This window comes from Myodes glareolus, chromosome 3, assembly GCF_982192425.1.
Source record: "Myodes glareolus chromosome 3, mMyoGla1.1, whole genome shotgun sequence".
In the NCBI taxonomy this organism is placed as follows: Eukaryota; Metazoa; Chordata; class Mammalia; order Rodentia; family Cricetidae; genus Myodes; species Myodes glareolus.
Genome location: NC_142028.1, coordinates 28,753,336 through 28,824,223, shown reverse-complemented (window position 1 = coordinate 28,824,223; position 70,888 = coordinate 28,753,336). Strand labels below are relative to the sequence as shown.

Sequence of the window (70,888 nt, the reverse complement as noted above, 5' to 3'; positions counted from 1 at the left end):
ATTGTGGGTACTGGGGGTAACAACACCCGCCATTGTTTGTAGGTACTGAGGATTTGAACTCTGACCACCGAGCCAACTCTCCAGTTATCTCTGCACATTTTGGTGGTGATGAGAAAGGAACCCATGGCCTCATGCATGTTAGGCAAGCGCTCTACCTCTGAGCTCCAGCCCTGAATTCTTACATTCATCTGGGACGTTAATGTTGGAATTAAAGGGATTGCTAAAAATGTCCTTTAGAGGCTGGACGCTTCCAGGTGTCCTGAATAGAAACAGCCTCGTCCGGCTCCCACGCAGTTCACCGTTTCTCATCCCAAACTGAGTTGATCCTACTCAGCGCCTAACTTTCTCAATGTCGCGCCTAAAACATTCTCTTTTCTTCTCGAATGAACGCAGCCTTGAAGCTCAAGTGTGGAATCTATTCACTGAGCTCCGGGCCCACTTTCCCTTGGTGTTGACTCAGAGGAAGCTGGTTCAAAGCCAGCTGGTTTCCCTGCCAGGCCACTTAGCTTGCGATGACATCAAGCTGCCCTGTACTGTGCTGTTGTTAACCACAAGCTCCTCCCCGCTGCGCTTCTGAGTGATCTTAGCCAAGGCCGGTGCCCGGCCAAAGGCTGCGCACCTGCACAGGAGGCACAATCAACTTGCTCCTCCTGTCCTGAAGGACGCAGTGAAGGAAGAGCGGACGCCAGAGGACACTGAGGAAAATGGGAGAGCATCAGAAAACGGAATCACCGGACAGGAGAGTAATGGCAGGCTGACACCAGGACAATGGCACGGATGGAGCGCGCCTATTCCAGATTCAAGGAGAAAGCACACCAAGCTTTCTTGAGAGACTTGGCAACTTAGGGAGAGATGGAGAGAGATCAGAAGCACAGGGGAGAGGGGTCAGGCCTGTCTGTGTGGTTTAGGCGGAGCCTAGCAGCGCCCTTGGCAGGAGGTTCAGCCATTTCACTAGAGCTGTGGTACAGCCGGTATTCCCCTCAGAGGGCTGAGACAGGGGGATCACAGCTTATGGTTTGTCTGAGCCACTTAGCCAAACCTTCCTGAAATTTATATTTAAAAAAGTTAAAGGAGACCAAAGGACACAGTAAATATAATGCCCCGGGTCTGATCCCCAGAGCCGAGGAAAGACAAAAAGAAAAGGAACATCTTGGTAAAAATAGACACCTTGTATTTTCACTAGGCAAACACCAGGGAAAGTGTCTTGTTAAGTTTCTCTGTGAGTGTGACAGGTGGCCGCAGGAGTTCTGAGTCTCTCCCCCCACTCTTCTGCCTTCCCCCTTCCTTTTTAAAAACCAGCCAAGCATATCCAAAGCAGCATTCAGACGACAACTTCTGGGCAGAAACCAAGAAGGGAAAAGCAAACGTTGTTTATATAAATAGACATGCAGGGCCTGTAGCTTCCTGTTAACAAATTGAGCTTCGCTTACCTCAAGCCCTCACGTTTTTTTGTAAGTGGCTCGTAGTGGTGCGTGCTTTTTTTCAATCTGTCCAATCGCTTTGAGTTAGGGTCTTAAGGCTTTTCTCCTTAGTTTCAGGTCCTATGGTTTCCATATCTTTGATGCCCCCAAACAATCTCTCATTCTAAATAGCCTGAGTTAAACTGGGCATAATGGTGCGGGCCTATAATCCCAGTATTTGGGAGGTGGAAGAGGAAGGTCATGTATGAGTCCAAGGTTATCCTTGGCTACATATTGAGTTTAAGGCAAGCCTGAACTACATAAGCTCCTGTCTTACCACCACCCTTCAAATTAAAAGATTAAACCTGATTTGTACTTAAAAGATTGCTGGGCATTAAGGTATCAAGTACGTCATTATATACCATAGCCTATGGTATATAATGTCTCAATGCACAAACATAAGGAGTTACAATGAAAGGTAGTAAGAACAGCACAAAAAAATTGTTTCCTATTGAATAAAGTGATTTATACACATACATTCATCTATTCTTTGTGTGTGTGTGTGTGTGTGTGTGTACACAGGTATATACAGGTACACTTGCCTGTGTGTGCCAAGATCACATACATTCGTCTATCCGTGTGTGTGTGTGTGTGTGTGTATGTGTGTGTGTGTATACACAGGTATATACAGGTACACTTGGCTCTGTGTGCCAAGATCATATCCATTCGTCTATCCTTGTGTGTGTGTGTGTGTGTGTGTGTGTGTGTACACAGGTATGTAGTGGTACACTTGGCTGTGTGTGCCAAGATCACATCCATTTGTCTATCTTTGTGTGTGTGTGTGTGTGTGTATATATATACAGGTATGTGCAGGTACACTTGGCTGTGTGTGCCAAGATCACATCCATTCGTCTATCTTTGTGTGTGTGTGTGTGTGTGTGTGTGTGTGTGTGTGTGTATACAGGTATGTGCAGGTACACTTGGCTGTGTGTGCCAAGATCACATCCATTCGTCTATCTTTGTGTGTGTGTGTGTGTGTGTGTGTGTATACAGGTATGTGCAGGTACACTTGGCTGTGTGTGCCAAGATCAACTTCAGGTGTCATCCTCAGTCTTTCTCCACATTAGTTTTTAAGGCCGGGTCTCTCTGAGCCTGGAGTTCACTGTGTGAGCTACCCTGGCTGGTGAGAGAGCCCCAGGAAACCGCCTACTTCTGATCTGCCAGCACGAGGTTGTAGGTCTACGCTGCCACAGCCTAGTGGTACCACAACTTCCATGTGGGTGTTGGGGATCTGCACCTATGCCTGCCTGCAGGAGCTCTTTCCTCTCTAAGCACCTCTCCAGCTGCTCATTTGGTCTTTAAGATGCACAAGATATTAGAGTGGAAGGGGAAAAAAGTAGAATTAATGCAAATAAAGCTTGTGAAATAACAATATTAGCTTCAAATCAATATTTTATGGAAAACAAGGATTTTTTAAATGTTCATATAAAAGCATGAATGATTCATGTATGACCCAGAGTATATTCTACAAAGGGAGGAAAAATTAAATCATGAATGGCAGTAGTTTAAGATAAAGAGCAACTAGTTTGTGCTGGAGAGAGAACTCCAAGGTTAGGTACACTGACTGCTCTTCCAGAGGATCTCAGTTCAAGTCCCGGTACACACTCCATACAATGCCTTACAGCTAACCGTAGCTGCAGATCCAAGGGATCCAACTGATGCATTCTTCAGGCTTCTGTGAGCATGAAAAATGTGTTGCACAGGCATGAAAACACCCACAGACATCAAAATTAGTAAACCACAAATGAAGGAAAAAGTTTGTTTTGGGGTGTTGCTTTTGGGGATTTGTTTGCTTAGAAAGAGCAAGTAGCCGGGCAGTGGTGGTGCACGCCTTTAATTCTTGCACTGGGGAGGCAGAAGCAGGCAGATCTCTGAGTTAGAGGCCAGCCTGATCTGCAGAGTGAGTTCCAGGACAGTTATGACTACACAGAGAAACCCAGTCTTGCAAAGCATCCCTCCCCCTGAAAAAAAAAAAAGCAACTAGTTTGTCAGAAGGTATTATCTATTTGGATAAAATCAAACAGATGTGCTCTGTGTTCTCACCATGTGACATGGCTGACATTGAAAAGTTACGACCTGCCTGTGCATGGTAGCTCATGCCTGTAATCCCAGCCCTTGCAAGTCTAAGGTGGGGGATCCGATTTTGAGGCCAGCCTACCCTACATAAAGGAAGAAGCTAGAGGTAGGGTCTGGTCAATACAGAACTTGGTTAGTGAGTGTAAAGCCTTGAGTTCAGTTCCCAGCTACTTTGATCTGTTCCTTCAGGAGGAATGGCGTAGAGTATTGTAATTACAGGTGTGTACCCCTACACTTGGCAGCAACTAACAGCCTTTGAATATATTGTGCCTAATGCAGCCCCAGGGCCTTGTGAATGACAGGCGGGTGCTCCACGGCCAAATATCCAGCCTTTTTTAAATAAGGATAAGTTATTATTTATTTTATGTATATGATGCTTTGTCTGCATGTGTGTTTGTATAGCACATGTGTGCAGTGCTTATGGAGGTCAGAAAAAAGTGTCTAATCTCCAGGAAGTGTAGTTACACATGGCTATAGAGTTACACATGATTGCAGAGTTAGTTACACATGGTTGTGAGTCGCCATGGGCACTGAGAACAGAACTCAGGTCTTCTCAAGAGCAACAAGTGCTTTTAACTGCTGATCTATCTCTCCATTTCTTTAGTCCCCCCGACACACATACTTTTTCTTAGAAGAGGTCTCACTGTGTAGCTCTATCTGCTGCCTGGCCATGTAGACCAGGCTATCCTGGAACTCTCAGACATAGGCCTACCTCTGTCTCCTGAGGGCTAGGATCCAAGGCATGCGCCACCATGCCTGGACTGCCTTTTAATGTTGTTAAAAATCTGAGGCAGCCTCACTAAGTTACAGGACTAATGTCCAGTTTCTGCTTCGGCCTGGGACAGGAGAGCAGGCTGCCAGCATAACCTCTCCACACCACCTTTGATTCTTTTCAGCTTAGAATTAAATGTTTCGACTCTTACAATGACATACACTTTTAAAATTTTCTTTTCAAGTTTTTATAATTTTTCAAAACAGTAGGCTTTCAATGGTAAAACTGTTTTGTCCTCTGTTCAGGGGCAGAATGACTCCTAGCATTTTGGGAAGCTACCTGCTAGTAATTAATTCCCCATACATGCCTGGATCTCAGCTATTCATGGAGTGAGTTCCCCCACTGATATCTTGGTTTGTTTTTTCTTCCTGCTTTCATTTGTTTTTGTCTTTTTCCTCCTCTGTCCCTGGGTACCTGATGCCTCTGTTTTCCCGGTTTACAGTTTTTGTGCAGAAGGTAACCGAGCATGTATATAATGATCAACTACCCCAGCCAGCTACCCTTTTCCTGACTCTCCAGTTCCTGGAAAGCTTTTGAGCTATCCAAGGCTTTTTTAATTTTAATTTTACTGTTTTTAACTATGTGTCTGTATGTATATCTCTGTGTGAGTGTGCACACGAATGCAAATGTCCACAGAGGCTGTGCCGGATCCCATGGAGCTGGAGACACAGGTGACCTGACCTGGGTACTGGGAATCGAACTCAGGTCATTTGGAAGAGCAGCCAGGGCTCTTCACTGCTGCTGCTGCTGTCCCCAGGATTGATTTGATTTGATTTGATTTGATCTGATTTGATTTGATTTTTAAGACAGGGTTTATCTGTGTAACAGCCCTGGCTGTCCTAGAACTCACTCTGAAGACCAGGCCAGCTTTGAGCTCACAGAGATCTTACCTGTGTCTGCCTCCCAGGTGCTGGAGAGCGCTTCCTCACTGCCCTGTTGATTTTTTTTAATGGAGGTGAAATCCATATAATGTATAATGAATCTCTTTGGGGGGGGGGGGTGGATTGTGATAGTCTGATGGCATAGACCAGGCTGGCCCTAAATTTACAGCGTACCTGCTTTAGACTTCTGAGTGTTAGGATTATAGAGTATGACACACGCTCAGCAAAAGGAAACATTTTGAAACCCACAATGCAGTGTGACTGGAACCTGGAATGTCCCTCCCAAGCTCCTACTCCAGCCAGTGCTACTGTTTGGGGGAGGTGTTGGAATGTTGGGAGGTGGAGCTTAGCCAGAGGAAATGGGTCACTGTGGGCAGGTCCTTGGGGGTGTTATTCTTGCCCACTTCCTGTCTTGTTCTCTGATCCTGTTGATTTGTAATGTGAACCTCCCGGGTCACCGTGAAGTGAACCGCTCTGTCCTTCACTACCACGACCGACGGAATCTCTGAAATCCTGAACCAAAACAGCTTCCTTCAGAAGTTGTTTCTATTAGGTATTTTGGTTGCAGTGATCAAAACTAACTGCTGTAGATAAACACACACTAATGTGCAGCCACCACCATGGTCTAAAGAAATCAAAGAAAGCCTCTTACCAGTTAAGCAGTTACTCCCTCGTCTCGTCTTTTCCATTCTCCTGGGTCAGCACCAACCTCTCTCCTGCCTCTGTGGACTTACCTAGTCTGCATACATCATCTAAATGTGCAACTCTGTATTTCATGTATATGTGCTTTCCTGTGTCTCTTTATTTAAGCTTTAAGGATTATGCACCTGGGACAAACGCAATAATTACAGAGCAAGTCTTTCAAGCAGGATAATTTGGCCTTTATTTCTTTTTATGAGGCAGCTGTACTCCTTTAAGCATAAAATAACTTGTATGTATGAAAGGCTGGGTCAGTGTGAGTGAAATAACACAATACTGGCGTGTGCTGAAAGGGCTGCCAGTGTCTTTTCTTTTTTTTAATTAAGCTGAGGTGTTTCATGTGCCTCCCTGATCCGGTAACACACGTTGAAAGACCCCTTGGTGCTTGGTGAGTGCTGTAAGGAAGATAAAGGCCAAGGGTAGAGTTCATGGGAGCTCATGGGGGCTCATGGGGACTCATGGGAGCTCATGGGGGCTCATTGAGGGCTCATGGGAGCTCATGGGAGCTCATGGGGGGGATCATAGGGGCTCATGGGGGCTCATGGGGACTCATGGGAGCTCATGGGGGCTCATTGAGGGCTCATGGGAGCTCATGGGAGCTCATGGGAGCTCATGGGAGCTCATGGGGACTCATGGGAGCTCATGGGGGCTCATTGAGGGCTCATGGGAGCTCATGGGAACTCATGGGGGGTCATGGGGGCTCATGGGAGGCTCATGGGGACTCATTGGAGGCTCATGGGGGTTCATGGGGACTCATTGGAGGCTCATGGGGACTCATTGGAGGCTCATGGGGGTTCATGGAAGCTCATAAGTGCTGTTTGGGAGCTCATGGGGATTCATGGGAGCTCATGGGGGTTTGTGAGGGCTCTTGTGGGGTTCATGGGGATTCATGGGGGCTCACAGGGAGGAGAAACCAGGATCAGGTTTGTGCAAAGAGAATCCAAAGCTGCTGCTATCGACCAGCTGTTTCTCAAATCCCTCCAAAGAAACTGAACATTAATAAATGTAAGAGCAAGAATGCTTTAATGAGCAGTGATTGAGTGGATGGATCGTAAAAGAACGGTGAGGGTCAGCGCAGAATCTAGAAAAGGGAGCCATAGAAAAAGAATTTTCAGTGTAGTAGCTTCCCCGAGCAGATGGTGGCCTGGTTTCAATGCCAGTTGGGGACAAGTTAAGCAGCAGCATCCCTAGAGTGATGACTGTAACTATACTTGTTTCTCCCATGCAGTGCTTTAAGAAGCACCCTGATCCCCACTGGGCTATTCTTGTCAAAATTCTGTCAGTCGGTCATCCCGCTACCCCTGACTCTCCACCACTGCACAGGGGGAGCTTGTCCTACTGGGTCTCTGGATGGCGCTTGCGCACACAGAGAACAAAGACCTGTGGGAACTCAGAGTATCTGGGGCATCTGCAATGTTCCCTGGCATCTCGGCCTGTTTAAACGCTCCCCAGGGCTGGAGGGATAGGTAAGCCGTCAAGAGCGCAGACTGCTCTCCCAGAAGGCCTGGGTGGGTTCCCAGCACCCATGTTTAGCTGCTCACAAACACGTGTAACCCTAGCTCCAAAGAATCTGAAGCCCTGGTCTCCAAGGGAAGGAGCCTGCATTTGTGTGAATACTCACACACCAACAGTACGAGGGCATATAGACAGAAAAAAAAAGTTACTTTGCAAAGTAACTGCAAAGGTTTCTTAAATAAATACGTAACCACATAACGAGGGACTTCTAGAGCAGGAAGAGACTTTGGAGTCTTACCGGTCAATAATTACCAAATTTTCATCCCAACCTGGTTATGACAGAAATAGTTCTTTGTCAAAAAGGTGGCGCTTGGGATGCAGTAAAGACTCACTCAATCAGCTGGGCAGTGATGGCACACGCCTTTAATCCCAGCCCAGAGAGGCAGAGGCAGAGGCAGGCAGAGCTCTGAGTTCAAGGCCAGCCTGGTCTACACAGTGACAACCAGGGCTACACAGAGAAACCTTGTCTCAAAATCCCTTCCCGACCAAAGCAAAACAAAACTGGGTCTGGCTATATAATCCCCAAGTGGCCTCAAATCTGAGAATCCCCTGCCTCGGCTTTCTGAGTGGTGGGATTACAGGCATGTTGACAGTGTGCCAGTATGATTGGGGGTTTTGGTGGTTTTTTTTTTTAATAGATTGTCTCCTAATCATATCACCCATTATGTTACTATTTGGGGGATGGAGGGGGTTGAAGAGCACACACTGTTCTCAAAGAGGACCTGAGTCTATGGCATGCAGCTGCCTCCAGCTTCAGCTCCAAGGAACCTACACCCTGTTCTGACCTCAAATGGTACTGCGCTCCATACACAAACCCAGACATATATACATAATTAAAAATAACAGTAATACATTTTAATTACTATTTAGGCCTATCTGCCTCTGTCTTCAGCAGGAAGATGCTTCTTTGTTGATGGGCAAGAGCTGTGCTCACCTTCGGGTGTAAGCATTTGAACGGCAGCTGAAACGACGCTACCTCAGGAATATGGTAGTGAGAGGTTCTCTGGGGCCTTTGATCTTTCCAGTATGAATTCTCGGCTAGATTTTCAATGCCAGGTACGACTTCCTTCCAACTGAGCAGGCTGATGCTCAATCAGACAACTGTTGGTTACTTCCGAGACAGCAGTGCCACCGATGTACTTTTGGGGCTGTCTCGCTGGTCTAGTCATTGTTGGAGTTCTCAGGCTTACCACTGGGTCAGACAGTTGATAGCGTCCCCCCATCCCCTTGGGAGCTTGCATGGCACCTCCTGACACTAAGAGAGTGAGCCCTTGGGGAGGAGGCTTCCAGGTCAGCGCCAGCTTGACTTCTTCAAATCTTGTGTCTGAAGTGTGTGGTGTCTTCGGCAATAGGGTCTTATACAGGCAACCAAGAGCAAGGACAACAGCCTGTGCTGTTTGGAGGTCTCCTGAACTCTCCCCGGCCAACAAGACAAAGGAAGATTCCCCTTGCCTGGCACTGACCGAGGCTTTTGTTAGATAATTTGTGGCTCCTGAAGTCACTATGTGGGGTAACTTCAACTCTATATACATATATAGACATTTATGCATGCATGCATATATTATAATTTTAAATACACTATACACATATATACATATATGCAGTGTATTTTAAAATTTTATGATTTATAATTTTATAATTAATAATATATTGAGTGTATTTTTAAATTATAAAATAATTAGGCCTCTATGGCCTTGGAAACATCCTGAATGTTATTTATCCCTCTCACTCATCCATGTCACCCTCTCTCTCTGCCCATCCCCAGTTGAATCCTCCCTCCATTTTCTCTTTTCCCCTTCATAGCACCTGCAACCTGCTCCCCTTGCTATAGCACCCCCCCTTCTCCAACAGTCCCTCTCTACCTTATCGGCCTCCATAACTCCTCTTGAGTCATCCAGTCCAGCCCCAGATGATACATCTATAACAAACCCCTATGCCGAGCACACAGGAAACATTCTAGAAAGATGGTAAGAGTCTAAGGACTGGGATGACTACTGTAAGACAGTGTCTTGGACAGGATGGGACATGTTGCTTTCATGAACTCATAAGTTTGGCACTTTTTGCACCAGACATACAAAGGCCACACCAGTTGAAGTGCTGCACCAACATCTCCAGAAGAAGAAATAGCTGCCAGGTACCACCCCTAAATGAAGAGCTATAGGCTGCCAATGGCTGCTGAGGGAGGGGGAACAAGTTCTTTTCAGGGACAGAAACCCAATTTTAAGTGATCAGCCCTAAACACATGCAAATAAGGGCAACACTACTTAGACTCTGTAGGGTGAGAGTGTGTGTGTGTGTGTGTGTGTGTGTGTGTGTGTGTGTAAAGCCATAATCACTGGGCTTGATATCCTGCAGCATGCCTTTAATCCTAGAACTTGGGATGCAGATGACAACGAACGTCAGTGAGTTCTAGGCCAACCAGGACTCCATAGTGAGTTCCTATCTCAAAACAGCAATAATAACAAAAACAATGATTCCAAACGTAAGAGTTGAGGGGGATGGGAGGCCATGGAGGAGCAGGGAGTGAGAGTGAACCGCTGCTAATACAGTTCCCTCGTGCATCAACTTCTCAACTGTTAGGGGGCTGGAGAGATGCCCCCGTGGTTAAGAGTGAGAACTGTTCCTAGAGGGGAACCTAGTGCTTCCTATCGCCCACATCAGGCAGCTCACATCCACCTGGAACTTCAGACCTAGGAGCTCTGACGGCCCCTCTGGTCTCTGTGGGCATTGCACCCACATTCACATACCCCATGCAGACACACAATTAAAAATAAATAAAGTAAGTAAGTTAAATATGGTATATTCCTTTAGTCTCAGCACTCAGGAGGCAGGGGAGACATAGCTCTGCTAATATGAGGTTAACCTGGTCTACAGAGTGAGTTCCAGGACAGCCAGGGCTACATAGTAAGATTCTTGTTTCAGAAAAGAAAGAATGGAAGGAAGGGAGGGAGGGAGGGAGGGAGGGAGGGAGGGAGGGAGGGAGGGAAGGAAGGAAGGAAAGAGTTAATTTGGGGGTCTGGAAAGATGATTCAACTGTTAAGAGCTTTGAAAATCTTCCAGAAGATCTGGGTGTTCAGTTCACAGGATCCTAATTGGGCAGACCACAAGCCTGTAACTCCAGTCTCAAAGGATTCCCATACACACGCATGCCCGCCCACACTCCAAAACAACAACATCAGCAACAACAGTTAAATGTCAATATTTAGGGTTGGCAAGATGGCTAAGCAGGTGAAAGGACTTTCTACTACGCCTGATACCTGGAATTTGATCCCCGTGCCCACATGGTGGAAGGAGAGAAGCAGCTCCGCAAGTTGTCCTCTGACCTCCACACACGCACTGTGGCTGGTAAGCACATGTGTACAGGCACAGAGTAAATAATAATATTTTTTCAAGACAAGGTTTCTTTGTGTAGCCCTGGCTGCCCTAGAACTCACTCTGTAGACCAGGCTGGCCTCAAACTCAGATTCACCTGCTTCTGCCTCCCAAGTGCTAGGATTTAAAGTGTGTGCCACCAGGCCTGTTGGGGAACAGCCTCAACAAAAACACCTCTTGCCAGGGTAGGGGCGTGGGGGATTTAGAAATATAAGTAAAGAGTACTAAGATGCGTGAAAAATAATAAAGCAGAAACCATAGAACAGTACCGGAAGGGCGGGAGGGCGGGAGGGCGGGAGGGCAATCCAGTGAATAGCGAAATTGTCTGTCCTAAATTTTCCATGTGCTTTCTTACCCCAATACAAAAGAGGGAAGAAGGCAACCAAAGATTTCTTTAACATGATACAAAGGACAACTCGAACAGTTAATTCCTTTAACACTTTGAGGCATCAAGGCCTTAGCATTCTGTTGTTTAGGCAGTGAAGCCACTCTAGACCAAGAATCCTGAAGGCAGCCACTCCCCACACAACGTCATATTACAAAAGAAGGAGCAGAAGTACGTTTGTATCTCCTGACCACCTGTCAGGATGGAATGGATCTACTTGTATAAGCCATCTTAATGTCAAAAGAATCAGGTAACCACATCCTGTCAACCATTTTGAGCAACCTCCAAACTCTCAGACAAAGTGGCAATAGGCTCACATTTTTGGGCCTCCACACAGGCCGGACAATAATTTTTTTTTAAAGACAGGGTTTCTCTCTGTAGCCATGGTTATCCTGGACTTTATTCTGTAGACTAGGCTAGCCTTGAACCTAGAGATATGCCTACCTTTGCCTCCAAAGTGCTGGTATTAAAGGTGTGCACCACCATTGCCTGGCTTTAGCAATAATTTTTAAAAAATAATATTTAAAATGTTGTATCCAGGTATGGTGGCTCATGCCTATAATTCTAGCACTTGAGAGACTGGGGCAGAATTATCCTTCATTTAAGGCTAGACTGGGCTGTACTGGAAATTCCAGGCTAGCCTGGGTTACATAGTAAGAATTTTTCTAAAATAAAGAAAAGAATTCTAAAAATAATTATTTAAACTTTCTGAGACATTTTTTTCTTTTTCTTTTTTTTTCTTTTTGCTTGGTTTTTCTAGACAGAGTTTCTCTGCGTAATAGTCCAACAGTCCTGGATCTTGCTCTGTAGACCAGACTGGCCTCAAACTTAGAGATTCACCTGCCTCTGTCTCCCAAGTGCTAGAATTAAAGTTGTGTGCCACTACTGCCCAACTCTGAGACTCCATTTTCATGACTGAAAATTGTTGGGGTCCCCTAGTCTTTTTTATCCCCAGTGCTAGAATAAAACCTATGACCTTGTATTTGCCAGGCAAGTGCTCTGCCACTGAGTCACATCCCAGTCTAAAATCTGGAACACTGCTACTGCTTGGGTTAAGGCTTCACCTCAGCCCCTGGCATCCATATATCCAAAAAGTCTAGAATGTTTGTGTGGCAAGTCCCATCCCAAACCCCCTCCCCTGGAGTTGCCTCAGTCCAGACTCCACTTCTGAGAAAGCCCCAAAATGGTGACTCCCTCCCCAGAGATGCTCAAGACCATTCCCACAGGGCATTTAAACTGCCCCCCAGAGAACAAACACATGGTTTCCCAGTCTTCCTTCCCCATCTCCTCTCTGAGGGCCTGGAAGGCCACCCGGGAGCACTGGCATCCATTAAACCTGGGATTTTTCTAATTCGGTTTAGTTTGGTCTGGTTTGGATGATTGTGTAGGCAAAGAGGTTTATTGGGATGCAAAAACTTTTCACTGACCTCTTGGTTTTGAGTTGATGCAATGCATTTGACACACAACCTGGCTTAGAGTGGGTGCCCTATTGTTTCTCTCATCTCATGCATGGGAAAAGATACCATTAGGTGACTTTCAAAAAAAATTTATAAGAGCCCAGTGTGGTGGCCCATGCTTCTATTTCCAACACTTGAGAGGCAGGTGGACCTCTCTCTCTGAGCCCAAGGCCAGCCTGGTCTACTTAGTTAGAACAGCCAGGGTGGCACAGTGAGATCAGCTGGGCAGTGGTGGCTAATGACTTTAATCCTAGGAAATGGGAGACAGAGGTAGGTGGATCTCTGTGGGTTGGAAGCCAGCCTCGTCTACAGAGTGAGTTCTAGGACAGCCAGGGCTACACAAAGAAACCCTGTCTCACAAAACAAAATCCAAAAAAAAAAACCAATACCATAGTGAGACTAAAGGGAGCAGGCCAAAGCACTTGACCATAACACTGCTGTTTTGACTACTTTACTTGTAGGTTGAAACAAAGTCCAGGTTCCCAAGCCCTAGGGGAGCTGAGAACTTCCCAATGGCTGACCAACCTCCTCTTTAAACCATAAAAGTAGTCTGTTAGGCCCCTTAGCTCTTTAAAACATTATAGCTGTTCCTAACAACAGAAAAAACAAATGAATCTGATTGGTTGAACTGAAAGCCTTGCATTGTTGTTGGTTGACAATGATGGAACACACAAGGAAAGTCCCTATTTTTGACTCCTGATTGGTGGTCGCGCTCCTTCCTTGTGGTGCACACTAGGCGCAGACATAACAAGACCCTATCCCCAAATATAAAGAGAAAAGGAGTGGAGGAGACAGCACTCATATCTGGATGTATTTGATTACAAAACCTTTTTCTATTACTCTATACTATTTCTCTCTTTTTAAAAAGATTTCTCTTTTAAAACGCGCGCGCGCGTGTGCATGTGTGTGTGTGTGTGTGTGTGTGTGTGTGTGTGTCCCAGATGTATGCTATTGCTGGGGAGGCCAAAAGAGAGAGAGGGATCCCCTGGATATGGAGTTACAGGCATTGTGACCCACCCGACCTCAGTTCTGGGAAAAAACAGGAAGTGTCCTTAACCACTGAGCCAGCTCTTCAGCAACAATTTCTTTTTTAAAAAATTCCCATGTGCTGGAATTAATGGTATGGCTGACATGTCTGGCCTGCTTTCATGTTTTATATGTTTTTTTCCCTTTTTAAAGGTAGATTCTGCACATGAGAGAAAACATTTATCTTTCTGAGTTGTCTTATGTCATACAACATGACACACTTCAGTTCTGGAATTGCAAATGGCTACAAGTCTCTGCGTGGGTGCTGGGAAGCAAACCTGGCCCTCTGGAGGAGCTAGCTACTGGTGCTCTTAACCACTGAGCCACCTCTCCAGCCCTGGACTGTGAGACAATGAATATTTTCTCAGATATTTATTGACTGTTTGTACTTCTTTAAAATGTATTGTATTTTTTAGTGTGTGTGCACAGGCACGTGTCTGTCTGTCTGTCTGTGTGCCTGTGTGTGCGCAGGCATGTGTCTGTCTGTCTGTCTGTGTGCCTGTGTGTGTGTGTCTGCCTGTCTGTGTGTCTGTCTGCCTGTCTGTGTGTCTGTCTGTCTGTGTGCCTGGGTGTGTATGTCTGCCTGTCTGTGTGTGTGTCTGCCTGTCTGTGTGTCTGTCTGTGTGCCTGGGTGTGTGTTTGTCTGTCTGTGTGCCTGGTTGTATGTTTGTCTGTCTGTGTGCCTGGGTGTGTGTGTGCCTGTCTGTCTGCCTGTCTGTGTGCCTGTGTGTGTGTCTGTCTGTCTGTGTGCCTGGGTGTGTGTTTGTCTGTCTGTGTGCCTGGTTGTATGTTTGTCTGTCTGTGTGCCTGGGTGTGTGTGTGCCTGTCTGTCTGCCTGTCTGTGTGCCTGTGTGTGTGTCTGTCTGTCTGTGTGCCTGGGTGTGTGTTTGTCTGTCTGTGTGCCTGGTTGTATGTTTGTCTGTCTGTGTGCCTGGGTGTGTGTGTGCCTGTCTGTCTGCCTGTCTGTGTGCCTGTGTGTGTCTGTCTGTCTGTGTGCCTGGGTGTGTGTTTGTCTGTCTGTGTGCCTGGGTGTGTGTGTGCCTGTCTGTCTGCCTGTCTGTGTGCCTGTGTGTGTGTGTGTCTGTCTGTGTGCCTGGGTGTGTGTTTGTCTGTCTGTGTGCCTGGTTGTATGTTTGTCTGTCTGTGTGCCTGGGTGTGTGTGTGCCTGTCTGTCTGCCTGTCTGTGTGCCTGTGTGTCTGTCTGTCTGTCTGTGTGCCTGGGTGTGTGTCTGTCTGTCTGTGTGCCTGGGTGTGTGTGTGCCTGTCTGTCTGTCTGTCTGTGTGCCTGTGTGTGTGCATGTGCTCCCAACCCTGCACGCTATGGAGGTCAATCGGCAATTGCAGGAGCTGGTGCACTCCTACCGTGTGGATCTCGGATGGGGCTCAGGTCATCAGACTCAGCTGCAAGCACAGCCACCCTCTGATCCACCTTGCTGCCCTGTTGCTTCTTTAGAACTCTCTGTTTACAGCTTGCTCATTTATTGATTAGCTTTGGGGGGGGTTATTTATTTGTTTAATTATTATTGTTGTTGTTGTTGTTGTTATTTTGTTTTTTGTGACAAGGTTTCTGTGTAGCTCTGACTGTCCTGGAACTCACTCTTTAGACCAGGCTGGCCTCAAACTCAGAGATCCGCCTGCCTCCCAAGTGCTGGGATTAAAGGTGTGTGCCACCACTGCCCAGCCTTTGGGTGTGCCCTAGATATTAGTGCCTTGTTGGATGTCCAGCTGAGGAAGGTTTTCTTCCTTTCCACAGTCTATCTCTTTTCCATGCTAATTATTCCCTTTGCTGTGCTGAAGCTCATAATGTTTATTTTAATTTAAAATTTTTCAGTGCTTTGAATCAGGGAGGGTCTGAACACTACAAAACAGGCTGGCTTGCAATTCAAAATGCAGAGTGGCTTCAAACTCTTGACAATCCTCTCGCCTCAGCCTATAGGCTGCTGGGATTATAAAAATTAGCCACCACATTCAACTTGAAGCCTTTTAATTTCTCTCCATTCCACTTGAAAATTCATTTTTCTTTTAAAACAGCCTGGCTGGCCTGGACCTCCACACGTGGCAGAAGATGATCTTGAACTCAGTCCTCCTGCCTCTACCTCTCTGCAGACCTAAGCGTTTGATAAATACCTGTTTACAATTCTCTCTCATCTTTGAAATGTCCTGGGCAGCCCAAAAGTAGAAGTTGAGTAATTCTGATACATGTTTAGAGGGCTGTCCCTCAACTTTTCATACCCCAGAGGGATGCAGCAAAGTGAGAAAAACAAAAATCGGGGAATGGAGAAGTTGAAGCAATCCAAAAACCACACTTTCACCCACACAAAGCCCTTTTTGGATCCCTTTTAAAAACAACCAAGTATCATATTGAGCAATATAGCTGGTGTCCAAAAATAGTGGCCTGGGGAGTCATGCCTTGGTGTGCTGGCTCTGAGACACAGGGATGCAGGGCCTAGAAACTTCCCAGGGGTTGCCAGACCCCCGCGTTCGCCATAACGAAACCTCACCTGGGCTTCTCGTAGGGATGGCTCAACTCCAGGTGTTCAAAAGCTAGCCTAGCCGCAAGATGTTCAATTTCTAAGACATGATGCTTTCGTTAAAAACAAGGTGACCAGGTTGGACTGCGGTTTTTCAATAGAAGTTAATGAGGGGAGAAGAAAGTTAAGGAAGGAAATAAAAGTTGAATGAAACCGTATCGAACCGTGTTGCAGCTCTCTTATCAAACCGTGTTGCAGCTCTCTCAGTTTCAAGTTTCCAGGACTGGAAAATGCTTTTGTAATTAAACAAGATTGCATTCTTTCCCTTAGAAGAAGGTGAACGAGAGACTCCGCTTTCTTAGAAATAAGTGTTTCTTATTGATTCCCATTGCATGTGTATGGTGTATGAATGAGAGAGTGTGGGGGTGTGCGTGTTACTATAGCCCATGTGTGCAGGTCAGAAGACAGCTTGCCAAAGTCAGTTCTCCCCCTCCACCCTGGGCGCCATTGACCTCTGGTGGACAGGTTTGCACGGCAAGACCCATGGCTTACTGGCTAAGTCATCCCACCGGCCCAAAGCATGGTTTTACGCGGGACAAACACACTTATTAACCGAAAGATTTTAACAGTCAGAAACAAGTTATTCAGCTCTTGACAACTCTAGTCTTCAGGTGCTTTGAAAGCTGAGACCAGCAGTCCCTTTGAACCCAGGAACAGCCTAGTCACCAGGAATCTGTCTCAGAAAGAAAGAGAAAAGGTGAAAGCTCATCTCATTTTTCGGTCACCACCGCCTTGTTGTTGCCACCCCTCAAACCAGCTCTAAAACATGGACGCAGAGCCTCGCAGGCCTGCCTCAGCTCTTGCTGCAAGGAATGGGAAACTTTGCAAGGCACGCTCTCCATGCTGGAGAAAGCACAAGTGCAGGTTTGCACATGGAGTCACTGTGCGTGTCCTAAGGTGAGCCATATTTAGAGCCCAAGGCTCTGTCTTCCAGCACTTTGCTGGTCTCGATTCTCTCCGGCATCCTCTAGGACACTGGTTCTCAGTCATGGGTGGTGACACCTTTGGGATCACATATCAGATAATTACATCATGATTCATTACAGTAGCAAAATTACAGCTATGAAGTAGCAGTGAAATAATTTTACGGTTGGGGTGTCACCACAACAGGAGGAACTTAGTCGAAGATCACAGTGTTAGGAAGGTTGAGAACCACTGCTCCAAGAATTCTCTGGCCTGTCCCTTGTATTTATTAAACTCTTGGGCCTGGAGAGATTAAGAACATGTACTCTCTTTCAGGGGACTCAAATTTGGTTCCACACTGGGAAGCTCATTAATGCTAACTCCAAGAGATCTGACTCCCTTTTCTGGCCTCCATGGCACCTGTACTCATAGGCATGTATCCACAGACAGGCACATAATTTTTTAAAAATAAATCTTTAAAAATAAACAAATGGCGGCTAAAGAGATGGCTCAACAGTTAAGAGTACGGACTGCTTTTCCAGAAGACCCAGGTTCAATTCCCAGAATTCACAGCTCACAACCATCTGTAACTCCATTGGCAGAGGTCCGATGCTTTCTTCTGGCCTTGGAAGGCACCAATCACAAATATGGTACACAGATATACGTGCAGGCAAAAGACTCATACACATAAAATAATAATACTATTAAGAATAATGAATAGCAATAATAAACTTATCTATTCATTGAGGTCTACCTGAAGCACTGTGTCAGGAATCCGCCCATGAAAACTTCTACTGCAATCATCCTTTTATTCTTCTGAACTGACCTCACAAAGTGGATGGTGGGAGTCCCGCTGTGGTTTTTCACCAGAGGACAAGAGAGCACTGTGATATTCTGCCCCAGTCCCTGCCTTCCCCTGACCAGCAGGCTGTCTCAGGTTGGCCTCAAACTCTCCATCCTCCTGCCTCTACCTCCCAAGTAGGAAGATTACTGATGCCTGCTGCCACACCCAGCTAGGATTCCTGCTTTCTATGAAGATTCCTTCACTACACACCTGCCCTTCCCAGGCTGGCTGTTCTGGAAGAGGAAAGTAAGAGTTGGCATAGCAGCGCAGCCTTTTAATCCCAAGATCAACCTCATCTACGTAGTGAACTTGAGGCCAGCTTGGGCTACACAGACCCTGTCTCAAATGAAGACAACAGCAACAAAGAGGTTGACTCCCTGAGAGTGTGACTCCAAACCACCTGTGTCATGCTGAAATTTCCCTGGAATACATGCTCTAAATGTTTAAAATCTGAAGAACACTGTTAGAGACCATATTCCTAGGCTCCAAGTGTTGATTTACTCTGCATACCCCAAGTGTTGCCCTGCTCTGCATGCTCCAAGTGTGAGCCTACTCTGCATGCTCCAAGTGTGGGCCTACTCTGCATGCTCCAAGTGTGGGCCTACTCTGCATGCTCCAAGTGTGAGCCTACTCTGCATGCTCCAAATGTTGCCCTGCTCTGCATGCTCCAAGTGTGAGCCTACTCTGCATGCTCCAAGTGTGGGCCTACTCTGCATGCTCCAAGTGTTGACTTGTTCTTCATGTTCCAAGTGTGAACCTACTGTGCATGAAAGAAAGAATAAAGTGCTGAGAATAAAATGCTGTACATTTCCCTCTTAAAAATATATTTATTTTATTTTAGTGCATGCATGCATGTGTGTGAGAGAGAGAGACAGACAAACGGAAAGGAAGAAAGAAAGAAAGAAAGAAAGAAAGAAAGAAAGAAAGAAAGAAAGAAAGAAAGAAAGAACAGATGCACACATCTGTGAAGGCCAGAAGATGACTCTTGGGAGTCATCTCTTTCCACCTTGCTGAGTCAGAATTTGTCCTGTTTCTGCTCTGTGTGGTGCTCCAGATGGCTCAGCCTTAGAGCTTCTGGCAGGTCTCTTGTCTCCACCTCTGTCCCTGTGTAGGTATGGACTGCTGAAGTGACAGGTGCATGCCCTGCATGCCTTATTTTCCATGGACTTGCGGGATTGAATTCAGACTGCCATGTTTGCACATCAAGTGTTTTCTACCTGCTGATCCATCTTGCAAAGCCCAAATCTCTCTCTCTCTCTCTCTCTCTCTCTCTCTCTCTCTCTCTCCCTCTCTCTCTCTCCCCGTGTGTGTGTGTGTGTGTGTGTGTGTGTGTGTGTTAGAGAAAAACTCTACCATGGAACCACATTCCCAGCCCCCAAACAATCTAGGGGATAGGGGAGGTGTGGGGATGGAAAGAGTGGAGAGAGGGGAGGCTGTGGTTAGAATGCATTGTATGAGAGAAGAATAAATAAAAAGAAAAACAGAGAAAAGAAGGCTTAATCACTGTATGAGTTAAAGTATAAGTTAAATAATAATAAAAAAAAGTAATGTTTCCTTGCTGCCCAGCTATAGGAAGACCCTGCATGCTTTCCTGTACTCACTGGCCTGTTCCCATGGGCTACAACTGAGGTGAACCTCCAGATACACACAGACCATGCTGAAAGCTTGGGGCTGGGTGAACTAATGCACCTTCAGCTTGGAAATGCCATAATTCCTTAATTTTGACTTCAAATGCCATCTAATTACTTTATACCGTCATCTAAACATCACATCAAGTTTCAACATGTCTAGTAACATTATCCACTGCCTGTAGAGAGCACAGTGCACATTATTAATGCATACCCATGAGGCATCAGCACAATATTGTCATCCAGCCACATCAAGTGAGATCTTGGGTTTGGGGTACAGCTCATTGGTAGAATACTTTTCTGACATGCACTGCAAAATTTTAAATAATAATACTATTATCATTTAAATAAATGATTTAATAAAGGAGATCCTGTCATTTGTGACATGATGATCAGGAGAATAATTGGCTGAATGAGCTAACAAAGATACAGAAAAACATGATGTATAATCTCACTCACTACATGGAATCTCAAGTGTCAACATAGAATAGCATCTACCAGGGGTTGGTGGGGTAGGGATGGGTCGCTGAGTAAAACATGTGCCATTCCAGGAGGCAGCAGTTGAGGCAAGGGCAGTTCTTTGCCCAGTGGCTAGCTTTTGCCACAATGAAAGCAAACTCCATGGTGGGCATCAAACAACCTCCTTATGAAACTTGTTTTTGTTGTGACAAATTAGCCACTGGGTGAGAAACTGCCCTTGCCTGACTGCTGACAGTATGCTGTCCAAATTGCACAAGCACTACACAAAGGAAGGCAACTGTCAAACTTTGCCAAGAGAGAGTAGGTCAGCCCTTCAAAATTTCTGCTTCACAGAAAAATCTATCAGATATCATAGGCCTGTAGGTTAAAGATGGATGTCCCAACATTGCAGGCAAACTTTGGGTGACTGTCTAGACAGTCGAATGCTTCTGTCATTTCTATGGCTTTGGAAGATGCTTGCTCTGCACTTTCTGTTTACTTGGATAATATTTGTCCATCTTGGGTCTCTGATGGGGTTGAAGACAAGACACTTATAGTTAAAGTTTTCTTTGTTAACAAATTCAGCAAAGAAACTCACAAAAGACATATAAAGTGTATAAAGTTGAAAGACATAAAAGCTTAAATTGTTTAAGAAAAATATTTTAGAGGTCTAAAAAGATAGTTTTGAGTTGGTAATACAAGTTAAGATAGAAAATGGTTTAGGTGTAAAACTTTGGACTCACTAAGATAGGATAGATAATACAATATTTTCTCCAAATTTGCCAAATATAAATGGACTAGATGTTGTGAATTTAACCTTACCTGATGACTGTTTTTATTGTGCATAGTTTTACTATGTTAGAGTTAAAACCTTTCCTTTTTATTTACACAAAATGAGGGAATTGCTGTGGGATATTTGTAGACTTGTGAAGTTGTATTTGCTGTGATTGATGTAGTAAAAAACTAAATGGCCAAGAGCTAGGCAGGAGGTATAGGTGGGATTTCCTGGAAGAGAAAGGAAGAGGAGAAGAGAATTGAGGTGTGAGAGAGACGGCGGGAGACACAGAAGAAGCAGAATGGGCAGTACGTGATAGAACATAGATTAATAGAAATGGGTTAATTTAAATTATAAGAGTCAGTGGGACAAGCCTAAGCTAAGGCCCAGTTTTCATGATTAACAAGAAGTCTCATGTCATTATTTGGGAGCTGACTGGTGAAAGAGAAAAAGGCTCATTACAGATAGTCTAGTGGTTGTTTAACTGTTCTTATAGGTTTTTTAATTTTTTTTTTCTGCAACAAAGTCTTAGAGTGGGGAGCTGGAGAGATGGTTCAGTGGCTCTTCCAGAGGACCCAGGTTCAACTCCCAGCACCTACAGGGCAGCTGACAACTGTCTGTGACTCCTGCAAATCATCCTCTGACTTTTACACACATGCCATGGCACTTGGGCCACACACACCCCTTCACCACCAAACTCGACAAGAATGCACAAATTTAATTTTTTAAAATGTAAAGAAATGACACCACAAATGACAATTAAGCTGGCCCTTTGAGAGGATGCGCATCAAGTTTTCTCAGTGTGTCATCCCCTGACAGCTGACAGAAAGCATGGTAAAGGCTCAAGCAAGTCACACCTGGTGAGACAAGTTAGGGGGGTTGGATTTCAAATGTCCTCCTGTCCCCAGGGTTCCCTCAGAATTATGGTGATGATGTCTACTGTTGGCGCCCTGGAGTTTTGTTTTTTTTTTCCCCTCAGGAATTCACTAATTCCTCAGTGAGTGAAATAATCTCTTAAGGTGATAAATGACAAAAAGAAAAATGAGTTAGAGTAGGAGGAAGGAGGAGGCTGGAGCTCATTAACATTTCACATATGACATTCAGGAAAGTCTCAGCTGCCAGGGAGCTGAATAAAGGACTGAAATAAATGAGGGCTTGAACTGTAAGATTATGTAGGGAGAGATTCTGTAGGCAACAGCCAGAGGTGTAGGGGCAGGGGTATGTGCTGTGTTGTGTTCAATGAGATCCAATCTCTGTGAGTTCAAGGCTGGCCTGGTCTTGTTAGAAAGTTCCAGACCAGCCAGAGCTACATAATAAGACCCTGTCTTAAATGAGAGAGAGAGAGAGAGAGAGAGAGAGAGAGAAGGAGGTAGGGAGAGTGGGAGAAAAGGAGGGAGGGAGAGAGGGAGGAAAGGAGGGAGGGAAAAAAAGGAAGGAAGGAAGGAAGGAAGGAAGGAAGGAAGGAAGGAAGGAAGGAAGGAAGGAAGGAAAAAAAAGAGAGAGATTGAACATTTGCTGCTCTTCCAGATAACGGGGTCTGGTTCTTAGCATCCACATGGTGGCTCTCAACCACCTGCTGGGAACTGAACCTGGGTCCTCTGCAATAGATGCAAGTGCTCCTAATCATGGCCCCCAGCAAGATATTTATAATGAGAAGGAAATGGTTCATTTAAAATCATTCTTTGGTGTGAGCAGCTAGTCTTTCTAGCTATCTTGTAATGTGATTTTTTAAAAGAAAAGTATTAGTGGGTGGAGAGGCCAAACTACACTTTCTGGATGCTGTGCGACTGAGTTTGCCTGCTCAGCCAGGAGGCAAGGCTGTCAACACCTATCTCTACTGAGGCCCAAAGTTGAATGTCATGAACTGAGGGACTAAAAATGTGCCACTGAAATTTTAATTAATGCCACTTTAAGTAAATATGATTATTGTCATTATTATTAATATCAGAGTTTTAAAATTAGGGAGCTTGCACAAGGCCTTAGGTTTGATACTCAGGATCACACATGCATGCATCCACACACATACACACACACACACACACATACACACATACACACACAGATACTCTTATTAACATGCTGACAATTTGTAGGTGCCCACTGTTGTCTCTTGGTCTTTGTTACCTGTGGTTCCTGAGCTGTTTTATTTATTTATTTATTTAGAGGAAAAGCCTCAAATAAAAGTGACCATTGAGCAGAACTGCCCTGAATCATTTAAACCGTATGGCTCTGCCTACCACAGCCCCACCCATCTTTACTGGACCCAACCAGGAGGCAGATGTTGGATACCTGGTGGTAGTGATGCTGTTGGAGGAGGAGCCCACAAGGGTGAGCTCAGATTTGAATGCCAGGGGCCAGTGCTCTGTCACACAGCGGCACTGAAGCAGCCTTGCTTGAAGCAAGCTTCCTTTGGCCTAAGACTTTGAAGGAGTCAAGACAGTCAAGCTGGAGACCGAAATGGACAGGTAACAAGGCAGTCTCAGATGCGAGTGTGTGTGTGTGTGTGTGTGTGTGTGTGTGTGTGTGTGTGTGTGTCTGCAGTCTGGCTGTCTGGGTGGCAGACTCTGCTTGTCACTGTGTACTTTCTTCTCCTGGATCTCTCATTAAGCTCAGGTCTTCTGCACTCTGAACCTAGCCCTCCTCACCTCTCTCCCGTTCTCTCTTCTCCATATTGCACAGGAGGTGGGAAGTCCTGGCTCACTGAGATTTGGACAGCACTGGAGCTGGCTCAGTAGTAATCACAAGGGACCCTTAGGGACCCAGCACGAAGAGGTTGTCTCGGCACCTTACTAAAAACGGGAGTGGTTATTTTCATAATTCTTTAGCAAATGATCAACATTGTAAGACTCACATGGGGAGTCTTCACTGGAATTATTTAGCTATCGTAAAGAAATTTGTGTGCCTTTGAGATGGTTGCTTGCAGCTCACTACGATGGTGTCTCTTGTAAGGAGAGAATTTCATTAAAACTGGCAATTTAGTGTTATGGCCTCAACTGTTAGGCACTTAGTGGCATTTTTTACTGCTTAATTAATCTGCGCAGAGAAGTCTTAACTTCTCAAAAGCTTTTCAGGGCTCTTAAATGCAGGTCACGAAGAGCCATTATCAGCAGTTTCTCTCTTGTTTTCCTACACTTACTGCCAGTGTATGAGAGTCGTGCCTACCCCATACCCTAAGCTCAAGTCCATTTTGGTTATAACATTTGGAATATAGAGCTAATATATTTAATGATAGTGTGCATGCTTGTTGGATTCCAGGTCTTTTCCTTTCTTTTTTAATTTTCTATTTCTTTTCTTTTCTCCCCTCCCTCCTACTGCTTCCCCTCCCCCTTGTCCCTATTAGGGACCACAGTGAGGACTTTGCACAGGCTAGACCAAGGCTCTGTCACTGAACTCTCTCCCAGCCCTCCAAAAAAAAAAAAAATTATCCAGGGGGCAGACCATGCTACTTCGTGAGTTTATAGAAAACAGATCTGAAGGTTAGACCCTGATGGGGAAGGGACTGAGAGAAATATATGCACGTAGCAAAATGCAAAGACAAAGGCAAGACTCAAAGTCAGAGAAACCAAACCAGAAAGCGGAGAAATGGCACTGAGCAGAGCAAAGGCAGCCCTGTGAGTCTGCTGGGATTATTTTTGACCCTTTGTCTTTGGTTTGCATTGCTGGGGAAGCAGCTCGTGTTCTGCCTCAAGGAGCACAGCTGTCTCAACAGCTGTCAATCTACAGACCTGAAAAACTACCTGGCAATGTCCTCCCTACCTGGGACTGAGAAGAGGGAACTAGAAACAGGCTCCTCCTAGAGCTGAGGGAAATGATAGATCAAGGCATCCAATCAGCAGGTCAGGATTGTGCGATTCTGCTCACCGTGGCTGGAATCATAAAGCAGAAATGGCCTAGTATAGTGTCCTGTGGTTCATCCTAGTACACAGTCCTGTGATTCATCCTAGTACATCGTCCTGTGGTTCATCCTAGTACACAGTCCTGTGGTTCAGCCTAGTACATCGTCCTGTGGTTCAGCCTAGTACATCGTCCTGTGGTTCAGCCTAGTACATCGTCCTGTGGTTCAGCCTAGTACATCGTCCTGTGGTTCAGCCTAGTACATCGTCCTGTGGTTCATCCTAGTACATCGTCCTGTGGTTCAGCCTAGTACATCGTCCTGTGGTTCAGCCTAGTACATCGTCCTGTGGTTCAGCCTAGTACATCGTCCTGTGGTTCAGCCTAGTACATTGTCCTGTGGTTCAGTCTAGTACATCATCCTGTGGTTTGGACATAATAGTTTTGCTTGTGGCACATCATCCTTTTCTAAACTCCCAGGATATCTCTCCTTCTTCATGGCAGCAACAAATACACACAAATGCACACAGACACACGCAGAAACACGTCCATACACAGGCTTCCCACAGTATGGGGAAGAAATGAGTTTTCCAGGGCTGCGGGTATGGCTCCAGGGTCCAGCACTCACTAGTGTGTACAAGGCTCCAGGCTCAAGTTACTGAAAAGGGTTTCCCACTTTTCCCATCTAGATAGTACAGAAAGTTTAGTTAAATATAAAGGGTTTATTGCTAAGAGATGATGCTCACTCTATGTAAAACTGGCTGAATTCGCGAGGTCTGTGCATTTCTCCGTGTGCTCCTTGTTATGTGCTGAGCTTGGCTCTGCTAAGTGCTTCTTGTTGTTGTTGTTGTTGTTTTGAGAAAAAAACAAAACCTGGCTAGCTTAGAATTCTCCAGGCAAACCAGAGTAGCCTCCAGTTCACAAAGATTCACCTGCTTCTGCCTCCCCAAATTCTGGGATTAAAGGTGTAGATCACCATGCCCAGCTTCTAAGTAGTTTTACATGCTTGTGATAAACAGTAGACACGGAGATACTATGATGACTATCATAGTACATTTATTATTATTTCAAAATCAGCTAGTATTGCTAGCGGCTAAGGCAGGAGAATCATGAGTCTGAGGCCAGCTGCAGCTACATCGAGATGTCCAGGTCAGCGTGGGTTACACAGCAAGACCATATCTCCAAACGTTTTTTCCCAAAAGTTGGGGGAGGGACTTGCATGGCCTTATTGAAACGTGAGCTGTCACCTACATGCGCTCAGTGGTGGTCCATAAGTATTCCTAGTAGCTCCACCCACACAGCACCAAGGTGGACCATACCCAGAGGTCAGTCAGCATACCAACGACTAAACAAAGCTCGCTGTGCCCACACAGTAGAGTATCACTCGCTAGGAAGAAGGAAGCAACTACTAATTCTTGGATGAATATCAGATTGACAATGTTCAATGAGAAAAGTCACACGGGAAGGAGAAGAGAATGTGATTCGTATGTTTTATCTGAAAGTATAGAATGTTAGAAAATAGCAGCAAATAGAGATGAAGATACGAGGAAGCCTAAAGATGCCGGTTACTCTGATCACGCTGGCAGTCTGGGGTGCGAACCTGTCAGCATCCACTGAGCTGTAGATATTAAGTGAGTGGACCTAACTATGTAAATTACATCTCAACAACAACCCCCCCAAAAGTGAAAAAGGTTTCAATTCTCTTGCATCAAAACCATATTCAAATTCCTAACTAGCCCCTAAAAAAAAAATTTTTTTTAAACCTATTCTCTGCACTTCCAGGCAGCACCACTGTGTGGCAGTGCTGTCGCTACAAGGGAGGGGCGCTAGTTTTTACCAACCACGCTATCTCGTGGCTCGTGCTACTATGTCTACAGCGTTAACAGGGACTTGACTTGCTTTAAAGAAGCTAGAGGGCTGGGAAAACAGCTTTGCGGGAGCAACGATCGCCATGAAAGCATGATGCCCCGAGTTTTGCTCCCCCAAAGCAGACGTCTGTAATCCCAATGCTTCTAAGGAAAGATGGGAGGTAGAGAGAGGAGACCACGAGAAAGCTGGTGAGTCAGTTAGCCTGGGGTGCCAAGCAAAGAACTAGCGATTCTGCCTCAAACAGGAGGGAAGTCAATGACCAACACCCAGGGTTGTACTCTGATCTCCACAGCACACTGTGGCACCGGTTGGCCCCCATATATATTTGCATACCATACATAGGTTTTTAAAATTATTTTTAAGTCTCTCTCTCCCTTCCCCCCCGCCCGTGTGTGTGTGTGTGTGTGTGTGTGTGTGTGTGTGTGTGTGTGTGTGTGTATTAGTACAAGTGCCCTCAGGAGCCAGAGCTGTTGGCTGCCCCCGGAGCTGGAGTGTCAGGTGGTTGTGAGCCACTTGTTGTGGTTGCTTGGTCTAGAACTCAGGTCTTCTGGAAGAGCAATACATGCTCTCAACTACTGAGTCCCCTCTCTAGCCCCCACAAAGGTGTTATTTTTAAAGAAAGAGACCTTAAGGGGATGGAGACTTAACTCCATTAGTAGAGAGCTCCCAGCATGTACCAAGCTCTGAGTGAATTCCCCAACGCCGCATAAAAACAAGTGGGCGGGGCACACCTGGCACCCCAGCCCTTGGCAGTGGAGACAGGAGAGGCATCCCCGGTCAAGTTCCCTATCAGCCTAAGCTCCGTGAAATCTTGTCTCGAAACAAACAAAGAAAATAAATAAATAAATAAAACCAACAAAGCTGACCAAACAAAATCCAGAAGCCAAGGGAGGGCTGTCAAGATAGTTTAGCAGGTGAAGGTGCTTGCGGCCAAACCCGGTGACTTGAGTTTGAACCCTGGAACTCACATGATGGAAGCAGAGAGCCAACTTCCACAAGTTGCCCCCCGACCTCCCCTTACATGTGTGTGTCCGTACACACACATTATGCACAGAACAATAATAATTAAATGTAATTTTTAAAGACACAAAGGAAACTTTATTATACTTCTGTTCAATGAAGAATGGGTACTATGTAGAAATGGGATTGCAAGCTCGTGTGACCTCATATGACCCTGTGCTTAGAGAGGGAGCGGGGACATCCGACAAGACCTGTCTGCAGTGTTCCTTTACCTGAATGTTGGACAGGGCTCATAGAATGAGGGTCTTCGAGGAAGAGAATGACTTTTCTCTCCTCAGTAGCTTGGGCTGGCTTTGAACCCCTGCTCTTCCTTCACTGCTCAAGTGCTGGAACCAGCGTGCCTGGCTGAGAGTGACCTCTCTAGGTCTGGTTTTGTTTTGTTGTGCTGGAGATTCTGGTTCTGTGTTCTTGGGGTACCCCAGAGACAGGAGTTCTGGCTCTATGATGCTCTTGGAGTACCCCAGAGACGGAGCTCTGGTTCTGTGATGTTCTTGGGGTACCCCAGAGACAGGAGCTCTGGTTCTGTGATGCTCTTAGGGTACCCCAGAGACAGGAGTTCTGGTTCTATGATGCTCTTGGGGTAGCCTAGAGACCAGGAGAGCAGAGGTTAGAGAGATGCCCTTTAAGGCTGTGTCTTCCATGTTCCAAGTTCTCAGAATGTCAAAGAGCCATATTTTTTTCTGAGACCCAATAGAATGTACATTTTTTTTTGTTTTGTCTTTTGTTTTCAAGACAGCTTTTCTCTGTGTAACCCTGGCTGTCCTGGAACCCACTCTGTAGACCAGGCTGGCCTTGAACTGAGAGATCCCCACTTGCCTCTGACTCCCAAGTGCTGGAATTAGTCATGCACTATCACCGCCCAGCAGAAATTGCAAGTTTACCCGATCAATTAAATATGAAAATTGAGGAAGAAGAAGCAATGGGGTGGTGACCACCAAGTTTGACTACTGTGATGGGGGGGAGGGGCAGGCCCTGGGTGAGTAAGGACCACATGGAGTTTGAGATCCATGCAGAAGATGGAGGTAGAGACAGGAGAAAAAGCTGGAAATACAGCAATAAGACCGAAGAAAAGATCCTTTTACATCATCGTCAGCTAGAAGACAGTTGTGGAAGGCGACTGTCGTGGGAACCCAAATAGGTGGAGGGCTCTCCCATTGGGTCTCAATCTGAAGCAGGAAAAAATGGATGGATTTTAAACTGAAGGTCTCAGGTATCCAGAAAAGCTGAGGGTGTCTCAGTGTCTCAGGTATCCAGAAAAGGAAGCAAGACTATCTTCCTGGTTTAACCCAAATAATCATAAAAGTTTTAAAATAATGATTTTAATAGGTACAGTGATGCAACTCAGTGGCGAAGCACTTAGCTAGTGTGCACACAACTCAGTCCTCAGCAATAATAATTAATAGCAATAAATAATGATAATAATAAAACTGAAGGAAGGACATGGTGACAGGGAAGTATGCCCTGAATTTCTGCTCTTGTTCACAGCCTTCTGATGAAAAGAAGGAAGTTTCTTTACCACTTCAAAAATGTCCGCTGGGCTAGGGGTCGGCACGAGACCTACCTGTGCTACGTGGTGAAGAGGAGAGACAGCGCCACCTCCTTCTCACTGGATTTCGGCCACCTTCGCAACAAGGTACCAATGGTGATGGCTACTTTGTAGCAGTGATGTTAAGTTGTGGGTGCCACTGGTACTGAGACTGTCTCAAAGGGGAGGGAGAAGAGAAGGAGAGAAGAGAGAGAAAGCAAGCACCTATACTCCCAAGCTGACCAATTCTGGTCGTCCTCCCGCCTCTGCACACTGTAATCACGCCGGCATACGCCACCACACTGCACTTTTTCAGATTATTGGATTGTCTCCACCAGTTTCTTCTGATTCTTTTCACGTTCTATTCACCCACATTAGACAGGGTCAGAGGGTGTTAGTGCCCTCCCCAGTAATGCTGGGCACCCTAATGGCACACCTTGACAAGAATGACAAGAATGGTCCCCAGCCTCTATTGTCTTTCCCAGCCTCTGAACTGCTTTAAGACTAAAGTAAAGAAGGGGGCTGGAGAGGCTGCTTGGGGTTAAGAGCCCTTGGTGTCCTTTGGGAAGGCCTGGACTTGATTCCCAGCACCCACACAGCAACACACAGCCAACTATAATTCCTGTTCCAGGGGAACCAATATTCTCCCCTAGCCTCCAAGGGGACCAGGCACATGCAGGCAAAATGCCCTTGTGCATTAAATAAAAATAGCCTTTAAAAACCATTAAGGTAAAAAAGACAGACTTGGTGGTTCATGCATGTATCTTCAGTGCTTGGGAGGATGAGGCAGGAGAACTACCATAGATTCAAGCCAGGCTGGGCTTCATAGTGAGACCCTGTGTCAAAAAATAGCAAAATCGAAAGTAAATAAATAAAAACAAAAAATAAGAGTATTTTGATGCAGGAAACTTTATTTTTACACTTTCATTTTCAGCCAGGTGGTGGCGCACGCCATTAATCCCAGCAGAGGCAGGCGGATCTCCGAGTAAGAGGCCAGAGTGAGTTCCAGGGCAGCCAGGGCTAAACAGAGAAACCCTGTCTTTAAAAAAGTAATAATTTTCACAGTGCTAGGGATGAAATGAAGGACCTGCCCTTGTCAGACAAGTGCCCACCCCGAGCTCCACCGCTAGCGACCTCTGGCCCCTCAGCGCTCTAGCCCCTCAGGGCTGGGTTCTTTCTCAAGCTCTTTCCGGAGTGAGAAAAGCGCATTCATTGTCTTTAAAATTATTTTGAAAATCAAGGAGAAAAAAAATAGGAAAAATGATCTCAACTCAACTCTGTTTTTCTGAATAATTTTGTTCCCTCCTATTCGCAAAGACCAGAGGCCAGCTAACATATTTAACCTGGTGAGCTTCATTGGGGAGCCACAGAGAAGCTCCGGCCTGCTGGGTAATGAGATCAATCCTTCAGCTCCCTGAGAGAAGTGCGTTTCCACCAGAGTTCACTGAATTGCAGATTGGCTTCCACGTGCCCGTGGGCATCTCCAGGACTCCCAGAGACGGGCCCATGGGGTTGGCGATTTACTACGCAGTTTTTTCACAGGGTTAAATTTAGCAACATTTTAGCACACAATCCTACTTGGAGCCACGACACACTGTATTTCTAGATGGCTCTATCAACTGGTACTTGATCTTATTTCTCATGCAGTGCTCACAACACCAGCCCGATTTACTGCTAAGGAAATAGAACAACAGAGTTGAGTAGACTGAAAGCTATCTTCAGAGTCTTAGACTATTTTCCTCAACAGGAGGTGGACCTACTACTATGGCAATGTTCAGAGTCACGGCGAGCACACAACATACACACACACACACACACACACACACACACACACACACTATTTAATCGCTCCCCACTTCTATGCCAAGATAGGCTCTCACCTCTCACACACACACACACAAAAAAAGCTTTATCTCCAGGCTGTGTCCTAATCCTCCTTACAAATTGCCTTGGCGCCACCTAGTGGTCATGGTTCAGTTTCACACGTTGCATCCAAACAGGTTCTTCCGAAACACAAATTTAATCCCTACAAGGTTTATAAGGATTCTTCTTCCAGTCGCAACTCAGTTCATCGTCCTTGATCCCAGACACCCGCAGCCTTTCTTTACCCATCAGGGCCAGCGTAGTAGAGAGATTTGACTCCAACAAGAGCTCTCTTAACTAGAAAATTAACAGTATGCTGCGTGGGGTGGTGCACACCTTTGATCCCAGAGCAACACTCTGGAGGCTGAGGCAGGTGGATCTCTATGAGTTTGAGACCAGCCTGGTCTATATGTCGAGTTCCAGGCCAGCCAGTTGCGACACCCCTTCCCCCAGCCCCTGGCCCTAGGTGGGAGGGCGGCATATCACTAGCGCTCGCTGCTCTGTCCGCAGTCGGGCTGCCACGTGGAACTGTTGTTCCTACGCTACATCTCGGACTGGGACCTGGACCCCGGCCGGTGTTACCGCGTCACCTGGTTCACTTCCTGGAGCCCCTGCTACGACTGTGCCCGGCACGTGGCTGAGTTTCTGAGATGGAACCCCAACCTCACCCTGAGGATTTTCACCGCACGCCTCTACTTCTGCGAGGACCGCAAGGCGGAGCCCGAGGGGCTGCGGAAACTGCATCGCGCCGGGGTCCAAATCGGGATCATGACCTTCAAAGGTGAGAGTTATGCCCAGGAGAGGGAGATCTGAACTGCAGTTTAGAGTGAGGCTAGTCAGCGGGAAGACTGAGGGCGGTGGGGGACCGGGTTGGGGGGGGCGGCTCCATAACGGCTCTCAATTCCTCGTCGATATCAAAAGTATTACTTTGTTTTTTGAGACCGAGTCTCACTATTCCAGGCTGGCCTTCAACTTGCAGCTCTCAGGCCCCTGCGTTCCCGAGTGCTGGAATTCTGAGTATGCACCTGTCTCAGAATGATCAGAATTTGAGGGACAGAAGTTGGGGCCCTGAGGGTGTGCTCAGTGACAGAACTCTTGTCCAGCTTGTGCAAAGCCCTGTGTTCCGCCCTTACCAGACTACTACTACTACTACTAATAATAATAATAATAATAATAATAATAATAATTTTTAAAAAGAGGGTCAGATAGATAGATGGCTCAGAGGGGTCTTTGCCTTGATGACTTAAGCTTGAACCCTGGAGCCCCACATGATGGAAGAAGAGAAGCAAGTCTCAAGAACTGACCTCGGACCTTCTAACCTTCCTACTTCTGACCTTCACCCACACACTGTACCCCCACACACACACACACTTTTATTTTGCCTTTCTTTTTTTCTTTTAAGACTATTTCTACTGCTGGAATACATTTGTAGAAAATCGTGAGAGAACTTTCAAAGCCTGGGAGGGGCTGCATGAGAATTCTGTCCGTCTAACCAGACAGCTCCGGCGCATCCTTTTGGTAAGACTCTCTCTCTCTCTCTCTCTCTCTCTCTCTCTCTCTCTCTCTCTCTCTCTCTCCCCTCCCTCCCTCCCTTCCTCTCCCTTCCTCTCCCTCCTTCCCTTTCTTTCTCTCTCTGTCTCTCTCCCTCCCTCTCTTTCTGCCCCTCCCTCTCTATCTCTCTCTCTCCCCTCCCTTCTCCCCCTTCCCCCCTTCTCTCTCTCCCTCTCTCTGTCTCCCTCTCCCCTGACTGGAGCCTCTTAGATATTTTCTGAATCACTCATTTTTTTATATGGTGACTGTTTCAGGGCTCCTACAGTCCGGTTTCCTTCCTTTTCCGTCTTTCCCCAGGCAGAGCCCCGCTTAGACTCCTTCCTCTCCTCTTCTCTCCACCGAGTCTTTGCAACTCTTCCTGTTATTGCCCTCCCCTCGGATGGGGTTCCTTCCAGGCCAGAATTCTCCCTCCTAAAAAGGTCCTGGTCCCAATTTACTTTCCTCTCAGGCCGCCCACTTCATTTAAACGCGTCCCCTCCCCCAGGTTCAATTTTGAAGCCATTCACTCAAATTATATCTCTCTCCGCAGCCCTTGTATGAAGTCGATGACTTGCGAGATGCATTTCGTATTTTGGGACTTTGATAGCAACCTCCTGGAATGTCACATGTGATGAAATTTCTCTGCTGAAGAGAGTGGATAGGAAAACAATCCTTCAAGTACCTGTTTTTCTTCTTAAATGCTCATTTTCATAGAGTATGGGGGGAAATTATAAGACTTTTAAAAAATGCTTGCTATGCAAAATAGCATAGGATCTCCAGAGGGATGATACAACTGGCAGTTTTGAGAGCAACATCGCCATCTGCTGGGGAACAACAGAACTTCATGACTTTGGACCATAGCAACGTTTCTCTGAGTTTTAAGCAGGATGGAAACAGAAGGTATATGCTTAGAAGAGCATATGGAGACGAACACGCGATTTGTTACACGCACCTTCTGTGTTTTTATTCCTTTGAATTATCAGAGGTACCAGTGACAGATTTTTCTACTCTCTTCCTTTGGGGCTCACTTTCAAGGAAGCCTTTTCCCTGAGGCCATAGCTTGTGGTCTGTCCTGGTGAGGGAGCAGGACCAACCATAAACCACTCTCTCCAAAGCATTAATATGCAGGCATGCGCTGTACGTTTTCATTGTCTGTCGTGCTTTTTTATATTTGTGTGTGAGAGGGCTTGGGTGGGCTTTGAGCTATGTGTGATCAGCGCTGGGTGGCTGTAGTAAAGGACCTTAAAAGGCAGATGAGGACTATGAAGAAATCTGGAAATGAATTGATGCCGCAGGGAGCGAATGCTCTGGGAACACAGACTTTTTTTTTTAATGTCATCAGCTTCTTTGCAATCTGATCTAGCGTAAGAGTTCAAGAGTTTAAGTCAATTTTCAGAGCACATCTCTTAAACAGCCTTCATTCTCTGAAAGGGATGAATTAAGCATCCTAATTTTTTTAAGTAGTCGGTGCCTTGCAATAAAGAAAGGAGCAGCAAAACCAGATCCAACAGTCATCAGAGCCACTTGCTTCCCAGTAGAAATGGCAGATTCTTCCCGGGTCCTCCTCCAGTGGCTGCGACTGACACAGAGGTGGTGAGCCTCCGGATGCTTTGGTCCAACACGGTGCTGCTGTGGAAGCACCCAGAAGGGTGCAGAGATGGGAGGCGGCAGAAATGGCTGCATCACTCTGTTTCCTTCCCTCACGACCGACTCTTAAAGAAGCCTGTGCTTTAGAAACGCCACAGACTTCTAGTAATGGACACCTGGGAGCTGCTTGAGTATCGAGAGGTGATCTGTTCTCGTTGGTGGATTGCCAACAGTTAGAGGTTTCCAGTTTTTGTATGTGTGTGATGCTGCTCCCCCAAACTATGAACAGTATAAGAGGGGGACAAGATGGCGTGTTTGAGGCCAGCCTGCGCTGCACAGTGAGACCCTATTTAAAACAGTGGTGGGGTGGTAAACAATACTTAATAAGGAAAAAATGCAAAACCACAAAAGGAAATTATGTTTTACCCAACAAAATCTAAGGAACCAACATAGACTCCCTATTTGTCCCTCTGTGTGCCTAGTCTCCCTAACAACTACCTTGGATGGTGAGAAAAGAATTCAGAATAAACGTTCCTGTGCCGTTATTACCCAATTACCCTTATAATGCAATTAAAAGTCCCACGGGAAGTCCTGTGCACACAATGTATTTATTGTATGTAAACTGCTGTGGAAGAGTTGAAAATAAATATCGTGACTTCCTGTATCTATTCGTGTTTTATATTATGCTGCACAGCGTCCAGTGACATCCCTGACATCGTTTCTTCTTCTGAAGTATTGAAGTGGGCTCCTGAAGTCGCCTACATTTGAAACGTTAGAAATGACTACAGCAGCACAGAAAAGTGCAGCCCTCTAAAGCCGTGGCACCACCGCTCGGCAGCTAGTCTCTTGATTTTGAGAAGCTTTTTTCCCAGCAGCAAATTTGTTCTGGCTCATTTCACATGAACTGGATAAAGGAATAAAATGTGGAGGTTTTGAAGATGAACTACTGAATAAAATAATGTTGAAGATGATTTATAAAATTAAAGTCTTGCAGATTGCAGGGCGGTGGTAGTTCACGCCTTGTTGGGTTCACGGGGGTTGCGCAAGGATGGGGGCAGACAGTCGACGTCTAGGAAACCAGAGCACACATTTTTTATTTTATTTATTTATTTATGGTTTTTCGAGACAGGGTTTCTCTGTAGCTTTGGAGCCTATCCTGGAACTAGCTCTTGTAGACCAGGCTGGCCTCAAACTCACAGAGATCTGCCTGTCTCTGCCTCCCGAGTGCTGGGATTAAAGGCGTGTGTCGCCCCTGCCCGGCAACCAGAGCAAACTTTATTCCAGGAAAAAATTAAAAATTAAATAAATAAATCTCCATGGGGTACAAAAAGCTTATCAGCCAGCTGAGACCACAGCCAGAGATGGACTTGTAAGGCTGTGGCAAGGGGCAGCTTCCGAACCCCACCTTTTTTTTTAGTAAGGATTAGGCAACAGCAAAGGAATTTTTATAATCTTGAGGTGAAATTTAGACACAGATTGCCCTTCTTTGCAACTTCCATTAACAGAGTTTTTCAGTTAAACTAGTGTTTGTATTCAGTCCATCGTTTTTCCCTGGCGTTCCCTGATGGTGTTTACCAAGGCTCTGCCCCTCCCCTGACACTGCCAGTTTTGCATAGCAGGGAAGGGTATGGGACAATATAACTAAAAAGTCAAAAGTCTCATACATCCCATTATTTGAAAGTTAACTCAGGTCCTGAGTGGCCAGGGAGGGTATCTAAAGCCTGATCCTCAGTTTACAGAGCCACCCTAAGTTTGCAGAGGGCCACTTCAGCCTCACAAATAGAGCTATGAGTTGTAAAGCGGAGTCACCCACTGAGAAAGCTGCTGACAGGTTGCTCTCATTCTTGTAGGCTTACAACTTTATATTTAATTATTTTTGGAATCTAAATTTTTATATTCTTATTTTGAACTCGTAGTCTTTAGCCCCAGAACTTGGAAGATAGAGGCAGGAAAAACTCTGTTAGTTTGAAGTCAGCCTGGTTTACACAATGAGACCCTGTTCAAGAAGAAAGAAAGAAAGAAAGAAAGAAAGAAAGAAAGAAAGAAAGAAAGGAAGGAAGGAAGGAAGGAAGAAAGGAAGAAAGGGAAAGGAAAGAAGGTGGATAGAGTCTGAGGAATAATTCCTACACACACACACACAACACACCCTGAACCCCTACATGGTGAGACACATGAGGCGCTGTCTCAAACTCAACGAGCAATGCTGACAACTGGTAAACCCACAGAGACCCCTAAACGCTGGTCGTGGGGGTGGAGGGAGAAGGAAATGAGGACCTGCTTAGCTTGGATGTCGGGATTCATGCAGAGGGAGGCATTCTCCAATAAAATTAGTAGAATTCTGTGAATTGGAGCTTTTGGTGTTTTTTAGTTTGTTTTGTTTTTCCGGGCTTTTTTTGTTTTTGCTTGTTTGTTTTTGTTTTTCAAGACGGGGGTTTCTCTGTATAGCCCTGGTTGTTCTGGAGCTCACTCTTTAGAGCAGGCTGGCCTTGAACTCACAGAGATCTGCCTGTCTCTGCGTCCCAAATGCTGGGGTTAAAGGTGTGCGCCACCACTGCCCGGCTGAGCTTTTGTTTTAACTAATTGATTACTTTGCCTGGCTCTTCTGCTCCATCTCCTGAGTATTAGGATTACAAACACACACCACCACATGTGGCCCCTAAAGAGCTCTCTAACTCCTCCCCAAGATGAAAAGTAAACAGCCCCCAAGAGTTGCGAGCAGGTCCAGCGCTCACGGGGAAGACGTAGTGGTTCCTACTGCGCGTACTCTCATGAGACGCCAACTTCAGACGCCGTTATTCTGAGAAATTAAAATCACTCTATGATTTTGACCAAATGTGCTACCGGCAAAGTTGTTGGGAGCATAGCAGGAAGGTCCTTGAGCCCACAGATCTCCAGAGAAACCAGGAATGTTAAGCAGCAGGATGGTCTTTCCAGTGGGAAAGATGTAAACCCGTTCTTCTGAATAACTGTTTCTTCAGAAAGCTGAGAACGGGAAGTGACAGACAGCCTGGTGATCATCTGTTGGCGGCCGCACCAAGTTCTTACAGCTAACACTGGAGGTGGCTAGCAATCTAAATGACCCTGATAGCCAGAGGCACCTCCAAACTCCCACAGCCAGGACCAGAGGTGTCTAATAGCCCAAATGACCTCCAGCTAACTGCACACCAAGCCAGACCCTTACACCCTCTCTAGAGCCCATCTTCCCGGAAGAAAGGAGTTGAGTTTCAGTGTAATTACGGTGGATTCTATCACACTGGGAAGCGTTTCCCAGACTGTACTGGGTTTAAACACGTTGGGAAGAAACCGCCTGTTATTGGACTCCCGGAGTCCGATCCAGGTTCGTGAAGTCAATCTGCACCTCTCTCTTAGAACAGTCCCGCCTCCCTCTGTGACACCCAGAGGGACCCCTCACAAAGTACCACACTCTCCCTCCCTCCGGTGAACTCCCAGCTTTATTCTGTCCTAGGTGCCCTCCCTAGGCATAAGGCTTAGTCACAAGCCCAGCCACAGAACACACACCGCCCACAACAAACCCTCCTTTTCTATCGCCTCAGCAAAGCTCAAACTCTAGAACTGGTTTTAACTGGAAATCCTCATGGCTTCCCATAATGTATGCTCCCTTCCCTACAGCGAGCGACAAGTTCGCTCTTTTCAAACGCTCTTTTCAAACTCCCTCGGGGCCATTGACCCACCAAACTCTTCAGTCAGTCTATTGAAACGGCCATGACAGACACTAATTGGTTTTAGCTTATTATTATTATTATTGTGTGTGTGTGTGTGTGTGTGTGTGTGTGTGTGTGACTTTTTTGTTGTTGTGACCAGGGGCAACTTACAGAAGAGAGAGTTTATTCACCTTTAGCAGCAGAGAGACAAGATACCATCCTGGTGGGGTGGAGGCATCAGATGGCAGGCTTCACGTGAGCAGCAGGATGTTGAGCCGCCCTATCTTTAACTGCAAGCGCCACGCAGAGAGTGAACTGGAAGTGGGCGATGCTGTGAGATTAAGCCCACCCGCCCCTGGTGCTGTATTCCCACAGCACTTCCGGACCTCCCCAAACAGCACCCGCGAACTGGGCAACCTGGGAACGGAGTTCAGGCAGCTGAGCCTATGGGGACATTTCTCATGCTAACCATGTGACATGTGCTCTTACATGGTGAGCCATCTTACCAGCTCACACTTCATAATTTTTATTTCATTTTACTAATGCTCACTCTGTGGTGGTGGTGATGGTGGTTTTTAAGGAGACTTCACTAAAATCCATGCTAGTGCACTAATTGTTCACGCATTCTTCCCAAACTTTATGCACCGTGCTCATCTCTATGCAGATGCAATACACACACACACACACAAACACACACGCACACACACACAAACACACACGCACACACACACAAACACACACACACGCACAAACACACACACACGCACGCACACGCACACAAACACACACACACGCACCCAAACACAGAGACTCTGATTTAAGATGGTTGAAACATCTTGGGACTGGAGAGGTAGCTCAGTAGCTTAGAGTCCTTCTTGGTCTTCCAGAGGTCCCCAGCACCGCATCAGGCAGCTCACGAGCACCTGTAACTCCAACTTCAGGGGATCCGATATCCTCTTCCGGCCTCCATGAGCACCTGCATACATGTGGCATACAAACATACACACACACACACATAAATTAAAAAATATAAATAATCTTTTTTTAAAGCAGTCTTAAACCAGGTGATGGTGGCATACGTCTTTAATCCCAGCACTCAGGAGGCAGAAGCAGGAGGATCTCTGTGAGTTCTAAGTCAGCCTGGTCTACAGAGTTAGTTCCAGGATAGCCAAGGCCCTGTCCCAGAGGGAATAAAAAGTCTTAAAGTCCATGTATCCAGAGAAACACTATTTGAAATTTTGAAATGGGACTCAGAGAGCTTCTTTTCACGGAAATTGGTATTTCTAGACTTTTGAAACATAAACAAATATTCAATCAGGACTGAGAGTGTAGCTATTTGGTAGGGAGAGTGCTTGCTCAGTGTGCACCAAGTCCCGGGTTCAGGGTATGGGGATACAAGCCTACAATTCCAGCATTCAGAGCACAGGAACAGAAGAGTCAGAAGTTCAAGGTCAGCCCTTTAAAATGCCTCAGACATTTAATGCATTTGTCACGTAAGTCTGATGAGCTGAGTTCAATCCTTGGAAGCCATGTCAAAGTGAAAGGAGAGAGAAGACTCCTGCAGGTGTCCTCTAACCCCGACAGGATTGCAGTGCACACCGTGCATCTTCACACAGACATCATGGAAATATAGATCATATTAATATATGAATGTGTGTATATATATATATAAATATATATAAAGAGGACCTTGATATATATATATATATATATATATATATATATATATCAAGGTCCTCTTTAGCTACTTAGTAAAATTGAGATCAATCTGGGCCTGTCTCTACAACAAAAAAAAAATAAAAACTTAAAACACAATGTTAAACCTTTATTATTTACTCAGTGAGAAGTGAGGCTGGCACCACCACACCCAGTCTCCACCCGTGTTTTAACAACCATAATCAACAGGTTCCTATCATTCTGAGGTTTAAGATGTGTTAGTTTTATTTTCTTAGAGGACTAAAATTTTCATGATGTGCAATAATTTCATATTTTGTTTGTGCATGAACTTTACGATTATTGTTTCCAGGCGTGGTGGCACACTCTGTAACCCAGCATTTAGACTTAGATAGGAGGCTCATAAGTTCCCAGCCAGCCTGGGCTCTATCACAAGACTCTATGGATCCTCCTCTCTCTCAATTCAAATACCCTTTCTGTCTCTTCTGGTCCACGAGCTGCATCCAGTCCCAATAAAGATGAACAAAGAATAGATATTGAGGCAGCTCCAGCCATCCTCTGGCCTGTTGGCTGTCTCTGATGAAAAGGCTGCCCCAGGAATTGCACCCATGGCTGGATATGCATTGTTCTGGGTTCCATTCTACATGGGTATGCAAGTTGAACATAGCCTCTACTTTATTCTTGGCTCCTGAAACTTTAATAGACCCACTAACATACCCTTCCCTTCAAGTTACTAATTCCGGCCATGTCTCAGAATCCGGGAAGAGTTAAGAATTCATATTAATTTCATAAAAATGGGATTCTATCTGCAGAAGGTAACTTTACCTAGGAAACCTAATGAGCATTTAATGAGAGGGTGGTTTATAAGATTAAACTAAAGGACGGGCCAAAAACAAGACAGTGAAGAATCCCTGGGCCAGTCCCCACTCACAAACTGTCACTTCTCTGGGAGATCTGACAACCAGGGTGTGGCAGAGTTGGCTGGAGAGAGAGCCACCTTGGGAGGGAACTTGCCCGGAGTCATGGCCCATCTGGGAGACAGACAGAGCCTGGTAAGCTGTATGCACATCAAGATGTTCTAGTCTTCAGACCGTGAAATCTACACAGCACAAACAACCACTTTTGAGTGCTAATCAAATAGAACGGCCCCTGGGGCTTTAAAACCGTCATGGGCCGTGCAATTTGGTTTCTTTTACTTTCCAATTTAAATCTCACGGAGGTGTCATGTATCTTTATCAGACATGAGGTCTAAATAAGAAATTGAGCCAAAGATGTAGAAGACAAGGATGCACAGACGTTCGAGAAGGTTCCACGAATGTCCTGCAAGATCAGTCTATATAAAGAGCAAACTGGGACCTGCGGTTGCCTTTCCTTGTAGTCTAAACCCTAGATGTCCTTCCCCAAGATTTCAATGGTCTGTTTCCTACCAATGGAATGTTTTCACATAAGACAGGGCTTCATAGGATTTGCTGAGGAATAAACATAGCGATGACTTAGGCAGCAAAGGAAAAGGGCTTCGGATCCAGACTGTGTCCGAGGGTGGCTCAGCTGTTCCATCCATTTAGTCATGATACCAGGAGTCTGGCATGGTGCCTGCTTTGCGCGTGCAGTACTCACTACACACGGGCGGCTCTGCGGTAAAACAGTTACTCCTGGAACTGAGAGTGTAGCTCGGTAGTAGAGAACCTTCTCCCTATGGGGGAGGGCCTGGAACTGGGGATGTAGCTTAGTGGTAGAGAACCTTCTCCCTATGGGGGAGGGCTTGGAACTGAGGGTGTAGCCCAGTGGTAGAGGACCTACTCGCTATTGGGAAGGTCCTGGATTCAATCCCTGACACCGAAGGAAAATGTGTGTGTATGGAGGGGTGGGGGGTAAGTCGGATGTGGTAGGCTGTGTCTGTGCTTGGGAGAAGAGGCAGGAGGATCATGAGATTGAGGTCAGATTGAGCTACATAGAAAGACCTTGATTCAAACGAAACAAATGAAGAGGAGGGGAAAGCAACAACAACAACAAAAATAAAATTAGTTCTACCAGGAGGCACAGCATTTGAAATGTAGAGTAGCTCTTCTTGAGACAGTATCTATCTCATAGCTCAGGCCGGCCTCACACTTACTGTGGAGTCAAAGACGGCCTTGGACACCTGACTCTTCTGCCTCCACCTACCGAGTTCTGGGTGGACAGCCTACGGCAGCACTCCTGGCTTCTCAGGTTCTGAAAATCGAACGTTGGACCTCCCGAAAGCGAGGCAAATGATCTCTGGACTGAGCCCCATCTCCAGGCCTGACAATTTATCGGATACCAGTTCTCAGGGCACTCAGTGTGACCGCTGAGGCTCGGTGTTCCCTTTATAACTGAAGACCAGATTAGCACCCTTCTAACTATAGTGTGTAAACACGGTGTACCTTCTGTGGGCGGGTCAGACTCCACCAACCAAGTCTCCACACCGGTGCACACATCTGGGGATTTGCTTGCCCTGAAATTGGGGGGGTTAAGAAGGGAGGTATTCCGGAAGTGAGTCACATTTATTGGTTCCTCTGTCACCAACTCCTGCTGTAGTTACTCTTTCGAAATTGAACAAGGACTTGGGGCCACCCAAGCTCCCAGAGACATCGCTTTATACTTTAAAGTGAGCATATGCATTTCGGGATGGAGGAGAAATATTCAATGCATCCGTGCCCATCTAATGAAAGGTCAAATCGCTTCACATCCCCGGGCAGTGTCAGGGCTGAAGCTGGCTTCCTCCAAAGGTTATTTTTGAATTATAAAATCTGGAGGGAACTAAGTCTGCCATATATAAAGAAAGTTGCCAGAAATGCTTTTTTGTTCACAAAAGGCTGCTTCCTCTTTCCTGAGGGAGAGAGACTTAAAGTTCAGCAGCTCAGAGGCCTTGGTCGAATCATTTGAACTTTTTGTGTCGAAGTTTTTCTCTTTTCCAAAGTACTGGAGGCAGCTGGTAAGACTAAACAAGTTTGCCAGGCTGTAGTGGTGCACACCTTTAATCCCAGCGCTCAGGAGGCAGAGGCGTAGATCTCTGAGTGTGAGACACTCAGTACTTGGTCCATGATGAATGTCCTAGACATCTGCTGGGTTTTGCCGTCGTTGTTTGTTTTGTTTTTATTTCTCCCACGCAACGCAGTACATAGAATCAAGACTCAAGACCTGATCGCACTATTGATGAGTCTGCCTGTTCACACTGAGTTTCTTGCAAGTGTCCAAGCACTCTGGGACCATTTACAGGAAGAAAATCACTCAGCCTATGACGTGGTGGCTTAGGTTTCATTTTCTCAGCCCTGTTTCGCAATGGGAACTTCAGCATTCTCATTTGATTGAGGAGGAAACAGAAACAGACAGCTGACTACCTTGCCTGAGGGCCCCCAGCAGCAGGAAGCAGAGCTGGAACTTGACCTGTTTATGGCTTCTTCTGCTAGCTTCCGGAATGTGCGTGAACAATTTATTATATTCTGTAGTGATACTGTAGACTGAACTGTACCCAGCCAGCTCAAGAGCCCGGGCAGAGTAGGTTATCTGAGCAGCTGAGTCTCTGGTGTGATAACGGTTGTTAAAAGCATTTTGATGGTTACTCCTGAGTGTATGTGGTGAAGAGTTCAAGAATAAGAATATAGAAATGTAGATTCCAAAAACAAGGAAGTAAAAAATAAAGAAATATGAAGTTGTAAGCCTAAAAGAATGAGAGCAGGCTGTCTCGGCAGTTTAAGGATTAACTATGAACCGTGGGTTGCTTTGTTTTACACATAGCTCTATTTGCAAGGCTGAAGCAGCCCTCTGCAAACTGAGGATCAACTTTTAGAAACTCCCCCCCCCTCCCCCGGACACTCAAGAGCGGCAATTGATGTGAGCTGAGTTAACTTTGAATTCATGGGATGTACGTGACTTTTTGGTTTTATGTTGTCCCATACCCTTCCCTGCTGTGCAAACTGGCAGTGTCGGGGGGGAGGGGGGGTGTAGACTTCAGTAAACACCATCAGCAAGTGCCAGAGAGAAACAATGGGCTAAATACAAACACGAGCTTAACTGAAAAAACCCTAGTACTAACTATTGCAAAGAAGGGCAATCTGTGTCTAAGTTTCACCTCAAGATTAAAAATTCCTTTGCTATTGCCTAATCCTTACTATAAAAAGGTGGGGTTCAGAAGCTGTCTGTTGCCACAACCTTACTAGTAATGCATCTCTGGCTGTGGTCCTAGTTAGCTGATAAACTTTTTGTGCCTCACGGAAATTTATTTTTTAATTTTTAATTTTTTTTTCCTGGAATAAAGTTTGCTTCTGGTTTACTATACTTTGGTGGTCTGTCCCCATCTTTGCGTGACCCCCCATGGACCCCAACATTAAGTGCTCTATGGAGGATGTCACTGCCATCCAAGAGTCCATTAGTTTTCCCAAGCTTTCCATTGTCCCTGTGCAGAGAGGCTACCTGGAAAACAAGATTGGCGAGCCCCACACGATCCTGTGCAAGGTGACAGGCCCTGCGGCTCTGCGCAGGCACCCCTCATCCCTGGCTCCAGAGATACTGGAATCATCTTTGCCCTGTGCCCCGAAAGCTACTGGCTAGCCAGTACTGGTTCACCTCCAAACCCTGGGCAACTTCACCAAGGCCATCTTTGATGTATCTCCCAGACCTACAACTACTCGACCCTGCCCTCTGGAAAGAGATTGTCTACCAAGTCTCCCTATCAGGAATTCACTGACCAGCTGGTGAAGACTCACACCAGAGTGTTTTGTTCAGAAGATCCAGGCTCCAGCTGGGGCCACAACACAGGCAGCCCCGCTTATACCAGAAAAGTAAAATCAATTAATTCTGTTTTTAAAATGCAACAAAAACTAAAAATGGGTAGGTGAAAGGCCCATAACAGATGTCAGATTTTTAAGAATAACGCAGTTGAACGTGGGTGCTATAAATAAGTAGATAAAGATGATATTGAGTGGCTATGAGTATTTTGAGACATGTGGCAGGAAAGAAACGGGTACAGGGGACTAACACAGCATTAGAAGGCAGAGGGAAGGATGCTTTTTTTCTCTTCTCTCTCTCTTGCCTTTTCTTTCTTCCCTTCTCTTTTCTCTTCCTTTGTTTGCAGTGCTGGGAATTAAACCCAGAGCCTCACGCAGGCTAGATGAGTGTTGCGCTATTGATCTACATTCTTGTGGTGGTTCAAATAAGAATGGCCCCCATAGGATTATATATTTGAATGGTTGGTCATCAAGGATTCGGAGGTGTGGCCTTGTTGGAGTAGGTTTGTCACTGGGAGTGTGATGGGGAAGCTCTGTTAACCAATCACACCGAGTTAAGGCGTGGCTACCTGGAGCCCAGGAAAAAACCTGGGAGGGACCAGGTGCGCGGGCGTTCTCTCTCTCTCTCTCTCTCTCTCTCTCTCTCTCTCTCTCTCTCTCTCTCGTCGGATTTCCCATTCTTGTGGCGTGAGTTTCCCATTACAACAATTAAAAACATAATTGTTATCTTTAGGCTGCCCTGGTTATTTACCGTATCGAGCTAATTCTCGACAGGAGTGGGCTTTGGGGTCTCTCTGCCTCTCTGCCTTGGCGCTGTTTTATCTTTGGCACAGAAGCCGCACTGAATCCATAACTGCGGCTCTATGGTTACTGGCCCACTTCTTCCTCAGTGGCCTGGTGAGACTCTTACATACCGCTGGATCGGCCTCCTGCCCCCGCCATCAAATTCAGCTTTAACTCAAACTCATCATTCTATTTATCAGTAAGACTAGGGAGTCAAGAGGTTGGGGTGCAAACCTGCTAGATCAGAAAGATTGAGGAGCAACTAGCTGACCTTCCCTCTTCGCTGGCATCTCTGAAAAAGAGCATCCTTCTGCTCTTTCAAACCAAAACTGACGGCCCCACTCAAAGCCCCTCCCTACTACTTTCTGTGCATCTCTCTAGCGACTTCCAGACTCCCTCTGACTCTCTATGATTATTTTCTGTCACATAGTTGCTAGCTCCTTTTCCTGACCCAAGGTTGATTTTATTTATTAAGAGGGAAGATTTATTTCAGTTCATGGATTCAGAGATTTCAGTCCACGGTCCCCGGTTCCATTGATCCTGGATTCATGTCACTTTGCCTGGCTTTCTGCCCGGGTTTGTTGGGTGATGGTCTTCGTTCACTAAGCAAGCTCCCTGTTCCCTCTTTTGTTTGATTGGCTGTTGGTGACAGAGTCTCAATGGGTAGCCCAATGGCTGGTCTCTGACTCATGGTCTCCTTCCTCAGCCTCTGGAGTACAGAGATCAGGGGGCATGCTGCCACGCCTAATAAAAACCTTTTCATTAGAACAAGAGATGATACACGGTTAAGATGTCTTTCAAGATAGAAGTGCATGACTGGAGTCAAGAAAATGCTCAAAGCCTGAAGAGTTTCTGTGACAAGAAGCAGCCAGGAGAGAGCGGAGCAGGATCTAAGACAGACTGGACTGGAGAGAGAGGAGACCACAGCTGAGTTCTGGATCCCAGATGGACAAGTGGATGAATAGAAGACAAAAATGTTGAGGCTCAGGAGTTCAAGGTCATCCAAAACTACATAGTGAATTGGAAGCTTTTTGAGACCCTGTCTCAAATTAAAACAAATCAAAGCAAAAAAAAAAGAAAAGAAAAGAAAAGGAAAGAAAAAAAAGAAGAAGAAGAAGAAAAGAAAAAAGAAAGAAAGCAAAGAAAAATGTTGAATTTGACTCTAATGAGGTGGGAAGCCCTGATCCCCGAACAACAATTACTTTTCCTCCTTTTTCTCCCAAACAAACTCCATTGGGTGCTGGGAGCCAAACAAATACAACAATAATTGGTAAGTGGTATCTTTCACTGAAGTTTTTTAAAAAGAATATATAGATATAGGGCTGTTGAGATGGCTTAGGGATAAAAAATAATAGTAATAAACTACTTTTTTAAACTGAAAATCTTCACTCATTCCCCGGAAAGAATAGTAGAAGGAGAGAGAGAACCTTAAAAGTTGTTCTGTGACCTTCACAGAAGTGCCATGGTATGCACACACAACACCTTCCTTCCACATGAGCAATAATAATAATAAATAAATATGATTTTTAAAATGTAGGGGCATAGATAGACTTTGTAAAGCCCAGCCTCTTTCAGTGAAAAAGAGTATAGAGAGTTGGAAAAGAAGTAGACAGAGTACAGACAGTCATAGATTAAAAGAAATAAAAAAAATAAGTCACATAAAGATGGAAAATTCACAGAGTCTGGATTATGTATATTATTGTGTTTTCTTTGACTTTTTTGACTGTGAATGAGTTAAGTACAGACAGACATTCCATTATACAGGCTGCTAAGCTAAACCAACATATATACTTTAAAGGTATCTTGACTTCAGAATTTGAGTCTAAGGATATGTTGCTTTGGAAAAGAGTTTGTTCTTTTGTTTCCACAGAGGATGAGAACCTGTGAAATCCTTCCAGACTAATGTCGGATGGACCAAGACCTCCTGAAAGGTTGCTTTGAACACCCATCAAAAAATTACTTGCCCAATAAACAGCAGGAAGCAGTTGGAGACAACTATGCCCATATTCCAAAATATTGTTTATAAATGTTTCTTTACATTTAAAGGGGGATATACTATAGAGATTTGCACTGGTATGAATCCTGGTCTATTGATATAAATTTGAGGTCAATTTTATATACTGTGTATATATATTTCTAAGCTTGCTTAAGGTATTGTGTTTGTTCAGCTCATTTAAAAATGTAATGTATAATTAAGAAATATAGGTTAATAGATAGCCATCTATAATAGTCAAACTTGTAGTCAGTTTGGTTTTCTAGATGTACAGAGATATATTTCAGATGAATAGTTATTCTTTAAATATCTCAAAGACTAATAGAATATGGCATTTAAAATGTTAGGATTTTCATGACAGTGAGACACATCTTCTCCTGGCAGCACCAATCTATTTCAAGAGGAAGATGGGCATCGAAGAGGCTCCTTATGGACAAGAAACTGCTCTTGCTTGATAGTATGCTGTGTGAACTGGACATGCTGGACCCACTGAGAAATGACTGCAAAACTTGCCTAAAGGTGAGATGGTCCTTCAGGGTTCCTGCTTCATGAAAGAGTCTGCTAGACATTCTGCAGGATACAGAAAAAAGTGACTGACAAGCTGCCAATATAGGTAGAACTGTTTTTAAAATTTTCTGCTTCATGGAAAAGTTTGCTGAATACTGTGGGTCCAAACAGTGAGATGTCTCTGTCAATTCTAGAGTTTTGGAAGTTGCTTACAATGCACTTCCTGTTTACTTAGGTAATATTATATCCTTCTGGAGTCTTTGATGGAGTTGAGGAGTAGATAGTAATGATATAGTTTTCCTTAGTTATGATAAAAAAATAAAGTAGATATAAATATTGTAACTATAATTCTTGCTTGATAGCTGTTTTGTTATATATAATTTTACTATGTTAAAGTTAAAACCTTCCTTTTTATTTTAACAGAAAAGGGGAGGTGATGTGGGATTCCCCTCTGTATGCTGTGAATACCATTGGTGAATAAAGAAACTGCCTTGGCTTGTTGATAGGGCAGAACTTAGGTAGGTGGGGAAAACTAAACTGAGTGCTGGGAGAAAGGAAGCAAAGTCAGAGAAAAGCCATGTAGCCTCAGGAGACAGACGCCCGGAACCTTAGCCAGTAAGCCACAGCCACATGGTGATGCACAGATTAATAGAAATGGGTCAAATTAATATGTAAGAGTTAGCCAATAAGAAGCCAGAAGTAATAGGCCAAGCAGTGATTTAATTGGTGCAGTTTCTGTGTGATTATTTTGGGGCTGAGCAGCTGGGAACAAACAAGCAACCTCTTACTACACCCAGGGACTGTTGTATGCCATGACAGTCTTTGGAAAGGCAGGCAGGCAAATGACTAAGCTGGTCTGAGCGACCCTATTACACACGCTGGTGAGCTGGTCTGAGCAACCATATTACACAAGCTGGTGAGCTAGTCTGAGTGACCCTATTACACACGCTGGTGAGGTGCTGGTTGCTGGCATAACCCAAAAGACAGCATACTGAATTTCATAGCTGTTGAGGCTGCTTTCAAACTTACTGTGTAGCTCAAGCTAACTTTGAACTTGTCATTCTCCTGCCTCTATCACACAATTACTGGGATTATAGGAATGCACCACCTTACCTTACCTGAGTCTTCAATTTCTAGATTCTTGATTTTGAAGGTTTTGGGGTTTTTTTTTTTTTCAGCTGAGGTCTCGATGTATAGTCCTAGGCTTGCCTCAGTCTTGCTAGGTAGAGGAGACTGGCCTTGAACTCACAGAGGCCTGGTACCTCTGTTTCTCAAGTGTTGAGACTACAGGAATGTACAACCATACCCGTCTCAATTTCTAGATTCTCTCTGTTTTCCTGGGAGTTCTGAGCATTGAACCCGGGGACTCATGTGTATAGCTAGTACACTACCCAGGAGTGACAGCTTCAGCTCAATTTCTAGATTCTTTATGACAGTCACTTTTATTGGGTCATCAGTGCTTGCTGTCCAAACAGTACACATAAAAGCAGTCATTTCATTCATCTCCAGCTCCCAGGCCACATCAACCCTGTAGCCCAAAAGATGGCTGCAAAAGGGGGTGGGATCCTTTCGTAATGGCATCTTTGAGGAGTAAGTTTAAAAAGAGGAGGTTCATGTTGGTTTCTTCTCAGAATCCTCAAACAGGGTGGAAGTCCCTGAAACAAAGATTATATTTTATCCTCAGTAGCAATTAACACTTTTATTACTATGAACATTTAAAAATGTCTATTGGGATTCAGTTGAGCCACCATTTGGACCAAGAATCTGAATAAGGCACCTTTTCTTCAATAGTGTGCCTGACCTCGACCACTATGAAACAAGACTGCTTGGAACACTGAGCCCTGGCAAGTGTGACAGTGACAGCAATGAGTGTGACAAAATGGAGTCACCACACGTACCAGATACACCTTACACTGACTGACCCCTTCCCTCCCCCTACCTGCTTCCTACTAAAGGAGGCTGTTTTGGCCATGGAGGTGCAGATTTTAGAGATACAGTCTAGATTTATAGTCCAAGCTGGTCTTGAACTCAGGATCCTCTTGACTCAGCCTACTGAGTGTTGGGGTTTCAAGCATGTGTCACCATGCCTGGATTCAGATTATCTTGTCCTCTCATTTTAAGATAAGTTAATAAGTTAAATAACTAAAACACAGTATAAATGCAACCAGAGTGTATGGGGAAATCCTCAGAAGAGAAGCACAAAGGAGGTCACGTCTTTCTCTAAACTTATGTAGACTTCCGAGAAAGGTGGGGGGATTGGCATACTCCTTAGTCTCAGCACTAAGAGGAGGAGAAACAAACAGGTCTGTCTTTGTGAGTTCCAGGCCAGTCAAGGTTATATAGTGAGACCCTGTCTCAAAAACAAAAAATAAGCCAAAAAAGAAAGGAAAGAAGGAAGGGAGGGAGGGAGGGAGAGAGATAGGGGTGGAGAGAGAGAGAGAAAGGAGGAAGGGAGGGAAGGAGGGAGGGAGGCAGGGAAGGACGGAGGGAGGGAAGGAAGGAAGGAAGGAAGGAAGGAAGGAAGGAAGGAAGGAAGGGGGAGGGAGGGAGGGAGGGAGGGAGGGAGGGAGGGAGGGAGGGAGGAAAGAAAAAATAAAGAAAGCAGAGGAAGGGAGGAAGGGAGGGAGGAAAAAACACTTATAAGAGAGTCTGGAGAGATACCCCAGCAGTTAGGGTGCTGTGGTGATTTGGATAAAATATCCACACAGTATTTGATCACTTGATGTCTGGTGGTGGCATGGTTTAGGAATTGATGAACTTTTAGGACATGAAGCCTTGATAGAAGAAATATATCACTGGGGGCAGGCTTGAGAGTTTATAGTTGTATAGTTGTCCCCTTAGTCCCAGCTCTCTCTCTCTCTCTCTCTCTCTCTCTCTCTCTCTCTCTCTCCCTCAGCTCCTTCATGGGGCTAAGGTCTAACATCTCAGCTTTCTGTGCCTGCTCCCATGCCTCCCTGATGTTATGTAGACCCTCCCGCTGGGAACTGTAAGTCCAAGGAAACCCTTGCTTCTATCATCAGCTTGGTCATGTGATATGGGATTTCCCTCTGTATGCTGTGATTACCATTGGTTAATAAAGAAACTGCCTTGGGCCTGTGCAGGGAACAGAGCTAGGTGGGGAAAACTAAACTGAATGCTGGGAGGAAGAAGGCAGAGTCAGAGAGAAGCCATGTAGTCCGCCTGAAACAGACGCTGGGAACTTAAGCTGGTAAGCCACAGCTATGTGGCAATACAGATTACTAGAAATGGGTTAAATTAATATGTAAGAGTTAGGCCATAAGAAGCCAGAGCTAATGGGCCAATCAGTGATTTAATTAATACAGTTTCTGTGTGATTATTTCGGGGCTAACTGGCTGGGAACAAATTCGCAGCCTCCTTACTACAGTCACGAGGTTTATCACAGCAGCAGTGAAGGGACAGATGGAAGTGCAGACTGTGCTCATAGAGGACCCAGAGTTCAGTTCCCAGCACCCACAGCAGGGGGCTTGCAATCTGCCAGAGACAGCCAAGCATAGCCCCCTTCCACATGTGGTTCCTGAGATACAGGAAGCAATTCCATCCAGGCAACCCAGTGGCAGCTAAATGAGCATGTTACTTGAGGGCCAAGGAGAAAACACCTACGTGCCCCGAGGACCACTTCTATGGCGTCTGCATACGCATTTGGCAATGTTACAGATGTTTCTGGTTATAGTAATTTTATTAGTGCTCTTGTTCTTCACTTTCTTTTTCTCTTTCCACACCAGTGGCTTCTGGAAATATGGATGTGCTGTATGATAATCTGAGTCTTCCTGATCTGATAAAGTGGCAGGCACTGAAGCTGTGAAGCAGGTTACGGGAGAAACCTGACTGATGAAAGAATTGGGGAAATCTGGGAAAATGCAGAAATTGTTTTTTACCTGGTTATAAAACTTGGCAAAAGAATTATACTGAAACATAAAAGGACATGGCTATGATGAATAAAGTTTCTGAGGAATGCAGGGCTTTAGGGCTGACGGCCTATGGCCTTATAAATCAAAACTGGAACCGTGAGGACCAACAATGGGAAAGGTACAACAATGGAGTAAAACCCACTGAACTGTGCTTCTGTAACTGCAGGTAGTTAGCCTCTGAGGTTAAAGCCTCGGAAGTTGTTTATGATTAATTCAGCTAAGAATTAAGAATACAGTGGCTAGCATGGGGCTTGGCAACTGGGAAAACATCATAATAAATGGTGATGTTCTGATTTCAAAGAATCTTTATACTTCTTGTGAACTGCTTTGCCCAGGTAATGATTAACCTGTGGCAAGAAAAAAAGAATCATTTTCCTTGTGTAAAATTTGCAATAAAAGACTGAGGTTTGGAGCTCAGGGCAGAAGAAGCAGCTCAGGGAAAGGAGGGGGAAGGGGAGGAGAAGAAGAAGGAGGAGGAGGAGGAGGAGGAGGAGGAAGAAGAAGAAGAAGAAGAAGAAGAAGAAGAAGAAGAAGAAGAAGAAGAAGAAGAAGAAGAAGAAGAAGAAGCTGCCCTGCTGCAGGCACCTGAACCCTTGTAGCATCCGTTCATAGAGTTCAGTTCCCAGAACCCACCAGGGGGCGCACAAGCACCTCTATCTCCAGCTCCAGGGCACCCTCTGCGGGCACCTGAACTCTTGTAGCATCCCTTCATAAAGACACAGAGAAGGTGGGAACAGAAGAATCAGGAATTCAAGGTCATCCTCCACTACATAATAAATTCAAAAGCAGCTTAAACTATATAAGACCCTGTCTCAAAACAGAAAAAAGCAGGAAGCCAGAATCACTTACTAGAATGATGCAGAGAAGTTCCAGTATGTACAGCCTCATCCACATATTTGGGTACCTTGGCCAGTAAACTTTGTTTGAAGGTGGGTAGTTGACAAAATTCTTCCAGCAGTAACAATACTCTAAAGAAACACAGAATTTGGTTCATTTAGCAAATACAAGGGTAAATTATTTAAAATTATTTGGAGTCTGGGCTGTGTTGGCGCATACCTTTAATCCCAACATTCAGGAGGCAGAGGCAGATGGATCTCTGTGAGTTCAAGGCCAGCCCAGTCTACAGAACAAGTTCCAGGATAGCTAGGGCTGTTACACAGAGAAACCCTGTCTCGGAAAACAAACAAACACATACATACATACATACATACATACATACATACTTGGGCGCAGTGTTTCATGCCTGCAATTCAAGCTATTCAGAGGCTGAAGCAGGAAAACTGATAATTCAAGGTTAGGTTAGCCTGTGGCAAGTCCAGAGTAGCAACTCAAGGACCCTGTCTCGAATAAAAACTAAGGAGAGCAGGGATGTAGCTCAGTAGTGTATATAGAGCCTCCCTGCCTCCCATATATGCTTAGCACGTGCAAGGCTTTGGCTTCAATTCCCAGTAGCAACAACCACCAAGCATAAACTCTGTGTGAAGGCTTTGCCTATTTGTTCCTAGAGGGGGTCACACTCCCTAAAGGAAGTTCATTTTAGGTGAGCTGGAGGCAGAGATACCCAGGAAAGGACTTTGTTCATCAATCCCTTGCTGTGAAGGTCAGAACTGGTCCCTCCTCACTTTACATTGAACTTTCTCCTCTGGAATTCCATCCCAGCATCACCAACACCACTCCCTCAGAACCGTTCTGTTCTTACCTTTCTCGGTCATGATCTGGACAGTCACACCTCTGCAAACGAGGTCCCTGAGTCCTTGCCGGTTCCCCGGATCCGTGTGGTAATAAAGACGTGCTACATAAATAAACAGAGTCACGTTGGGGTGTTGGCTCAAAAATTCTGTGATGGCCTTGGAGCACTCCCCACAGGGACTCCAGGACAGGAACCAGGTGATGGAGCACCGGGTGGATGGACGAAAGAATCTTTCTGAAGTGATTTTTTCTATGAAATTGATTTCGACGTGTTTTTCGGTATTTAGGCCCGTGTGTCTCCAGATATTGTGCCTTCTGCCCCAGCTGATCTCATAGAGCAGACAGGTCTCTTTCCGAAGCTCCCTGGGGTCGAAGAAGTCTTCAAACTCCTGGGGTTTGATTCTTCTCCTGAAACACAAAAAGACTCCAATGCAGTCTAGGGGATCTAAAAAAAATTTTTCCCTCATGTTTTGTTGTTTTTAAACCAGATCTCACATATCCTAGGCTGGCCAGGAATTTGATATGAAGCTAGACCTGACCTCAATTTCTGTTCTATCTATACTTTATTTATTGTGTGTGCGCGCGTGCGCGCGTGCTGTACATATATGTTTGAGTGCATATGTCCACATGCATTTGCTCGTGTGTACACATGCAGACGTCAGAAGTCAGTGCTGAACATCTTCCTCTAGCATCCTCTACCTTATTTTCCCCAACAGATTCTTCCGATGAACCTAGAGCTCTTGGTCAGCGAGCCTCCTGGATCCACTTGACTCTGCCTATGTGGTGCTGAGGTTACATAAACACGCCAACAGGCCTGACTTTTAGGATGCTGGCAATCCAAAATAGGGTACTTGTGTTTGTAGAATAAGCATTGTGTCCAATGAGCAATGGACACAATCTGCCCAGCAGGACCTTGAACATTTGATATTCCTGTCTCTACCCAAAGAACTGGAACCACCGGTGCGTGGGAACTCAGGGCTTCGTGTATATAGGCAAGTCCTCCACCAACTGAGATATCGCTCCGTCCTTCTCTCTTAAAAGTTTATCTTTCTGATCGCCAGGTGTGGTGGCGCATATAATCTCAGCACTAAGGAGGCAGACACAGAAGGATGACAACAAGTTCTAGAACAGCCTGGGCTACACAGCAAGACTCTGTCTTAAAAACAAAACCAGGAGCTGGGGAGATGGCTCAGCGGGTAAAGGCACCGGGCCTGATGATCTGTTCAGTCTCCAGGATCCGTATGAAAGAAGGCGGGAAGAGAAGTGGCTCCACACGTGTGGCAAGGCGTGCACAACACCCACTCCCCACACACACATAAAATACAGAAATGTAATTTAGAAAAAGGGAGGGCACACCACGGCATGTGTCTACTCCCCTGCCCCTGCACCACTCACACAGATTAATAACAGTAAATGTAAGGAAAAGAGAAGCTGGAGGAAGGGAGAGAAAAGAAAGGGGTTTGGGGGAGGCAAATGATGTTTCTCTGGTTTGGCACTCCTTGTCTGAAAGCTAATGACTCTGACTGGGCAGTGGAAGCACATGCCTTTAATTCCAGCACTCAGGAAGCAGAGGCGGGCAGATCTCTGTGAGTTCAAAGCCAGGCTGGTCGACAGAGTGAGTTCCAGGATAGAACTGTTAGACAGAGAAAACCAAACCTGTCTTGAAAAACAAAGACAAAACCCCAAAACAAACAAACAAACAAAAAGGATGCAGAAGGATCTCTGTGAACTCAAAAGACCTGTGTATCTAGGGCTACAGAAAGAAGGAGGAGAAACCAAGAAGAGGAGGAGCAGGCGGAGGACGAGGAGCTAGAGGAGGAGGAAGGAATTAATCCAGTTAGTCCACCTGGCTGCAGGATCACCCCCTGGTAAGGCAGGAGTACCTTAAACCATGTCAAAGGGATAGGAGGAGCAATTACCCCTTTAATGAGATTATGTCGCTTTCCTTCTGGAATTCCTGCCCCCTGCGCAGCTGCTCCAGAGAGGTCAAGAAGTTCTGTGGGGTCAGCCTGCCTTTCTGAGTGTTACTTTGCTCCACAACAGAGAGCATCCTGGGAGTTTGATCCGTGGTGCACACTGGACCCCTCCAGCTCCAGAGAAGTTGCCTGAGATGCAGGAGGAGGAGAGGAGGAGTGTTTGCTTCCCAGACTTCACTCACTGCTGAGTAGATTTTTCCAACTGGCTGGACTGGAGCTGGGTGGGGAAGGCTGAGAGTGTGGCCAACATAGGACACCTACCATGTGTGGCCGAGGCCGCTCTCAGGCATTATCTAAAACTTAACAAGGACACCCCGTGGAAACGGGATTTGCGAGTGACAAAGCTTTGGGTATTTTCAGAACTACCATGTTTGCCAAGGAATTCAAAGGGCTCCTGGGAGTTCTAAAATGGGAACATGGAAATGACTATCCTCCCCGAAACGCAAAGCCTTAGAGGTGGCTTACTAACATCAGTAAGTAGGGAAGGAACCCATTTTCAACCAAGCAGAGGGACCAGGGCAGGAGTTTACTGCTCCATACTCCTTCCTTGAATTCGAAGGCTTTTCATTAATAACGAAATTATTTTAAACTAATGAAATTATTGAAAACGTATTTAATCCTGACTCTGAAAGACTTTGTTTTGTTTCTCTTTTGCCTTTTTCTTTGTGACGCTGGTCGGAGCCTAAGCACACTTTCCTTAGCATGGCAGGTGAGACTCTTTCTCTACAGCTCCCCTCTAGGACCTGTGGCTGCTTGCCTACGGCGTGGCTGACTCCAGGCTGACTTAAATAGGTAACTTTTCTCTTTCTTTCCCCTGTTCTTCCCTTCTGGGCAGCTGCTGGGATTTACAGCTTGGCTGCCCTGTGGTTTTTCTTTTAATCTCTCATATAACTGTTCTTGTACTTCTTTCTAAGACCATTTTATTAACATGACTAAGGATCCAATCCCAAGGTGAGTCCCAGATTTCCCCAGGAATATGTGGTGGCTCTGGACGACCTCCCCAGAATTTCCAGTAATGTTGTGGGGGATCTACCAGAGGAGACCACTCCGACACAGGTCCAAGCCTTTAGGAAGTATTTCCTAGCCACTACAATGATGTATTCGGGATCCAAGCATGGTCCTGAGCTTTTCCCCGGGTGAGCTTTCAAGAGCGCAAAACCCACATCCTGTGTTGACACGCCTCAATCAGCAAGAACAGTTAGGCGGAAGAGGAAAAAAGCAGAAGCCAAAAACAGAAGCCAAAAAACAAGATTAGTGCATTAGCGTCTTTCCCAGAGCTGTGGACTTCAATGGATTTGATCTTGGCTCCCTTTTTCTCAGGTGTTGCTGCCTACTAGCTGGGTTCCAGTGCATGAATGTTACTTCCATCATGGTTTCAGTTGTGCTAAGGTCTGGTGGCCTGTTCCAGTAACAGTAATTTAAACAGAAACAAAAAGATATAGGAGTTACACCCAATCACAGGAACCATTAGAGATTAGGCTGAAAAAGAGTGAAAATGCAAAACAAAACCAAACCTGCAGCTTCCCGCCCTCCACTGCCAGTTGAAATCAGGACTCTGTGTGAGAGCAGAACCACAGGTGTGTCAGCAGAACCAGAACAAGTCAATTAACAACAGCAACAGAAGTCCAGGAGGTGGAGAGAAGGCTCGGCAGTTAAAAGCCTGGTTCAGGTCCCACATGGAGGCTCATGTTACCATCTATAACTCTAGAGGATCAGGCACCCTCTTCTGGCCTCTTCCAGCAGCTGGCATTTATGGACATGGTGATCAGAACATTCATGCACATAAAATAGATAAAGCTAAAATAGATAAAAAGTCTGCTGAAGTCATTTCTAAGTGATCTATAAAAATCCAGTTTTTCCCGGGGATAGAGGCACACACCTTTAATCCCAGCACTCGGGAGGCAGAGGCAGGAGAATCCCTGTGAGTTCAAGCCCAACCTGATCTACAAGAGCTAGTTCTGGGTCAGCTAGGACTGTTGCACAAAGAAACCGTGTTTTAGAAAACCAGTATATATATATATATATATATATATATATATATATATATATATATATATATATATATATTGGTTTTTCAGAGACCAACAAACTGATCGATTCTTTTTCTGAAAGAGCCTTCAATAAGAAGCAGCAGAAACTGCTCAGAACCACAGGTGGAAAACAGAAATACCAACCCTTACCCCTGACCTCTCTGAATACAGGCCAGGCAGACCTGGCTCAGAGACTCGAGTTCCCTTGAGAATGGCACATCCAGGAACCTAGAGCCTGTGGGGACCAGGAAAAAGCCAACACATACCCACATGGTGGATAGTGGCCTTCTTGAAAAACATTCATCATGGAGTTAAGCCTTCGAATTTTACTATGGCTTCTAGGGCAGCTTAATGAAGACAGATAGATAGTGGATGGATGGATGGATGGATGGACAGATAATAACTCTGCCAGGATTTTGCATAAGTCTTTGAATAAGACCACGGCGGAGAGTAGGCAGAGTATCCTGTGAAAGCCAGATATCCAGAATAATGCTAATATAGAAAACGCTATTTGAAAAGTTATATGGAATGAGCTGGACAGGGTGGCACATGCCTTTAAGCCCAGCACTCAGGAGGCAGGGGCAGGCGGTTGTCTGTGAGTATGGTCAGATTCTAGGCACCAGGCACACAGTGGCTGGTTTTTAAAACATCAACACTTGGACATTCATTCACGCTACAATGAGAGTCTTATGTGCATGTGACAAGGGGAAACCTAAAGCAAGGAAGATGTTCCTGACCTGACTTTTTAAACTTTTACTACTCACAACCCCTTTCACACAAGGAATTTCCTGTTTGTTTGTTTTATTAAGTGGGCCATCATGTTGGTGGTTTCTAAGTTGCAAAACAAAATAAACTTAATGGTAATGATGTAGCTGGTTAGACAGTTACAGATTCCTTTTTTTTTTTCTTTCAAGACAGGGTTTCTCTATATAGCTTTGGAGCCTGTCCTGGAACTAGCTCTTGTAGACCAGGCTGGCCTCGAACTCACAGAGTTCCACCTACCTCTGCCTCCTGAGTGCTGGGATTAAAGGTGTGAGCCACCACCGCCCAACTGAAAAACAGATTCTTAAAACACACAAGGCAGATTAAATAAATAAGGAAAAGACAGAAAATTAAAACATGCTCGTATTTACTTCTGTGTGTCACCAGGAAACATGATTTTCCACATGACTGAGGCATGATGACCAGATGACTTATCTCATTCCCTAAAGGCGGGGAGACATGGGAATGGGATGGGAGAGGGATGGAAGGGAGCTGGATCCTCTGCCCTTGCTCAGAGACACCACTACAAATCCTTCTGATGAGAGCATGTAACTTCCCGCTCAACATTCATGAGCATGACCTGTGACAGTCACATATCCAGAATAATGCTAATATAAAAAATATTATTTAAAAAATGATATGAAATGAGCTGGGCAGTGGCGGCGCCACCTTTAATCCCAGCACTTGGGAGGCAGAGGCAGGTGGATCTCTGTGAGTTTGAGGCCAACCTGATCTATAGAGTGAGTTCCAGGACAGCCAAGGCTACACAGAGAAACTCTATCTCGAAAAAAAAACAAATTAATTAATTAATATTAAAGTATGTAAAAGAAAATAAGCAAATAAACTATATACATATGTATATATTCAAAAATCCTCTTGTTTTCTTTTTACAGTAAGTCTAAGTACTAAGTACTTACAATAGTCTGTCCCCTGCACAAGTGCTGAGGTCCTTTTTTTTTTTTTACTATCTAATAAAGAAGCAAATTTGCACATTAAAAAACAAACTACAGTTGTGTAATTCTTAAATGTTCATCTCTGTGTGATTGAGTTGGGAGGCACTATGCACGTCTTACCTCAGAGTGGGGTCAACAACTGCAGGACCTGTGGACCAAGAGACAGATGGCCTTGTCAGATAACACCCAATCCACATGGAGCTGCTATGGAAACGCGTTCTAGTCTCCCAAATCTACAAACCATACTGGAGAAATGAAGCCGGTACAGCGCGCACATCCCATCCCACATACTAGACACTGCGGCAGGAGGATGCGGAGTTCAAGGTCTGCCTAGGCTACACTCTGATCTGACCTCAAAAAAAGCAATCTAATGGGAAAGTCACTTCTCAAGGGTCCAGGAGGCTCAATTTGGAAGTTATGGGAGATAGATTATCATCTCTTCCTCCAGACTCTGTCGCTCTACTGAGAACATGTTGGTTAGCAATGCAGAGTACTGAATCGTAAAGAGCAATGAACTTTACAAATGTCTTCTACAGGCATATTCTATTTTCCCCTCTCTTTTTTTTGAGTTTTTTTGTGGGGTAGTGTTACTCTTCTTAGCAAAAACAAAGTTTTTAAGTGTGTATGTGTGTGTGTGTCTGTGTGTGTGTGTGTGTGTGTGTGTATGTGTGTGCGCGCAGGTGCCTGTGGAGGCCAAAGGAGGGCATTGGATCGGAACCCTTAGAGCTGAAGTTATAGACAGTTGTGAGCAGCTTCATGTAGGCACTAGGAATCAAACAAGAACAGCATTTTTTTTTTTTTGAGACAGGGTTTCACTGTAGCTTTGGATCCTGTCTTGGAACTAATTTTTGTTAACCAGGCTGAGCTTTGAACTCACAGAGATCCACCTGCCTCTCCAAGTGCTGGGATTATAAGGTGTGTGCCACCACCGCCCAGCTCAACAGCGAATATTCTTAACTGCTAAGCCCTCCCTCCAGCTCACCCACCATTTTTTAAAAGCAGATTCTTGCCAAATTACCCATCATGGCCTTGAACTTGCCCTGTAGTGCCCAAAGACCTTCAACTAGTAATTCTCCTGTCTCAGCCTCCCAAGTAGCTAGAATTATAAGCCTATATCACCAGACTCAACTAACTTAAATTTTGTATCACCATAAAACCAACATCGATTTAGTGTTACTTGTCAAAATCATTAGGAGGTATAAATACCTCATCAGAATAGTAATCCATCTTAAGAACAATATTAATGTATTAATCATAATAGGAAAGTTGGAAAGCACCTAGGGACCCAAGCATAAGTAGGTTATACCCATGTATAATTGATGCAGTCTTCAAGACCATGGACCCAAGCTCAGCATGGGAGCAGACACTTGTAATCCCATAGACTCAAGAGGCTGAGTGAAGCAGGGGAATCACTGGAGGAGGCCAGGAGTTGGGGGTCAGTCTGGGGCAACACGACAAAAGTCTGTATAGAAAGAAGCAAAGTAAAGAGGAAAAAAATCTGCTGCACACTCTGCCAGGACCTGGCACCCCCTTTACCTGTCCCAGAGCTCATCTTGCACTATGTCTGGACTGCTTCCTTCCGCGCGTATGTGGAGAGGATGACTTCTGCCAAGTGTGTGCCTGAGTTTCGTTTCCTCTGGTGTGCCACAGTCCCCGCGGAGACAGAGGATGACTCGTTCCTGAGTGTAAGCAGCTACTTGATATCTGTCCTATGTAAATGAAGAAGGAGGTGGCATCTGGATTTTCATCCTCCACAGGGAGGAACCCCAAGGGCGCAGGAATCGTCATTTCTGCAGAATAGAAACTGATAGTATGAAATTTCAAATGTTTAATAAATTTCAGCTATTTCCTGGTGGCGTCTACATTTACAAAGCTTTCTTCTTCCTTCAAGTTCAAGTAAGACTGGGAGGGAAGGCAGCGCCGAGGTCAGAGAGAATGAAACTGTTTCTAGAACTCGAAACGCCTCAGCGTGACCTGGCGAGAACGTTGTGGTTTTCACCTATTACTTCCTCTCATTTGCCCTTCGCTCCATATCTCTGTTGGAGGAGGGAGGGGCACCTAAAGGTGCAAAAGCAGCTGGACCTTGGTCTCTGAGTCAGATAACTAGTGTGCTGGTCTGGGGCTCTTGAAGGGAAGGTGAACTGGATGACTAAGTCCACTTCTGGAATTTTAGCCCTAATTTAAAAAAAAAAAAAAGTTAATGTGCTCTACATCTCTACAAGCAATCACCTGTGTTGTCAGGGTCAAGTTCAGGGTACCAATTTTTTGGGAGTCAGCACCATCCCTCAGAATTGAGGTCATTCTCTCAAGACTGTGTCCTATCTTAGCTTGGTTTCTCTTGCTATGATAAACACCAAGACCCAACACAACTCAGGGAGGAAAGGGTCTATTTGGCTTACACTTCCAAGTCACACACCATCGCTGAGGGAAGCCAGGGCAGGCTCTCAAGCAGGGACACGGAGACAGGAGCTGATGCAGAGGCCATGGAGGAGTACTGCTTACTGGTTTGCTCGCCTCTGCTTATTCAGCCTGCTTAAACACCGCAGGGCCTCCTCCCCAGGAGTGGTACTGCCCGCAGTGAACTGGCTCCTCTCACATCAATCATCAATTTAAAGAAAAAATGCCCACAGACATCCCTACAGGCCAGTCTGATGGGGGTGTTTCCTCAGTTGAGGTTTCCTCTTCCCAGATGACTCCAGCTTGTGTTTTCCTTCTGTCCCAGACTTTGTGGTGGCATTTCATTTGGATTTTAATAAATAAAGCTTGCCTGAAGATCAGAGAGTAAAACAGCCCCACTGGTCAGCCTTACAAGCCAGGCAATGGTACCCTAGGTCGGCCCACTTTTGTGACTTGGAGGCCATTGAGGATGAACCTCCATGCACACATCCTTGATTACAGTTTGGGGCCTCAGCTCCCACTCTCCGGGTAAAACTAGCAAGGAAAGTATTACAAATGTTCCTCCTAGGTTGTAAAATATCATAGGAAGATGGAGCTTATCAAGGGGCTGTTAAAGAAAAGTTACTTCCTCCTGGTCAAAAGAATGAATTAAGTCTGGGGACTGGAGAGACGGTTCCGCGGATAAGAGCACTGGCTGTTCTTCCAGAGGACCTGGGTTCAATTCCCAGCATCCACATGGGCAGCTCACAACTGTCTATAACTTCAAGATTTGACACCCTCACACAGACAAACATACAAGTACAACGCCAATGTACATAAAATAAAAATAAATAAATTACTTAATTTTTTTTTAAAAAAATGGTCTTCAAGGCAGGCGGAAGTGGCACATAACTGGGTGGTAGTGGTACATGCCTTTAACCCCAGCACTTGGGAGGCAGAGACAGGTGGATCTCTGTGAGTTCGAGGCCAGCCTGGTCTACAGAGCGAGTTCCGAGACAGCTAGGACTATTACACAGAGAAACCCTATCTTGAAAAAAAAAAGAATGGCCTTCAAGATCTTTCTGAATCCTATTTATTTATTTATTCATTTAGCTTTTTTAGGAACGGAGTCTCTTTATGTAGTTCTGACTGTCCTGTAACTCACTATGTAGATCAGGCTGGGTTCAAGCTCACAGAGATCCTCCTGCCTCTGCCTCCAAGTACTGGGATTAAAGGTGTGCGCCACCAGAGCCAGCTTCTAAATCCCTTTGAAATTAGTGTATTAGTGAGACTAAGAACTCCCAAGAGGGAACCCTGACTCTCCCGGAACATTCTCATTCTCTCTAAGTGTGCCCCCTGCCATGCAGTTGCTCACAGGCTTCCAACTGCCTGCTTTCTAAGTTAGGAAGCAGGCCTAGAGAGATGGTCCAGTGCTTAAGAGCACTTGGTTTCCCTTCCAGAAGACCTGGGTTCAACTTCTGGTACCTACCAGGCCAGCAACAATCATGTGTAACTTTATTTCCAGGGGGATGCAATACCCTTTCCTGACCTTCATGAACACCAGGCACACATGTGAGGAGAGAGGGGTCAAGATAGGGTTTCTCTGTGTAGCCCTGGCTATCCTGGAACTCATTCTGTAGACCAGACTAGTCTTGAATTCAGAGATTTGCCTGCTTCTGCCTCCCAAGTACTGATATTAAAGGCATGCACCACCACTGCCTGGCAACATATGCATATTTTTTAAGAAATAAATAAAAAATTGGGGTTGGGAATGTAGCTCAGTGGTAGAGCACTTATCTAGCAAGTGCAAGGCCCTGAGTTCAGTCCTCAGCAACAAAAAGAAAAAAACAAAACAAAACAAGGTAACTGGCCCACAGCCTTTGCCGGGTGGTGGTGGCACACAGCCTTTGTCGGGTAGTGGTGGCACATAGCCTTTGCCGGGTGGTGGCACACACCTTTAATCTCAGGACTTTGGAGGTAGAGGAAGGAGGACCTCAGTGAATTCGAGGCCAGCCTGATCTACAAAAGAGAGTTCCGAGACAGCCAAGACTGTTACACAGAGAAACTCTGTCTCCAAAGGCTAAAAATAAATAAATGGACAAACAAAAAATTAATTCAGAAGCATGAATATCTTATCCATATCTCTCTACGTGGCAGCTGCTGAGGTCTCTAGCTTGCCTGGGGTGTAGATTTTTGTTTAAACTAATAAAATTATCCTCTAGTTTCCTGTTTGTATTTTTTCTAATGCTTTTATCTATGAGACTGCTGTAAAGGACCCTTGTCTTTCCAGTAACTCCATGGGTACCATCCACAGTGCTTTCTTGGTGACGATGTAAAGTCCCCTTTTATTTCGTCTCTACACAGACTGTCTTCCACTGTGAATGTGCCAAAACTCATTGTGTTCATTGCCTTTCGACTTGAAGCTCAGAACGCACAGGAAACATCAAATTCCGGCCAATCCTCCTGTCTCAACCTTCAGTAGTGAGATAACTGATGTGACCCCCTAAACCTGAGGGACAGTTTTTTTCTGATGCTTAGGCATTGTGAATAATGTCCCAAGTATCATCCTTATGCCTCCATCTCTAGATAATCACTTCCTTGGGATAAAGTCCTAGAGAGGGAGCTACAACGCAGTGACTCTTTTCAAAGACAGAATTTCATTTACCCCAGGTTAGTCTCCCATTCACTCTGTAGCCATGGTGCCCTAGAACTTCTGAGCCTTCAGTCCTCCACCTCTGGAGTGCTGACATTACAGCTGTGTGCCTCCCACCTGGATCATGTGGTTTTGGAGATGGAACCCAGGTCTTCCTGTTAGGCAAGCATACTGCCAATGGAGCTATATCCCCGACTGTTAATGCTAGCCAGGGCCTAAGCAACAGCCTTTGGCTGGGCATAGTAGATGACATTCCTGCCTGGCCTACCTGCCTTTAGGTTCTTCAGCTGTTATGGACAACTGAACCCAGAAAGCAAAGGTCTTTTTGGCACCATAGAATCGATCTTGAATACCTTTTCCTTGAGAGACATCTCCATTAGAAATCCAGGCGTGTTCACTATCTTGGTCATATCTGAGATCTGTTCTGGTTCTCAGGCTAAGGCGGATTGTTTGGTTGGTTCTTAAAGTGTGTTTTATTGGACGTTTTATTGATAAGTATAATAAGGCAAAGAAAATGATGCAATACTTCAACAGTGGCAAACTGACATCTCTCAGGATTCCTATTTCATTACTCCTCCTTTAAACTTCTGGAAAATACGAACTTCCCTGGCTCCATATTTCTTCAGTGCTCCTTGGTGCTTTACCCATGCTTCCTGCAAACTTGAATCAGCTCTTTTTCCACTCTTATATAACATATATCCTATATGTTATAGGATATATGTGTGTTATAGGGTATATATGATCTTAATGTAATGTAATATGTCTATATGTTTTATATATAGGTATATCCATAACATAATATATCTAGATATATTTATGTGATACATCATATATGATATTATAATATATAATCATCTAATATATATTAGGTTATTTTATCTTATGTATATAAGTGTTTTGCTTGTATATATATATATGCACTATGTTTTTCCTGGTGCCCAAAGAGGTCAGAAGAGGGCATAAGGTCACCTGAAACCTAAGTTACCATGTGGTTGCTGGGAACAGAGCCCAGGTCCTCTATAAGAGGTGCTCGGCCCCCACCTCTGTTTCTGTAATGTCAAGAGACTGGGAATGTAGCTTAGTAGGTAGAACACTTAACTGACAAGCACAAAGCCCTGGCTTTGATCCGTAGCACACTGTGTCCCATGTAAGAGGTATATGACATGATCTCAACACAGGCAAAAATCCAGAACTTCAAACTCTGGAAATAGGTTGTTTCAGTCTAGGACAATATTGTCCAACAATCTGGGTGCAAGCTTATGCCAGCTTAGGCAGGGCCTGCACTCCAGGGTCGGATGCTCCCCACTGCAGGAATGCCTGGTGGCATCGGTGGCACCAGGAGCATGTGTATGTTGGGGCTTACACAGTCACGGCCTTGCAAAAACAAGCAGCTTAGATAGAAGACACACAGGTTCCCCTGTTTCCAAAGGACAATCCTCAGAAAACGACCAGGGAGTCAAATGCATCTTTCCTAGGCAGCTGATGCCTAAAACCTCAAATCCCACCAGCTCACCCTCCTTTCTGGTGAGCTGTTGAATGCAAGTTCCAGGACATCCGTAGCTCTTGCCTCTTACTGCAGCCTCCCTAGTAGCTGTGTCCAGCTTGATCACCCTTGTTTTAGCCAGCAGAGGGCAGGAAAAAAGGGAAAAAAACAAAACAAAACAATACAACCAAGCCCAGGTCCCTACATCCCTGAAAGTCTTCAGGGTCTTCTGTGTCCCGCCTTTGCTCTCTGGCCTTCCACAAGGGGGAGCTCTTTACTTGCCTCTCAGTCATCGTCCTCTGTAAGAATCCCCACCGCCCCCCACCCTTGCCTGTATCGAGTCCACTGTCTTCTGTTTCTCACTTGGACCCTGGACCTGCAGGAGTTCCAGTAGTCACCCTTACACAGCAGCTCACGATTACTAAATGATTGCTATTTCTCTGGGACTCTTTGGACAATTAACCCTTAAGGAGCCGAAAGTTATTAATACTTTTTGATTTTGAAAAACTCTTTAAGAAACGTGTAAGTCAGGCAGAGAGGGAGAGAGAGACAGAGGGAAAGAGGGAGGGAGGCTTCTGACAGAAGCCTCTGATTTGAGGCTCAGGACTGTGGGGAGACAGACTCTCTAGCTGCAGGGCAGATCAAAGTGGCGTCTCTCCAGTGTCTCCAGGAGAAGATGTGCAGAACACTGCATTGCTCTTGGTCGCTGCTTATCCACTGGCCAGTGGGCGTCATGTATGGAGGGCAGGTCGTGTGTCTGGCTATCGTGACTAAGTGACATCACTGGGTCATCAGCTGCAGCGTTGGGCGTAGTGGGGTTCCTGACCAAGCTATTTTTACACATCTAAAAGACGTTTTTAAACTATGCTCATCACACAGAGGCAGGTGGATCTCTGTGGGTCGGAGGCCATCCTGGTCTACATGGTGAGTTCCAAGACATCCAGGGCTATGTGAGTTCTCTGAGTTCTTTCTCAGAATGAGAAATTGTACTGGAATGGGGCAAAGGTAAAAGCTAGGGATGGCAAATCGTTGTTTACAAAGAATTATATCTGGGGTTAAGAATGTCGCTCAGTTGGTAGACTGTCTGCCTAAAACACACGAAGCCCTATGGGTGCTGTCTACAGCACCATATAAACTGGAAATACTGTCAAACACATAGAGTCTCAGTGCTTGGGAGGTGGAGGGAAAAGGATTCTAAATTCAAGATCACCCTTAGCTGTATATCAACAGCAACTTTAAAGCCAGTCTGGGGTAAATGAAATCCTGTCTCAAAACCAAAGCGAGGGCCATCACTATGGCTCAGCAGGGAAAGGCACTTGTGACCTTGCCTAACGATTTGAGTGTTGTCCTCAAGACCCACTTGTTGTCCTCTGACTTACACACACGCGCACAGACTAACTAACCTTAAAATCAGAATAAAGCTCTGATTATGTGCAGTGCTCTATCTGCATGTGTGCCTGTCCACCAGCAGAGGGCATCAGATCTCAGTACAAATGGTTGTGAGCCGCCATGCGGGTGCTGGGAATTGAACTCAGGATCTCTGGAAGAGGAGCCAGTGCTCTTACCCACTGAGCCATCTCTCCAGCACTGCTCAGTCTCAAATACAAGGGAAAGGGAGCACGGCAGCTGGAAGAGCCGAGGAGCAGGGTGATGGAGGAGAAAGAGCATGGGAAGATTACAAAGACAAGATTTGGGTGCAGGAATTGAACCCAGGGCTTCATGAAGGCTCCACATCATTGAGCTACAAACCGGGTCCCAAACAGGATTCATCCTGAAGCAAATCTGGGTGATAAGACCCTGATGTGGGGTATCCACCAGAGAAGACTGCTCAGACATGGATTTAAACCAATAGAAGTCTTTATTACCCAGCAGTGGACAACACTAGGTGTTCAGGATCCCAGTGTAGACCTGAGCCTCTCTCAGGGTGAGCTTTGAAGCACAAAACTATCTTCTGGGTTGACACACTGCAGTTTACAAGAACAGTTCTCCAAAACAGAACTACAGAAGCCAAAAAGCAAGGTGAGTACATTAGAGACGTTCCCAGAACTGTGGACTTTGATGCATTAGGTCTTTGCTTTAGTTTTGGCAGGTGGTGCTGTCTATGCGCTGAGGTTTACAGCCTGAATGCACCTCCATCATGAGATCAGTTGTGCTAAGGTCTGGGGCTGTTACAACATCCCCTGGCATCTAGGGCGGAAAGGAAAGTGGAACTGTTGCGTCCTGGCTGGCCAGATAGGAAGGGTGGGGCAATCTAGTCAAACCCAGCAGAACATTTGCTGAGTCAGACACAAGATTGCAATTCTGCCAAACTCCTGCCCAGTGCTCTGAACGTCAAAGTGGGGAAATTCAGCGTCACTGAGATCCCACAGGAGTTACTATAACTCAGGAAACCAGCTACGTGGAGTGATGGTGGGGAAGCCTGGCCAATGGAGTCAAGGAGAGACTCTTGTCACGTGTAATATTTCACGTCATTTCTGTCTCCTCTCCACCCACAAAACAAAACAACAACAACAAAAATGTTGAAACCAACAGATCACAGACTTGACAGAGACAGCCGTTGTTGGCTGACTCACCAGGGTAAGACCTTTACGGACACACACTCCAGTTTCTCTGATCGGAAGTGAAGCATCCATGTGTGCTTGATAATAGAGGAAGTGCTCGACACTGTTTTAAATAAAGACTAAAATGACCAGGAAGTAAAGGCTCAGGCAGGAGTGGTGGTGTAAGCCTGTAATTCCGGCAATGGGGTACAGAGGCAGGGGCTAAGGTCACCCTTGGGCTTCGTGATGAGTGTAAACTCAGCCTAGGCTATGTGAGACCCTGTATCAAAAAAGAATAATAAATAGATAAATAAATAAATAAGCAAACAAACAAACAAACAAAGTTGGGCGGTGGTGGCACACACCTTTAATCCCAGCACTTGGGAGGCAGAGGCAGGTAGATCTCTGTGAGTTCGTGGCCAGCCTGGTCTACAAGAGCTAGTTCCAGGACAGGCTCCAAAGCTACAGAGAAACCCTGTCTTGAAAAACCAAAAAAAAAAAGAAAGGAAGGAAGGAAGGAAGGAAAGAAGAAGAAAACTCTTGAACAATCACTAATGTCCCAATATTTATGTGCTATTTCTTATTTTAAAATAGAAATAGGGAACCAGGCGGTGGTGGCACACACCTTTAATGCCAGAGACAGAGGCAGGTGGATCTCTGTGAGTTAGAGGCCAGCCTGGTCTACAAGAGGTAGTACCTGGACAGGCACCAAAGCTACGCTGAGAAACTCCATCTCAAAAAACAAAACAAAAAAATTAGAAGATGACCAGCAAGATGGATGAATGGGTAAGGGCACTTGCCACCAACCCTAAAGACCTGAGTTTTATCCCAAGGGCCCATATAATGGTGGAAGGAGAGGACCCACATGTCTGCACACACAGTGCCCATGAGGAGTCAGAGGTCGTTCTCTGGAGTGTGCGCTCTTCTTCCAGCACTCGATTCTGGGAACTAAACAAGTCATAGGCTCCGTTGAAGTCTCCTCTGCCCACTGAGCCATCTCAATAATTTAGATTTTTGTGGTTTTGTTTTTTTTTTTCTCGGTCTCATATAGTTCAGGCTGGTCTGGAACTTGCTGTGGACTCCTAATCCTCTTGCCTCTACTTCTCAAGAGTGTTATAAGGATTGGAGGTATACCACTGTACCTGGCTCATGGTGTCCTCAGAGCTCAGACAAAAAACCCAGGAGCAGAGCATATCAACCAACCACAGTTCCCGGAAAAGGAAAAAATCATTATCCTTTCAACAAAGCTTTTATTTTTCTTCTTATTCTTTTCTAATTCTCAGTCTTCTTTACAAAGCAAGATCTTTTTATGGGGTCCCGGCTGTCTTTGAACTCTCTTTATGTACACCCACTGGATCCCAACTCAGATATCTATCTACCTCTGTCTCCCAAGCGCTGGAATTAACAGTGTGTAAAAAGACTGTGGGTGCACCCGACAGTGGTGGCACATTCCTTTAATCCCAGCACTCAGGAGGCAGAGGCAGGCAGATCTTTGTGAGTTTGAAGCCAGCCTGGTCTACAAGAGCTAGTTCCAGGACAGGTTCCAAAGCTACAGAGAAACCCTTTCTCGAAAAACCAAAACCAAAACCAAACCAAAAAAGACTGTGGGTGGGGAATGGGGGAGTAAGTGGATGCACACACACACACACACACACACACACACACACACACATCTCTTGTACGGAGGCCTAAAGAGGGTATAGGATCCCTCAGAGCCAGGAGTAGAGTATTTGCAGGACACCAACCTTGTTACATGGGTGATGAGATCTGAACTCTGGTCCTCAGGATTTAGCTTCAGTCACTCATAACTACTGAGCCATCTCTCCACCCTGCCTTTTAACAGCTTTTATTGAAGGGTGTCCTCATTTACCTTGCTATTGCTGTGACAAATACTCCAGCCAAAGACAACTTGGGGAAGAGTTTGCTTCATCTTACAATTCCAGGGGACAATTCCTCAAGGACCAAAGTCAGAACGGGAACTCAAGGGAGGAACCTAGAAGCAGGCACGAATGGTGCTGACTGGCTTGCTCAATCTTTTCTTTTAGTCTTAGTTTTGTGTGTGTGTTTGTGGCGTTAGTGTGTGCACGAGTTTATGGTGTGTGTGTGTGTGTACTTGTGGAATTTGTGTATTGTTTGTATGTATGTACATATTTGTGGTGTGTTTTTGTGGTATTTGTATGTGTGCGTGTTTGTGTGTTTATAGTATTTGTGTGTTTGTGTGTGTGTGTGTTTATAGTATTTGTGTGTATGTACATAATTTTGATCAACTAAAAAAAATTAGCCCAGTTCTTAGGACATAATGCAATAAGTGAACCCTGGTGGCACATGTCTGTTTGAATCTCAGCACAACTGCAAACAGACAAATAAGTGAGCTCTCCCTGGTGGCGCAAGTCTGTTACCCCTGCACTCACACACTGAAGGCAGAGGTAGGAGGATCAACCTAAGTTTGAGGCCAGTCTAGTTTACATATCCGAGTTCCATTCAAGCCAGCACTACACGGTAAGACCCTGTATCAAGAAAGCGGGCAGCACTCAGGAGGTAGAGGCAGGCGGATCTCAAGTGAGTTCGAGGCTAGCCTGGTCTACAAGGTTCCAGCACAGCCAGAGCTACAAAGGGAAACCCTCTGGGGGAGGGGGGCCAGGGGACCTTGGGTGTGACAGCAGGATGTAGTGGCACACACCTTTAAATTCAGCACCAGGGAGGCAGAGGTGGGGTGGGTGGAGCCCTTGTGAGTTGGAGACCAGCACAGACCTATAGAGAGATCCTGTCTCAAAACAAAACAAAACCCAAAACAACAAAAATCAAAGTCAAGGGTGATCTGAATCTGCAGTACTAGCTCTCCAGCGCCTAAGATATCAAGAGTTCAAGGTCAGTAAATTATATATGATACTGTCTCAAACCCCAAAACCCTAAAAGAGGACTGAAACTCTACTCGGTAGAGTCATGCCTGGCAAAGTCCCCAGCGCCACACAAACACAAGCCAGGGATGGTGGCACATGCCCATAGCTGCAACATGCTTAGACAGGATTGTTAGAAGTTCAAGGTCATCCTTACTAGGGCTACCTCAAGTAGTTTTAAGTTAACCTCGGATAAACGAGACTCTTGTCTCAAAAAAGATAGGGAAA

At 45.4% G+C, this 70,888-nt stretch overlaps 2 protein-coding genes, 1 long non-coding RNA gene and 1 pseudogene across 3 annotated transcripts; 1 reads left to right on the top strand and 3 right to left on the bottom strand.

Annotated features, from left to right (window-relative positions):
* Nucleotides 1–23,101: 23,101 nt before the first annotated feature.
* On the top strand, nt 23,102–34,672 carry Aicda (activation induced cytidine deaminase). The gene is made up of 5 exons (XM_087904272.1): nt 23,102–23,248; nt 28,989–29,136; nt 31,402–31,672; nt 32,294–32,409; nt 32,972–34,672. Exons 1-5 carry the CDS (start codon nt 23,241–23,243, stop codon nt 33,023–33,025), a joined length of 597 nt encoding a protein of 198 aa, XP_087760398.1. The 5' UTR covers nt 23,102–23,240; the 3' UTR covers nt 33,026–34,672.
* LOC148122625 (cytochrome c oxidase subunit 7C, mitochondrial pseudogene) lies at nt 33,743–38,270 on the bottom strand (annotated as a pseudogene).
* A 216-nt stretch (nt 38,271–38,486) lies between these two features.
* Nucleotides 38,487–41,675, bottom strand: LOC146895281 (uncharacterized). The gene is made up of 2 exons (XR_015000770.2): nt 41,508–41,675; nt 38,487–38,646 (listed from the first exon to the last, which is right to left on the bottom strand). It is a non-coding gene; the product is annotated as an uncharacterized LOC146895281 (long non-coding RNA).
* A 7,112-nt stretch (nt 41,676–48,787) lies between these two features.
* Apobec1 (apolipoprotein B mRNA editing enzyme catalytic subunit 1) lies at nt 48,788–60,446 on the bottom strand. The gene is made up of 5 exons (XM_048444296.3): nt 60,248–60,446; nt 58,832–58,859; nt 53,001–53,398; nt 52,151–52,269; nt 48,788–49,027 (listed from the first exon to the last, which is right to left on the bottom strand). Exons 1-5 carry the CDS (start codon nt 60,261–60,263, stop codon nt 48,872–48,874), a joined length of 717 nt encoding a protein of 238 aa, XP_048300253.3. The 5' UTR covers nt 60,264–60,446; the 3' UTR covers nt 48,788–48,871.
* Nucleotides 60,447–70,888: the final 10,442 nt, after the last annotated feature.

What these genes read in the sequence shown, in the direction of transcription:
- Apobec1 (XM_048444296.3), bottom strand. An exon ending in CCAGATCATGACCGAGAAAG is followed by an intron (nt 52,270 to 53,000) that starts GTAAGAACAGAA and finishes GTGTTTCTTTAG; the next exon opens with AGTATTGTTACTGCTGGAAG. An exon ending in AACTTCTCTGCATCATTCTA is followed by an intron (nt 49,028 to 52,150) that starts GTAAGTGATTCT and finishes TCTTTGTTTCAG; the next exon opens with GGACTTCCACCCTGTTTGAG.
- Aicda (XM_087904272.1), top strand. An exon ending in TCGGCCACCTTCGCAACAAG is followed by an intron (nt 29,137 to 31,401) that starts GTACCAATGGTG and finishes CTCTGTCCGCAG; the next exon opens with TCGGGCTGCCACGTGGAACT. An exon ending in AGCTCCGGCGCATCCTTTTG is followed by an intron (nt 32,410 to 32,971) that starts GTAAGACTCTCT and finishes CTCTCTCCGCAG; the next exon opens with CCCTTGTATGAAGTCGATGA.